Raw genomic sequence first — 72,089 nt, forward strand, 5'->3', positions numbered from 1 at the left:
ACTCCATCAAGTCTTTAAGGTCTTCAATTTTCTGCTACTGAACAAGCAATTGCTGATTTGAGTGACGAGGAAACTGTAAGTATTTCTTCACATGTTCAAATGTAGTGCTTCATGGATGAAAATATTGATTGTAAAGGTCGTGTACAGGAGGATGTCGTCATGGAGATGGAGAATTCTGGAACTCAATCATCCTCTGGTAAGGGGAATGAAGGTAATTCCCAAGATTCGAAACCGGATGGAAGTGATGTTCCTCTTGTCGTTGATGTGGACAATTCCAACCCCTTAGACACTTTGGAGACTCCTCAAGTAAGTATATATCCTGTATATTCTTCATAGAAGTATAAAAGTGTTGACTTGTGAATGAATGAATGAGAACCCATGTGAATATATGAAAACTTAGTCGAACTTCGTCGTCAGAAAATTCAGAACCCAGCTTTTAGTAAAAACGCTGTAGAATCTTCGTCCGGAGTCGGATTTTGATGATCTGCATGTGCAAATTCAAGCCCGGAAAATTTCCAATCTTTAACTTAGAAGCTTTTTAAGTTTTGAGCACGTTCAGAGCTTGAAAAAGGCGAATAGTAAACTTCCAGGAGACTTCCAGAACTTTTTGAGATTGCGCATCACTTGATATTTTGGCCACATCTACCCGCTCGTTCATCGGATTGTCATGAAATTTTGACACGTCATAGAGGACATCCATACAAAGAGAATGGAATTTGTCCCATACTCATATTCCTTGTAGATTGCTCCCCAGTCCGTCTCTTAGTACAGGGCAGAGTTCAGTTTCTTCAGACAGACTCATCGTAAAACGTGTTTTCATGATTTTCATGCTATTCGCTCGTGTCTTGAATGTAGTATGATAAACTTTGATGATTTTTCCTTGCGGGTATACTGTGTTTCATAATCTCCTTTGTCTTCGTGACTCTAACCTCATGTAATCTTCGTATTAGGTGCTAAATACCGAAGTTGAGGATACTGGAGCCAATGATGATAACTCTAACCCTTCCGAAGTTATTGATGAAGAGATGGATATCCCTGCACTTAGAGGACATGAGAAGGTCGCTGCTGATGTTATGGAAAACCAGATGATTGTTGCCTCGGTGATAGAAGAAACCGAGATAGCAGCGGAGAATACCGAAGGAACTGTTGCTTTGGTCGTGGAAGCCGCTCCGGTGATTGAGAACCGTATAATAGTGTATGAATATCCAACTGCAGGGGTTGCTTTCGATCCTCCCTTTAACACTTCACTCCCGTATCATGAACTGGTCGGTGGATTCAGCGTTCCCATTGGATATGCACACTTGTACGAGACGATATGGAAGAAGTTCGGCCACATGATCGTTGACAGGAACCTTGTGCTTACTTATGCTTTAACCATGCAAGTAGGCGTTATCTTGCGTGTCGTGAGTGATATTTATACGAGACCCAGGAATATCGTGACTCCAGATATACTCCTTTCCAAACGATGTTGTGAAGGAAAAGGAGGACAAGATTGCCAAGCTGACCGAGGAGTTGAACAAGGAGAGGGCGGCTTTGCAAATCTCGAAGGATGCTAATGAGCGAAAGCCTTTTCTTGCTGATCTCTTAAACTTCTGAACTTCTGAGAGATGTGAGGTTTATACTTGGGTTTTGATATTTAGATGGTTTTGGATTGACTGATGGTTAAGGATTTTCTTATAGATTTGATAGAGATTTTCTTTTACGAAATATGAACTGAATTTTGATAAATTGCTGAATTCAAATACTGATTGCAAGTATTGCAAATGTTTTGGAGGAATTGAAATAAAAATGAAAGATAATCCTAAATGTTAAATCCCAACGCCATGAGTGCTTCAAACGCCCAATACCTTAAATATCCAATAGTTTCAGATAAACGCCTTGAGCCAATTTTCGTGAATTACTGGTAGGGTTCTGCCATCTATGTTGGTCAATTTGTAGTATCCTCCGGCCACGGACTCAACGACCACGAATGGTCCTTCCCAATTGGAGTTCCTTGTAGAATGAAGACCGCGCTGAACTGCTTTGAGAACCAGGTCCCCTTCATGAAACTTATTGGGCTTGGTTGATCGTGCCTTGAATATCTTTCGCTGATTCGGAATTCCCTGTTTGATGGAATTCCTCGATTTTGGCCCGTACGGACACTCACGTGGAAGAGAGTATCCAGCATAGTGTTGATCATGCTTAGCCAAGTCTTCAGCAATAAACCTCTCGATGGAGTGACCGATTTGAAGAAGTTCTGAACCCAACCATTGAGTGTAATATTGCTGAGGTGAAGTCACCCACTCGTAGCTTTTGATGACTGCTAAATTATTCATGGGGAGAAGTCCCTGGACCATAGTAGCGTATTTGAACATTGGTAATATTGGAGCAAGAGGAGGAATAAGACTTGCCTGAGATCGAAACCTTCTGACAAAGGTGTGCGGATTATCTTCGAGTTCCTGCGTAATTCCCATCAGAGCTGTTACTTCTTCCAGATGCTCAAACGGTGGTGCGTCCTCTGCTTCGTCTTCCGACTCGGAATCCTTGTCGATGACAGGATGTGTTGAAGGCATCGTTGTCCTTTCAGCATGAATCCAAGTTCTCCTAAGGACCATGTCATATCCAGGGTCTTCCCGGATTATGAAAAACTTGGCCTCAGTGCAGATCGATCTTTCCGTAACTTTGAGAGTGATGAAGCCGTATGCGTTTCTGGAGATTCCTTCGTGGTCCCTGATTGCTATGGGAGCGTGGGTGTCTTCCCGTCGAGTAATACCAGCAGCTCTGAGAGTTTTCAAAGGGATGATGTTGACGGCGGTACCAATATCGATGAACGCCCTCTTGAACTCATTTCCTTTAATGTGCACTGTGGTGAGCAACCCCAAGTCATACATTTCTGTGTCGGTGGCTGAAGGTCCGGTGGTAGTCTCTTGGATCAGCGGACGTCTTCCGGACACGATGTGTTTCAGTGCAGCAAACATGTCTTTCCTTTGAGCTTTCGAAAGATACAACAGCTCGCAGACATGTTCGATCAGAGATTGGACCGTTTCCTTGACAGGAGGTTCGGAGATGGTAAAAGTTATGACTGGGAGGGGGTTTTTGTGCACCCCTTCAGTCCCCAGGTTGATCTCTCCTGATTCGACCTTTTCTTTGAATATGCGCTTCAAAATTTTGCAATCACTCGTGGGATGGCTGACGTATCTATGGAAGCGACAATACCGAGGATTTTCCATGGCCTCTTCAGTTGGTTCCTTCTTGACATAAGTCAATTTGATTGCGCCGTCTTGAATCCAGGCATCGAATAGTTCATCAACTTCTTGCATTGAACATGAAAAATCAGGTGCTTCTGGATCTTCCGTATGCTGAGGAGGGATTTTAGAATTCTCCTTCTTGTGTGTCTTTGAAGGGGTGGAGGAGGTATGCTTGTGTTGTGGTTCTTCTTTTCACTTACTTCCTCCCGCGACAACATTTATTGAAGGTTGAAGGTTATACTTCTTGTTGATCAGACGCCTGCTTCCTCGAGTGTCTTTTGAATCTTCAGTCTTTGTAGACTTTGCTCTTTCCAAAAGAGCGGGTGCAGTGGTTGCCGACCTCTTCGCAGCTTCGTGAAGCTCTGAGAAAGTCTGGAATCGAAGGTTTTGTAACAAGTCCCTGTAGACCGGGAGCATGCCATTGATGCACAAGTCCACCAGTTGTTGCTCCGTGACGTTTGGGTCATGACAATCCAGGGCTTGGACTCTGAACCTTTTCACATAATCATTGGGAGTTTCACTGACCCTCTGAAACATTCTTCCAAGGTCGGAGAGGGTGACTTGTTCTGACACGAAGAAGTATTTCCTGTAAAATGCGTTAACCATTTCTCCCCAATTGTTGATGGTCCCTGGTGTGATGTTGTTATACCAGGTGTATGCCCTGCCTTTCAGAGATTTTGAGAATTCCTTGAGACGGACGACATGATTATGTTCATGTTCTCCCAAGGCTTCGAGAAAACGAGAGACATGTTCCCGAGCATTGCCAGTTTCATCATACAAGGTGAAAGTTGGAGAAACGTAACCTTTGGGGAGTGGAATCCTATGCGTAGCGGCAGGATAAGGAGGTTGATGACGATGGTCATGCGATGTCTTGCCTTTTCCATGGTTCTCCAAAAGGTGCTCCAGATCCTTGCGAGTGATGAAATTCGGTGATCCCTTTGCTGATGAGTTATCTGCAGTAGTTTTGTGGACTTCGTCGTCTTCTACTGTATGGATTGTAATTACTTCAGGACCGTCGTCTGAGGATTTCTCCTTCTCCTTTCCCTTCTCTTGAGTCTTCTCTGACATCTTATCAGTAAGAGTTTTGAGATAATTATACAGCTCCTTCTGTGTAGCAGCCATGTCAGTCTGGTTCTTTGCAAGAGTCTCCTGCGCTTTGATAAGATCGGCAATGGTAGGCGGTGGATCTCCTCTGACTTCTTCAGGGTGTCGTCCAAACAGTGGGTGACCTTCGGCGTGAGGAGGAGTAACGTCACCACCATCAATGTTGGAGGTCGGAATTGTCTCCGGGATATTCCGATTGTTGTTGTTGCTACTGCTAGCACGGTTTGTGTTAGGATTTGTAACTGAACCTGACCTCAGATCAACCATCTTGTGAAATTGTGAGATTGCAACCAAGAGAATGATCTCCCACTGTGGTCGCCAATCTGTAGATGGGAAAAAACGATTTGCTGGTTTTTAAGGAATTGAGGAGACGACCGTACGGAGGAGACTCCTCGAACCGAGCTAAATGTTAAACCTCACACATATGCACCGCTGCAAAGGGGGTGCTTTAGATTCGAGAGATCAATCTGTAGTACTCCGGCCTAAATCAAGACAATGACCGTTCCAGAGTAAATTCGGTCACAAGAGAGGATGGGTTGATCTGTAGGAGAGAAGCTGGGAAATGTGTGGAACCAATGGTAATCAAAGATTGTGGGTGTGTGAATTCTGAATATGATAAGCTCTGAATGATTGAAATTGCTCAATTGAGAGTAGTTGCTCAATTGATGAGTTGATGATCTCGTGTTGTCGATGAGACGTGAGATTGATGATATTGTTGATGCTTCAATCATGATTCAGAGACTTATTTATATTGTTGGAATTGTAGACACCATGATTCCATGAAGTGTGACAGTTGATGGAATCAAGGAGTGGGGAAGTGGAGATCGTGTTTGAAACCAGTTGCTCAACATGTGGAGACTTGGTCGATTTTCCACCCACTACCTCGTGAATTCCTTCAACTGATTGCACGACTTGCTCACATTCCATCGTGTGTTTGAACACAGTCCGTAGACCGCCAGACCAAAACCCTAAGTGATATCCCCCAAGTGACACGATTGACGTCTCGTGGTTTGTTAGTCAATTGATGACTTCGTGGTTTGATGGGACGATGAGTCCATGTAGTCGTTGAGTTGAACATGATGTTCTGAAACTCATGAATTGAACATGTCATGAGACAGAGGTATAGTTTTACGATGAAGTGAGCAAGTATTGCTCATTCGATGGATCGTTGAATATTGATTGTTGAACCAATATTGAGCAAATATTCCTCATCTGAGCAAGTGCTGCTCATGTGATGAATTGTTGAATATTTGATCGTCTGAGCATGTGTTGCTCATCTGATGGATTATTGGCAGCGTACCAAAAATATTAATTAGAATACTGGTCGTTGAACCGAGCATAATTAATAAAATTAATGACCATGAGGCCGTCGTAAAATTATTAAGGTTGGAATCTGGAATGATGATCCTTGGATTCAGAAACCCTAATTTGATCAATTGATGATCAATTCATGGTTGTCAGAATTTCAACCATGGGACGAAGGAGGGAGCGACTACATGGGACCGTGGATCAACCATGTAGTGTCCATATGCTCACGTGAGCAAATACGAAGAACTCCTGAAGAGTTGACGATTTGTTGGTGGAAGAATGATTAAATGCTGGTTTAATCATTTATTCAAAAATGCTCGTCTGAGCCTTAGGTGAGAAAACCTAATTAATTATGACGAGGCGAGGGACCGACCATGGAGTCATGAAACCGGCCCTGGGTTGTCCCGTGACCGCCTGACGATCACTTCATGAAAATCCAAAGTGTTTGGGAGAGTTTTGGACCTAATACGAGCAATTGTGCAAATTAGGTCAAAACTGTGAAAATTGATGGGACCGGCTTCCGTGAGCCAAAGAGCCAATCTTGGTCGGTCAAGATAGCGTGCTCGTGTCCCCAAGGCGTCCGCATCTCAGTCTTGAGAATTTTAATATTTTCTGGCGTGCAATTGAGCATCCATTCGAGAAAATATGCCAAAATTAGGGTTTCGACGTAACTGCGGAAAAACACCATGAGATGATGAAAAATAATTATAAAATAAGGAATGAGGAGGCGTGGGACCGCCGTGGTCAAGGCATGGTCGGCCGGTCGTGACCATGGTCCTGTGGTGCCTTTTCCTTAATTTTATGATATTTTGATGATTTTATGAAAAAATCATGAATTTTGAGAAATTTGATGAATTTTGGGAGTTTCCATGAATTGAAGGAGTTTTCATGAGTTCAAGGAAGCAAAAAGATATTAAAATAATAAAACAAGGGCGTGTGGGACCGTGAAAGGCATGACTGGCCGGCCAGGGCCTGGTCCCACAAGTTTTCCTAATTTTATAATGATTTTATGAAAAATTCATGAATTTTGAGAAATTTGATGAATTTAGGGAGTTTCCATGAACTGAAGGAGTTTTCATGAGTTCAGGGAAGCAAAAAGTATTAAAATAATAAAAACAAGGGCGTGTGGTACCGTGGAGGCATGGCCGGCCGGCTTGGGCTCGGTCCCATGAGTTTTCATAATTTTTTAATATTTTTTAGGTATTTTTGATGATTTGAGGGAATTTTTCCTAATTTGAGAAAAATACCATGAAATCAAGGAATTTGATGAATTCAAGGAAAACTAATAATAAAATAATAAAACAAAGGGGCATGTGGGATCGGCTAGGGCATGGCCGGCCGGCCAAGGTCCGGTCCCACAAGTTTTCATAATTTATTTTATTTTACTATTATTTGATGATTTGTGCAAAAATACCATGAAATCAAGGAGTTTTTTCATGAAATTAGAAAAATAATAATAATAATAATAATAATAAAATAATAAGGAACCGTGGGTGTGGGGCCGGTTGGGACCAAGGCATGGACGGTTGGCCAATGGTCACGTCCCACACTCCTTTCCTTAATTTTATATTATTTTTTATGGATTTATGGAAGTACCATGAAACCGAGGAGTTTCCTCGAGACGAAGGAGATTTGATAAAATGAGAGGATTTTCATCAAATCATGGAAAATAATAAAAATGCATTAAAAATATACAACAGGCGTGGGATTGACCACGACACGGTCGGTCGGTCGTGTGTCCGTGCTTCCAGCACCCTGGTCAATAGTTTTAATTATTTATTATTTTCTTCTCTATTTTGCATAGGTTCATCGTTTCGTTGTATTTTTGAAATACTCGTTCATGCGGTGACTGTTAGTGTATCATCGTTGAATACACCTTCACCATTTGAATCAGGGCTTACTTAGAGGTAGCTCAGACTCCCGATTTTTGATTATTTATTACTAATTGTGAAATTCAATGGAGAATAATTCACAAAACTGAGTAATAAGATGTTTATTATTAATTCATAGGATCAGCTGAGGATTCGACTACGAATTCAGAATAATAAAGTGAGCATTACCATTCCATGGGATCGTAGATTCAACCATAGAATCAGAGTAATTAATGTTTATCTATTACCATTTATGAGACCAGTTGTGGGTTCGATCATGAAATCGGAGTAATGATATAATATAGTTATTGTTATTCTATGAGATCGAGCTGTGGATTCGATCATAGAATCAGAACAATTGTTATTGTCATTCCATGGGACCAGTCGTGGTTTCGACCATGGAATAGGAGCGATTGTAATTAGGAACAATTAACTTTGTGGCTTTATACTAGCAGAGCAAGTTGTCTAGGAGCATTAATTACCCTGATACGAGCTTGCCGGTAAGTCATATCCTTTATATAGTCAGGGTAAACTTGTTGTTTGTTCCTGAAGACGTTATTGCTCTATACTAGCAGAGCAAGCTGTCTAGGAGCCGTCCATCTCGTGATGCTATATAGAAATAATCACTGAAAGTATTCAGTATTCATGAGATATGCCGTTGTACAGTGGTGAGACTACATATCTACATGTACTCTGAGAGAAAGTACTCTCCGTTGTCTCGATACTCACGTCTGATTGCTGAATCAGAGCTTCGTATAATTATGAGTTTACGAATTTAGCCCTTGTTGAAAATCCACCATCTACAATAGTCAGGGTAAACTCGTTGTTTGTTCCTGAAGACGTTATCGCTCTATACTAGCAGAGCAAGCTGTCTAGGAGCCGTCCATCTCGTGATACTATATAGAAATAATCACTGAAAGTGTTCAGTATTCATGAGATATGCCGTTGTCCAGTCGTGAGACTACATATCTACATGTACTCCGAGAGAAAGTGCTCTCCGTTGAGAATTCGATGAGAGACTCGTGTCTCAATACTCACGTCTGATTGCTGGATCAGAGCTTCGTATAATTATGAGTTTGCGATTTTAGCCCTTGTCGAAAATCCACCATCTACAATAGTCGCAACAGATTATTTCACAAAATGGACAGAAGTGAAGGCAGTACAGCATATTCGCGACAAAGATATCTTTACATTCATATTCGAAAATATCATTTGCAGATTCGAAATTCCTGCACAGTTGGTATCTGATAATGGGAAACAGTTTGAAGGAAAGAACATAGAAATGTTACTTAATGCATTTAAGATAAAATGTGGAAAGTCTACTCCTTTGTATCCACAATCTAATGGGCAGGCAGAGGCAACAAACAAAACAATTTCAGATTTATTAAAGAATAAATTAGAAAGACATCATAGAGCATGGTGCGAACAAGTACATAATGCAATATGGGCTTATAATACAACTATAAGAGAAGTTATTGAAATGTCACCTTTTTGTTTAACATACGGAGTTGAAGCGGTGTTACTAACAGAAGTTGTTATTCGACAACAAAAAGAGAAGCTTAGGAGAAAAATCTTAGTGCGGGTTTGATCTTAAGCAAACTTGATGAATTAGAAGAAAAAATAGAAAGAGATTTACAACATATGGAGAATTATCAGCAAATATTAGCCCGAGAATATAACAAACGTGTCAAAGTACGCGAATTCCAACCAGTAGATTTGGTTCTGCGAGAGACACCAATATATCAGCGAGAAAATGGTGGAAAGTTAGCGAAAAAATGGGATGGACCTTACATCATTAAGGAGATAGTTGGAACGGGAGCTTATAAATTAATGGATCCAGAAGGTAGAGATGTTGGTCATACACTTGACAGACCATGGAATAGATTGTACTTAAAAATATATTATCCGTAAGAAGCTTTGAGAAGTTATGGATTCTGAAAGAATAGTTGCGAGATTATTCATATCAAAACAAGATCATGATGTGCGAAACTTCCGCAGAGATAATCATAGAACAATGACATAAAAGAAAAGGGCAAACCTTTATGGCGTACACCCTAGTTCGAGAATAAAATTTCGCAAGAGGCAAATGTAAGACCTAAAGTACGTTATATAAGGGGGTACCTGTTGCATGGCTCAGGGAAAGGCTACACCGCCACCGGAACCTGAGTCATGGAGATTTGGGGTCAATAAAGCCCATCCGGGAGAGGCACCTTGGATTCTCAGCTTAAGCATATGACTTAGGTTGGGCGACTAAGGTAATAAGGACTCTCCCAAGGAGTGCAGAATCTGATCAAGGCGCCGAGGTACACGGTTGAGTCAAGAGTGATAGGGGCGTCTGGAGCGTACCTTGCCATTCTTGACAAGTCTTGGCTTATACAGCACTCGGCACGAAGAAAACCCCACTTATGGTGCAGTCTCATAACCATAAACCCTATATGTAAAAGGGATAAGAGGCTGCGAAAAAAACTGGTTGTTGTTAACACTGGATGAGAGGAGCTAACCTTGTATAGTATAAGTACGCCTCCTTGAAGGGGCAACCAGGGGGGAGATAAGGGTGGCACCCTCCATTAGGGAGCTGATAAGTGTCTTAAGACGCAAATGTCATGAGGCTTTTTACTCGCAAGGGTATTAAGGCTTGTCATATTTGTGCAACAATCCTGAAGAGGCAATAATACTAGAGAAAAAGATAAGACGAGATCAATGGGTTTTCGCATGAAAGTGCGAAGACGTCCTGCGATTTCGTCGCAAGACGACAATGTAATGGGGCTTTATTTTCAAGAATATTTAGGCCTATCATATTGTCGCAACATTCCTGAAGAGGCAATAATACAAAAGAAAAAGTTAAGGCAAGATCAATGGGTTTTTGCATGAAAGTGCAAGGACGTCCTGCGATTTTTCGCAATGACAAGAGGTGGCATAATAAGACCTTTAATTAGGAAGGAAAATAAGACCACATGACAAAACAAAATATTTATAAGTATTCATAACAGATCATTTCTCGCAAGAAAGATAATGAGAGGCAAGTATGGGAATCAGTAAACAAGAGGCATTATCTTTCTCGCCAGCAAAATACTAAAGAGAAAATTAATTCCAAAGTTGGTTGAAGAATATTATTCGCAAGAAATAATAAAGATGAAACAATTCAAGAAGATAGAACTAGATAAGAAGCTCATGCTTCAGTATTAATTCCAGTAGAAGGAGATAATGGACGCTCTTCGCCAATGTTCTCATTATCGCCAACCTCTTCTTCATTTCGATTCTGATCTTCACCAACAATAATTCCTTTGAGAGGGACTTCTTTTTCGCCGCCACCTTGATTATCGCCAGCAATTACTTCTTTAGAAGAGATTTCTTTTTCGTTTTCATCTTGATTAGCACCAGCAGTTGCTTCCTTAGAAGGGATCTCTTCTCCATCTTCCAAAAGACTATTCTCTTACCACTTTCATAATCATAATCACTGTCAGCAGGACGAGGAATTTCATCATCATCTACTTCCAAAGGTTTTGATGTAGGAGGAAGAGATTTGGACAATAAAATATCATTTACAAGGACTTCAGCCCGAGATGAACTTGACGAAGAAGTGCTCTCTGATGATTCCTATCTTGAATATCCTTAAAGTAAGCAAGATAATCAAGTCTTCTTTCTGCGGTGCGAGAACCAGTAAGGACAGAGACGAGTAGTGCATTTTCTTTGCGAATTTTAGCATATTTAGCCTCCAAAACAGAAATGGAGGAATGAAGATTTTTCTCAGACTCTGCGAAAAGTAGAATACAAAATTTCAGTAAGATGAAGAACTCAGAAAGATATGACAAAGAAAAAATAGTTAAGGCAGTCAAACTATTATGACTACCTTCCTTTTGCGAAATAAGGTGTTGAATCAAGGTCAGACAACTATTCTCCCAACGGTCCATCGCATCATCAAATTTATCTCCAACTAAACCTTTAAGTCGAGACTGAAGATTTTTATCTTTAGAAATAAGAAACGCATTTTTCTTCGCAAGAGAAGAATAAGATTCTTATAATTTGGAATATTGTTCTTTAAGTTGATTCACCTTTACACTTAAAGTTATTCTACCTTGAATGAGTGTATCTCTTTCAGCGTTAGATGACTCTGTTACTTCTTTAAGTTCATTTGTCAAAGAGCGAAGAGATTGTTCTTGGTCATCACATACTTTCCGGAGGATGCTAAGTTGTTGCGAAGATATCGCCATCTTATTTAAAGAAATTCGCTTCTCTTGAGATAGAGTTTTATTCTCATCTGATAAAGATTTCATCCTTAGATTAGCTTTAGTTAAAGAATAAGAGAGGCGAGATATTTGATTACTTAATAAATCTTGCCTCCGAACTAATTGGGTATTTTCATTGGTAAGATTATTTATATGATCAACAGAGTATGAATAGAGGTTATCTAATTGGTTATATTGATCCATCAAAATCTCTTTATCAACACGGACTTCTTCAACAGCAGATTCAAATTGATATCTCTCCATTATTCGTTTCTGGTTTAAGGCTTAACATGCGAAAGAGGGATTTCAAGGATAATTAAATATGGAAAGGATAAAATCATTAGAAAGGCAAATTGAAGACACAGATAAGGAAATCATACCTCTCAGTTCATCATTCTTCTTGCGAAGATTGTCACGATCCAACGAAACATTATGGAGCTTTTTGTTTTCGAGACGAAGAGCATTACACTATTTTTCCAAAGTTGTTTGCGAAGCAGCTCTGTCAGAGCCAAAATACTTACTCAGAATTTCGCAAATACCAGACTTGACAGGATCAATGGGAGACTTCTTTCCATCATCCAGGACCTCAGACAAAACTTTGAAAGCAATATCTATTCCTTCCACGGTTTCTTTCGAAAAAGGAAGAGGCTCAGATAGAGAATTGGCAATGATAGAAGGTTGAGAAACATTATCAATAGGAATAGAAGAAGTTTCATTCACAGAAGGATTAATAAAGGGGGTTTCAATCATTGAAAGGTCAGTTGAAGAAATGAAATATGAGGCAACCTTTTCGCGAATTGGAGATAATGGTTTAACTTGCGAATATGTCGCAAGAGATTTTGAAGAGATAAGTAAGTGGAATGGAACATAGGTTTCAACGGTTTTAAGGTGGCGAGATTTCTTGAGAGGTTTGTTGGCATCCTTGTAACCCTGCGAATCACAATCCAGATAAGAAACAAAGGCAACAATATTGTTATTAAAAAAGAATAATGTTTCTTACTACCTTATGATTCGCAGACTTTCTTTTGTTTACAACAATCTTATGCTGCGATTTGGGAATATTAGGGTTCTGAACCGTAAATTTGGTGTTAGAGACGTTTTTGCTGAAATAACAACAGTATGGGAATTATATAAGCAGCATCATCAAATAAGGCAGTAAGCAAGATCAATTTCAGCAAAACCCATAACAAAGAAAAAAGAAAACTAACCTCGATGAATCCATGGAAAAGACCAGCAGGAAGATTAATTCGTAAAAGTTAAAAAGGAAGAAAGTTACGAACAGTGAAGATATACAGAGGGAACAGAATGGATATGAAGAAGAAATTAAAAAGATTAAAAGAAGAAGAAAGAAGAAAAAGTTGCAATGGAAGAATTTATGGAAGAACAATAGAGTTGCAGAGATGAGAGAATAAAAAGAAAAAAGGAAGTAAAAAGAAAATGGAAAGAAGAGTAAGAAGAATATATAGAGAAGATTTTTTTACTCGAAGAAATAAACACCATTAATACGAAAAAACATGAGCGGTTGAAAAGCAGCGGTTACAGAAGACGTGTCAAGAAATAGATGGAAGAAAGGATACGTGTGATAAATTCAGAATATGAAGAGATGGACAGCTGCGGCATTTCTTACATCATTCTCTACTTCGCAAAGAATATATGAGAAGAGGCAAGATGTAGGATCAGAATCTCGCAGCAATAATGCCTCCGCGAAATTATCAACAACACAACACAACAGTGTCGCAAAATAATTTCAGAAATGACATAATAAACGACGTCGGCTAAATCATGAGGAAAATATGATGATCCTGCGAAAATTAGAGAGTTTGCGAGATTAACATTTGTAAGGTTGCGAGAATGTCGCAAGCCATATCCGAAAATAAAGGACAGATTAGCTGTCATCCACTATGTAATTCCCTATACATAGCCGCTCAGTTATAAAGGAAAGGAGAGAGATCTTTTCTGAGTGAGAAGCAAGTAAATAGGAGAGAGAAAATCGTGAGCAGTGGTTATTCTTGATTCCTTTATCTTTTCTTGTAAGATTGTTCAAAGATTCATCAATAAAATTAAGATTGTTAATCTAAAATGAGTTGAATGTTAATGAAATCTTGTGAGGGGTGTAGTGTAGGATTTCCTGCAACTACAGGGTTCAACACAAGACTCCCACTGTTGGGATTTCTCAGCAACAACTCCTAAAAAGGTAAAGGCATCCTCAGCACTTTTACTAGTGAACTCACCAGCGCACATAGACTCGACCATGGCTTTGGTCGAATAGTCTAAACCATCATAAATAATATCTACGAGTTTCATCTTATCAAATCCATGGTGAGGACACTGGGATAGGAGATCATTGAATCTCTCTAAAAACCTATAAAGAGACTCTCCCTCTTATTGTACACTAGCACTAATTTTCTGCCTAACAGCTGCAGTTTTATGCTTAGGGTAGAATTTCATATAGAAAGCAGCAATAGGTTCCTGCCATGTTTCAATGGATTCAGATGGTAGGTTGTTTAGCCAGGTCTTGGCTTTATCTTTCAAGGAAAAGGGGAACATCTTAAGTTTCAAAACTTCATCAGTAAGGTCTTTTATTCTAACTGTCCCACAAATTTCCTCAAAGTCCCTAATATGAAAATAAGGGATCTCATCATCTTTTCCTAAGAATATAGGGATCATCTGAAGAATATTAGGTTTTATCTCGAAATTAGCCGTACTGGCTAGCAATTTAATGCACGAAGCTCGGTTGGTCCTAGTTGGGAACATGTAATCTTTCAAAGTTGCCATCGCTGGCACAGCTGAAGTACTAGGGGTACTTTCCTCACGAAGAGACGTATTTTCAAAACTGAAGTTTCCAAAAACAGGGCTCTCAAAAGAAGAGTCTTCGATCTCCCTGTCTTCACAAGAAGAAATACTAGGTTTTTCACTAATCAAACGACTTAGAGTGTCTCTTTTCCAAGCTCGTTCTCTAATGACCTCGGGCATACACTAAAAAAACAAAAGAAAAAGAAAAAGAAAAAGAAATCCTAAAAGGAAGGGAAGTTCTATGCAAACACAAACAAGGCTGACTTCACCACAACAAACCTATTGATTTCTAGCAAACAAAAAGCATGATGGCTCCACTTAGATTGTTTCTAGACCAGCTTCTAATCCTTCGAAAGGGAATTCGTTACAATTTAAGAAAACCCTCTGGAATCAATCCGAGTCAAAGTAAGTTGAATAGAGGCGAGGGAAGCTGCGTGGAGCTTTGATACCCAAGGCCTCACCGCATTACAAGGCGGCGCAGTCACGCATTCAACTCACAGAAACCATTACGAACTTTGAAGTATGCTTAAAAGAGTAACCAATATTTTTCGAAGGACTTTCCTATTAAGCTCGTTACCCTATAGGTCTCGTTCTAGTCAGTATTTTAAGCTTAGGTTCGCGTTTGGTATCGTTTTCCTAAGGTGGCCAAGAAGAGAACGGTGATGAAATCCGAACCCTTATCTTGTATGGCCAGTCCTTGCCCTTTACTAGGAAACTAAAGCAGCCGTTTTCAGTTCCTCGACATATATTCACATGAAGGAAGACAGTAACTCGCTGACAGGGGATTCGCGAGTGTTTCGACAAACTTACCTCCCGTTCCAGACGGGGGATGAACCGTTGTAGTCGACTCGGGCGACGACTCCTATGTCATGTACGAACCCGAGGGGCCGAGACGATATCGTAATCGTCGTCCTTCTCTGCACACAGTTTATATTTAAACTACCCTTCCGTAGGGTTTAAAAAAATAATGTCCCAAAGTTTAAAGTCGAAAGTCCAAAAATAAAGTGCAAAAGAAAAGGAAAGTCTAAAAAAAATAAAAAATGTCTCTCTTTTTTTCTCTCTCTTTTTTTATAAAATAAAAAAAATTCTTCTTCTTTCGCTCCTTTCGCTTTGCCTTTTACTCCAAGTCTTTAAGTATTCACCAAAAGCTTTGGAAAAATTTTCTTTCGCTCCAAATTTCAAATTCTGTAAGGAAAAGACAAAAACCCAAAAACGTAAAGAAGAACAAAAATAAATAAATAAAAACCTAAAAAAGAAAAAAAAATCTAAAAACTCTAGCCTAAAGACAAGCCCGCGTCGGCGAAACCAAAAATTGATGGGATTTTCAATTGAGTTGTAGTAAAAAGTTCGTTGAGGCTTGTGAAAGCAAAAGATTCTAGACTTAATAAAACTTAAAAGTAAAGAAAACTTAGATCAAAATTTCTTTTCAAGATATTAGAAAATAACCAAGACACTAGAATCCACTATTACACATGAATGAATGATGTCAAATATTTCATAACTCTAATTAGCCTTTTAATCCTTTATTTCTTAATTCACAAATAATCAAACATATTCTCGAATATTAATTGTATCCCCTAAGCATAGATTATCTAAACAAAGCATAACCTATCTAATTGAATCACAACTAATGAAGAAAATTATGTAAACTTTTAAGAACTCTGCAAAAGCAGTGATTGAGTGAATTATAATTACATATTAGAGAAAATGAAATATTTACCCATTATTCATGTGTGAATAGCTTCATCCATTTCCTTGGTTACGCGAGAATTTATCCTCTCATCATGTTGGAAACACGCTCAAAAATCATTTTTATTGCTCAAGGGGTTTACAAATGATGAATATAAAAGAAAATGAATAAAACCGGGTTTGTAACAATTATTTTAGTTACAAACCGAACTGTTACAAAGAACGATATAAATGATGTGTTACTGTCACTGTAGATATACGACCCCCTCCTTTGTGTCGTTGTTATAGTATGAACGACAGATTTTTGTGGGTCGATGTTCTTCGTGTTCTTCGTGCAGCAACAGAAATGGCATCTCTGCAACTTCGGTTTCTTAAGCTTTGTGGTGTTCTGATTCTCCCCAAACTCTCCGTCCCCGTTCTCTGACCTCCGAACACTCTTTATATACTCCACAGAGCCTAAGAATCGCTGTCATAACTCCAGGATAATTCTCAATAATTCTGCCAGACACGGAATAATATTCTTTCCCTTTTCTGCTCCTGCATGCGTTATACAGCTGCAAAATATCCTTAGTTATCTCTGTCACGATCCAAATGGTTGGTAGAATCTTCCTAGCATGCGCAAACTCTCTCCAACTCATGCGAATCCCGTGAATATCTCCTCCCTTGCACACGCACGTCTGTTTTCTTCACACCGAGAATCTAGCCAATTTGAACCGAAAATATCAACCATACCACGCCTGTTAACACCAGAGGAACAAACCCAATCAATCTGAGCCGTTGAGTCTCACTGAGTTGCGTAAAAACTCCAACCCTAATTTAGCCAGCTTTACTCCCTGATTTATTCTAACTCGAGTTCTAGCCAAAATCCATCGAACCAAAGACCCAAAACAATCCTGTTAGGCTCAAAGGAAGATACCCAAACAATTCCGCTCTTTAGTCTCGCTGAAACAAGATCAAATTCGCAACCCTAGTTCTTCCATTGAAACCAAATATTTCCCGCCAAAACATAATTTTTGAAATGAAGAAGATGGTTAGCCCTTATCCAACGTCCTGGGTGCCGAATAACAAATGGGTGTTGTGGAAAAATGGACTATACATAGCCGTGGGTGACACATAGCAAAAGTGGGGGTCCGTATAGCAAATGTCCTCGAGGGTGCTCCGAGCAACTTTTCGAGCCGAATTTTCCAATAATATTTATTTCCAAAAAATACCTACAAACACACAAAACACCATAATAGGGACGAAAACGAGTAGTAACAATACGAAACATTGAGGACAAATTAGACATATAAATGCGTCTATCACCTAGTGACGAAAGTAATGACAAGTTTCAATCACTTTGAAAATTTCTTACTTTGGCGAAAAATAGTTTGTGAATAACAACTATAGAATATCAACGTCCTCTAAGAATGTTTCAATGATTGAAATGAGAGTTTAGATAATATAACCATTGGAGGATATAAGCATTATTGTGGAAACACATATATGTATAAGTCCTTATTCCTTTAACCGAAGTTTGCGAACTTTGTTGATCAAGAGAACCGTCGTGGTGGCGTGAGCCAAGTCCGCGAACTGGCGGAAGTTCTCGTCCCGAGAATTTCTGCTGGAGTTTGTGAACTCCATCCGGGAACTTAAGTCCGCGAACCCAGTGCGCGAACTTGAGTAGGTTATATCTAAAAAAGATGTTTGTGAACTTATTCTTATATAAATCAAGGAATGCAAATTGCAAACCGTGGCTATATAGTTCATGAACCGATTCGAGTGAATCAAATCGTTTTTGCTTCGATTGTGTCTTGTGTAGTTACATAAGATTTCCTTACAATTGAACAACTCTCTAACTAGTTCATTTGAGTCACTTGAACTAGTTATGGTGAAGAAGAATATGGTTGATATGAAAGTGATCATATGGCTAACCATTTGGTTGACTATTGTTGAACCAACAAATGTACAAGTTTGGGTACGGTTGCACAAGCCTAGAAACGTGTATTTCATTTGTGTGTAACAAGCTAGTTTTCGATCTAACGGTTGAAAGATATTAAATTGAATCTAATCAGGTTTTCATCTAACGGTGAATATTGAATGCTTTGTTACCAAGCTAACATTAATTTCAAACCCTGATTTGAAAGATTATATAAGGGAGAACTCTAGCAACTGGGAAACCTAATCCCCATACCTTCTGTGTGATACTAGTTGTGGTAAGATAGAGTCGATTCTCCTTTAACCTTTGGTTTATTCTTCTAAACCAGGTTAACGACTTAAAGACTTCATTGGGATTGTGAAGCCGGACCGATACTAATTTCTCGTAGTTGTGTGATCTGATCTTGTTGTTTCTATCGTACGAGTACAATTGTAATAATTGGCTTGAGATTGATATCTCCGATAGGAAAGATATAAAAGTAATCACAAACACTTCGTCTCATCGTTTGTGATTCCACAATATCTTTTTTCGCTACGTCGATTAAGATTATTGTGAGGTGATTGATAATACTAGGCTATTCTTCGGGAATATAAGTCTGGTTTATCAATTGGTTCCTGTTCACCTTGATTTATCAAAAGACGGAACAAAACTCATAAGTATATTCGTGGGAGACGAATTTATCTATTACCGTAGACTTTTCTGTGTGATAAAGATTTGCTTATTAAAGTCTTCGACTTTGGGTCGTAGCAACTCTTAGTTGTGGGTGAGATCAGCTAAGGGAATCAAGTACGTAGTATCCTGCTGGTATCAGAGACGTAGGAGCATAATTGTACCTTGGATCAGTGTGAGATTGATTGGGGTTCAACTACAGTTCAGACCGAAGTTAATTTGGAGTAGGCTAGTGTATGTAGCGGCTTAATACAGTGTGTGTTCAATCTGGACTAGGTCACGGGGTTTTTCTGCATTTGCAGTTTCCTCGTTAACAAAATTCTGGTGTCTGTGTTATTTATTTTCCGCATTATATTTTGTTATATAATTGAAATATCACAGGTTGTGCGTTGTTCAATCAATTAGAATATCCGACCTTTTGGTTGTTGATTTAAATTGATTGACACTTGGATATTGGTCTTTGGTACCATCCAAGTTATCTCTCTAGTATTTGATAAAGACTCGCAGATTTTTATTTACTAGAGTATATATCAAATTGAGAGATTGAGATATAAACTCTTGATATACTTTTTATCTAGATTGAGTCTGACTGTCTAGTTGATTCTCTAGAAAGTATATTGGAGTTTGTCCATACAGATTGCTAAGCAAAATATTGGGTGTGATTGTTGTACCCCCGCTTTTTCAATTGGTATCAGAGCAGGCAAACATGTTCAAGACCTTACAAGTCTGTGTTTGTAGCGATCTGTGGATGGACGATAGTATCTCTGATAAACGCGTCACTAGAGAGAGTGTCTTGATTCTAAATCTTGCTAGAATCCAAGCTGATAGATTTAATTGGTTAAAACACCATGTCGATGTTCTGCTTGGTGTAATAAGAGACTGCAAATTCAAAGAAAATACTGAAGATCATTCTTCACGTATGACTCTTGAGGATAGCCTCAAAAAGGATGCTTTGGGAATTGAACATCGCTTGAGTAAACTCTTTATTCAAGGATGTTATAAGCAGTCTAATATACCAAGCACTTCTGCTACGCCTGAAAACATTCCAGTTCCAAAAGTAAAATTGGAATCCCTTCCTGTTAAAAATAATATGTCTGAATTTCCCATTGATCAAGGATGTTCCACATCACATGGAAGGAATAAATATCCTAACGAGGTAGTTAAGACTACCTTGTCTAATCACTCTTGTGATCAGAAAGTATGCCTCTTTTGCGATGCAAAAGGCTCTGCTAAACAAAAGAGAAACTCCAGGTTGAATAAAACCTCCTTGGTTCAACTTCAACACACCTTAGACTTAATTCTCAAAGGTGTAACTGACATTCGTATGTCTAAACCAGTTGGTTTTCGTACTTACCTTGTGTATGTTACGGGGAAGGTCAGTTCAATGAGTTTCTCAAATGCTCTAAAGCAGATAGGAGTCTTAACAAGAATCTTCCAAGGAAAGATCAAGTCGTTTCCTCTGAAAATAACATTTCCCTTAATGTGAACGAAATTCCAGAAGAAAGAAGAAAAATTGATGATATGAGAAATAACCTGATGGGGATAATTGAAGGAGATAAAGAAATTGTCGACGGGTTGTCATCCTCCGCAAGTCAAAATTCTTCTGGCAAGAACTCTCTATGTCTCGTATTTTGATGACAGTAAGTTTTATGATAATTTCTCACATAAAAAGGGATCTCTTTCTAGATTCAGAATGAAAAAGAGACTCGATCATAAACACAGTTCTTTTAATGAGCTCAGAGCTCATACTTGTGCTAATTAATCACAAGGGTTAAAAACTTTCTCATAAAAATCATGTTGAGCAAGATGTGTAAAAATCAGGTATACTATGGCAATTTGGTGTTCTGCTTAGTTGAGCTATCCTCTTATCGTTTATAGCTAAACTAGTGTTTGCAGACAATATTTTCTAAGAAGTATTGTGCTGTCTAGTATCGTTTCTCTCTTTATGAAATTCTTTTGCAACTTTGTGGACTGCTACACTTGTGCTCTAAATTACTCCTATGGTAAGGAATTTATTGAGCCATTTATGAATTCTCATGTAGCAAAAGTTCTTTTGTTGTTTTATTTGTTATGGGCCATGTTGTATTCGTATGTGTACACGGGTTACCATCACGAGTCAACGGTTTGCAAACCCTAAAGGTCTTCTTCCCTAAGAAACCATATAAATACCAAACCTCTGAGTCACGTTTGCGTACTCTAGGTTATTTTGGTTTATCAAGAATGTCGTCCTCTTCACAATCGTGTGGTTTTGCTAAAGGATTTCTTGATAAAGGTATTGGTTTTGTATCCGAAGGGAGGAAGAAAAGAACCTTTGTAAATGAAAATCATCCCAATGCCTCGTGTTACTATGCGTATACTCATGAGAATGTTGAGAAGGATGATATGATTTCTGCTGAAGTGGTCCATGACTTTATTAAGTATTTTGAGGAAGCAAAACTGCAGCTCGTTGATACTCTGAAAAGTCTTGATGTGTTGAAAACTGAGTTAAAAAAGATTTCAACTGACCTTGGTCTCATAAAATCTCACATCAATGATCTTCATAAAGAGAATCTCTTCTCTGAAGATGCAATGGATGCTTCTAATCACAATCTCAAAGATGCCAAGACTCATGAGGATCTTGAACCGTCTATTTGACCTTAGTTCGTGTTCGACCATGGCACTGGAGTCTGCTTTTGTTCCTTAGCTTGTTGATTTCTTCTTGGTTTTCCTAGTAAATCTTCTATTTTCTTGTTTTTGTTAGAAGAATAACTAGAGTTTGGAATAGCCATTACTGTGATTACACATAACTATGTCCAACGTTTTCATCTTCTTGTTTTTAGATTTATTAGTTTAAATTCTAAATTTGTTTGGAAGATTATTTTTGCAGTATTAATCTTTATGGTTTTATATATTGCAATATTTTTATGGGATATGTGTGTTTACATCCGTGAACTTTGATTGTCCCATACCTCGTCAAAAGTAAATTCTTTCGTATGTCGATATGCATGTATTGATAAAAGAATGAATAGACTTTTGAAAAATACAAAAGTTAAGCCTATTATGTCAATTATTGATGGAAGATAGGTTAAAATCTTTTGTTTGCAAGGATTATGTATAATGAATGTCGTTATGCGAACAGTGATGGAAAATAGAATGAATCCTTGTGTATTCCGTAGTATTGATCTTCCCTGATCCATATTTTATGTATTACTGTGAGGCTCCGTAAAGTGTCTTATGTTGAGCATTAAACGACCAAGTTGATTATTTTATGATTAGCTATGTTGTTGTTCCGTGAGGTACTTTTTGTCGAGCATATTCAACTAAATTAATCATCTTGTTTGGTTATTTAGTTGTTGCTCCGTAAGTTTTCTTATGTCGAGCATGGCCAATTAAATTGATTACTTTTGTGATTAGTTTGGTTGTGTATTTCGATTAGATTAATTATGGGTTCTCTTGTGATTAATCTAATTGTATATTTTTGAGTCTCCATAAGTTCACTTATGTTTGAGTATTTTTCGATTAAATTAATCATGGGTTCTCTTGTGGTTAGTTTAATTGAATATTTTGGATTCAAATTCGTACTTATATGTGATTTTTTATGTCCAAATAAATCCTTCTTTTCTTTCGAAATTAAGGTCGCTCTTGTTATTCTTTCGGGAATGACATTTTATGGGGGAGAGTTCTTAATTGAACTTGTGCTTAATTGGAAAATCTTTGTGGGGGGTGCGGCTATGGAATATTATAGGGGTTATCTTGTATCTTTACAAACTCCTTGATGAATGCATTTAGCTTCGGCTTTATGATTGCATCTAAATAAGGTGATATATTTTTGCTTTCTTTTGGTCAAGAAGTGTCTCTTTCGGAAATTTAATTAGGATCCTGTTCTTGTACCTTTGCCAATTTTATTGACAAAAAGGGGGAGAATTAATATGTAGTTCACACTACAAATACATATGGTTTTCGGATCATTATATAAGGGGGAGTGGTTTCCATGTGAGATGGAGTATTGACTAAGGGGGAGTTTACATATCACTATAGTATTGTTGTTGAAGTTGTGATACAATTGAACTTTGACGCTGTGTAATGATACTATGACATTGTATAACAATGATTGAGAACTCTTGTTTTCTCATTGTTATAGATACGGATTTTCAACAACGATGATGCTGAACTTACAACCTTTGGGATCATTGAGTACTTGGAAGTGACGAAGATTTCGAGTAATGTTGAAGATTAGGCGTATGGAATAGGAGCTACAAAAGTTTATTTATTTATTTTTTGTATTCCATATGTATTGATAGTTTTGTCACTAAAATTGACAAAGGGGGAGATTGTTAGAGCATTGCTCGGTCGAACTCGCATGCGTTGCTATCTCAAGCATGTTTGTCAATGTTAGTGATCAAAACTATAAGTCTTGATTTCTAGTCTACTATAGCTAAGGTCTCGGACTAGGATAGAAAGTATAGTTGAGCTCAAGAACTCCATGACAATCATCATACAAGACGAAGGACTAGTCAAGGAACCGGTGGATCTTCATCGACTAAAAGGTATGTGGGGACTTGACCTTATCTATCACTCAAAAGTCTATTTATCTCCTATCTTGAGACAAAAGTCGTTTTGCTATATAGACTTAGATTATACATATTTGCTATTTCGAGCCGAGTTTATCTCGCCTATCTATTTCTTGAAATATGTGTTGGTAAGCTTTCTCTTTGTCCAAGTTCATCTTTACCTAGTGACGAAAGTCATGACAAGTTTCAATCACTTTGAAAATTGCTTACTTTGACGAAAAATAGTTTGTGAATAACAGTTATAGAATATCAACGTCCTCTAAGAATGTTTCAATGATTGAAATGAGAGTTTAGATAATATAACCATTGGAGGATATAAGCATTGTTGTGGAAACACACATATATATATAAGTCCTTATTCCTTGAACCGAAGTTTGCAAACTTTGTTGATCAAGAGAACCGGCGTGGTGGCGTGAGCCAAGTCCGCCAACTGGCGGAAGTTCTCGTCCCGAGAATTTCTGCTGAAGTTTGTGAACTTCGTCCGGGAACTTAAGTCCGCGAACCCGGTCCGCGAACCCGGTCCGCGAACTTAAGTAGGTTATATCTAAAAACGATGTTTGTGAACTTATTCTTATATAAACTAAGGAATGAAAATTGCAAACCATGTCTATATAGTTCATGAACCGATTCGAGTGAATCAAATCGTTTTTGCTTCGATTGTGTCTTGTGTAGTTACATAAGATTTCCTTACAATTGAACAACTCTCTAACTAGTTCATTTGAGTCACTTGAACTAGTTATGGTGAAGAAGAATATGGTTGATATGAAAGTGATCATATGGCTAACCATTTGGTTGACTATTGTTGAACCAACAAATGTACAAGTTTGGGTACGGTTACACAAGCCTAGAAACGTGCATGTCATTTGTGTGTAACAAGCTAGTTTTCGATCTAACGGTTGAAAGATATTAGCTTGAATCTAATCAGGTTTCATCTAACGGTGAATATTGAATGCTTTGTTGCCAAGCTAACATTGATTGCAAACCCTGATTTGAAAGACTATATAAGGGAGAACTCTAGCAACTGGAAAACCTAATATCCACACCTTCTGTGTGATACTAGTTGTGCTAAGCTAGAGTCGATTCTCCTTTAACCTTTGGTTTCTTCTTCTAAACCAGGTTAACGACTTAAAGACTTCATTGGGATTGTGAATCCAGACCGATACTACTTTCTCGTAGTTGTGTAATCTGATCTTGTTGTTTCCATCGTACGAGTACAATTGTAATAAATGGCTTGAGATTGATATCTCCGATAGGAAAGATATAAAAGTAATCACAAACACTTTGTCTCATCGTTTTTGATTCCACAATATCTTTTTCGTTGTGTCGATTAAGATTATTATGAAGTGATTGATAATACTAGGTTGTTCTTCGGAAATATAAGTCCGGTTTATCAATTGGTTCCTGTTCACCTTGATTTATCAAAATACGGAACAAAACTCGTAGGTATATTCGTGGGAGACGGATTTATCTATTACCGTAGACTTTTCTGTGTGATACAGATTTATTTATTAAAGTCTTCGACTTTGGGTCGTAGCAACTCTTAGTTGTGGGTGAGATCAGCTAAGGGAATCAAGTACCTAGTATCCTGCTGGGATCAGAGACGTAGGAGCATAACTGTACCTTAGATAAGTGTGAGATTGATTGGGTTTCAACTACAGTCCAGACCGAAGTTAATTTGGAGTAGGCTAGTGTCTGTAGCGGCTTAATACAGTGTGTGTTCAATCTGGACTAGGTCCCGGGGTTTTTCCGCATTTGCGGTTTCCTTTTTTACAAAATTCGGGTGTCTGTGTTATTTCTTTTCCGCATTATACTTTTTTATATAATTGAAATATCACAGGTTGTATGTTGTTCAATCAATTAGAATATCCGACCTTTTGGTTGTTGATTTAAATTGATTGACACTTGGATATTGGTCTTTGGTACCATCCAAGTTATCTTTCTAGTATTTGATAAAGACTCGCAGATTTCTATTTGCTTGAGTATATATCAAATTGAGAGATTAAGATATAAACTCTTTGATATTCTTTTTACCTAGATTGAGTCTGACTGTCTAGTTGATTCTCTAGAAAGTATATTGGAGTTTGTCCATACAGATTGCTAAGCGAAATATTGGGTGTGGTTGTTGTACCCCCGCTTTTTCACTTTTGATCAGACACATGAAACAACAATTTGTCCACCATGTTCCTCTTGGGAGGAATCTACAGACCTATGTCTATCAAAACGATTTGACCATATTTTGTTCTCTAATGGTCTTGTTTTGTCCTTGGAAACTAACTTCTTAGACGAAGTTAAAATCTTACATACCTCAGCGGTCTTCTGAGTTAGTTTAAGATTGTTTGCTAGTCGATTTGCTCTTCGTTGAAGTCTGTTGACATGTCTCAATTTGTGTTTGTACTTGTAACACTTTGATAGTTCATGACCTTTGAGTGAACAGTATGAGCACGTCAACCGTGGATATAATTCAGGCATATGCGGTGTGCAAGCTGCTAGACACATAGTTGAACCTGAAACATTATTCACAGAGTTTCCGATAGAAAGATCAGTTTCATCTTCCAGATTGGTTGAGATTTCTTCTGAAAGAATATCAAGATTGATGTATGTATTGGTATAGTTATCAAAATATTTTCACAAAGAAGTGCAACACTTGATTTCTCGTCTTCAGAGTCATAATTGTCAGACATTTCGTCAAGGGTTGCAGCAAGACCTTTGTTTCCAGTGTCTTTCTTTCGATTTGGACACTCATTTGCAAAATGACCAAAACCTTTACACTTAAAGCACTGTGCCATATCCTCGTCATCAGCCTCGTGAGCATCCCTGTTTTTAGGAGGAATGCGATTGTGAGGTTTAAATGACGACCTAGGTTTGTCTCTTGAAAACCGTTTACTTCTCTTCAATAGAAGATCCCTAAACTGTCTTATGATCATAGAGACTGATTTGTCAAGATCTTCATCCGATGAATCAGTCTCCGAAAGATCATACTCAGAGACATAAACACTTTTACTTTTATCAAGTAATTTAGTGTTCTTTTGTGATTTGAAGGCAACATCCTTTGCCCTTTTGGATGTATGCTTGTGATCAAAGATCTTTAGCTTTCCAACCAACGTGTTTCTGGAAAAAGCCAAGGTTATTTCCTTCAACGATGACATGCTTCTTAGAATCGTATCTAGATGGCAGTGATCTGAGAATTTTCATCACAATGTCCTTTTCAGGAATAGTCTTACCCAATGCAAAAGATGCATTAACAATTCCAGACACTTTGTGATTAAACTCATCAAATGAATCTTCATCTGTCATACGAAGGTTTTCCCAACCAGAATTAAGGTTTTGAAGCCTAACCTCCTTTTCACTGGTATTTCCTTCGAATACGGTTTCTAAGATATCCCAAGCATCTTTAGACCTAGTGCACGTAGTCACATGGTGCTGAAGATCTGGGGTAATGGCATGTATGATGGCATTCAAACCGTCGGAGTTTTGCTTTGCAGCAAGTATCTTAGCAGGACTGTATTCACCAATGTTCTTAGGAACGTTTGCATTTCCTACTGCCACAACGGGAGCATCATAGCCATTAACTACATAAACCCATGATTGAAAATCACGCGCTTGAAGAAAGGCACACATGGAAATTTTCCACCATAAGTAATTTGAGCCATCGAAGACTGGTGGTACGTTTATGGAGATAGAATTTCTGTCCATATAGTCAGATCGCTACAAACACATACTTTTGAGGTCTTGAATGTGTTTGCCTGCTCTGATACCAATTGAAAAAGCGGGAGTCTAACAACCACACCAATATTTCGATTAGCAATCTGTATGGACAAACTCCAATATACTTTCTAGAGAATCAACTAGACAGTCAGACTCAATCGAGATAAAAAGTATATCAAAGAGTTTATATCTCAATCTCTCAATTTGATATATACTCTAGTAAATAGAAATATGCGAGTCTTTATCAAATACTAGAGAGATAAACTTGGATGGTACCAAAGACCAATATCCAAGTGTCAATCAATTTAAATCAACAATCAAAGGTTGGATATTCTAATTGATTGATCTTAACGCACAACCTGTGATATTTCAATTATATAACAAAATATAATGCGGAAAAGAAATGACACATACACCAGAAGTTTTGTTAACGAGAAAACCGTAAAATGCAGAAAAACCTCGGGACCTAGTCCAGATTGAACACACACTGTATTAAGCCGCTACAGACACTAGCCTACTACAAACTAACTTCAGTCTGGACTGTAGTTGAACCCCAATCAATCTCACACTGATCCAAGGTACAATTATGCTCCTAAGTGTTTGATCCCATCAAGATACTACGCACTTGATTCCCTTAGCTGATCTCACCCACAACTAAGAGTTTCTACGACCCAAAGTCGAAGACTTTAATAAACAAATATGTATCACATAGAAAAGTCTATGGTAATAGATAAATCTGTCTCCCACAGAAATACCTACAAGTTTTTGTTCCGTCTTTTGATAAATCAAGGTGAACATGAACCAATTGATAACCTGGACTTATATTCCCGAAGAACAGCCTAGAATTATCAATCACCTCACAATAATCTTAATCGACGCGGTGAAAGAAGATATTGTGGAATCACAAACGATGAGACGAAGATGTTTGCGACTACTTTTATATCTTGCCTATCGAAGATATCAATCTCAAGCCAATCGTTATGATTGTATTCAACATGATAGAATCAGCAAGATCATATCACACAACTACAAGAAAGTAGTATCGGTCTGGCTTCACAATCCCAATGAATTCTTCAAGTCGTTAACCTACAAGGTCTCAAAGAAACCTAAGGTTAAAGGAGAATCGACTCTAGCTTATACAACTAGTATCACACAGGAGGTGTGGGGATTAGGTTTCCCAGTTGCTAGAGTTATCCCTTATATAGTCTTTTAAATCAGGATTTGCAATCAATGTTAGCTTAGTAACAAAGCATTCAATATTCACCGTTAGATGAAAACCTGATTAGATTCAAGCTAATATCTTTCAACCGTTAGATCGAAAACTTAGCTTGTTACACACAAATGAAATGTACATTTTTAGGTTTGTGTAACGGTACCCAAACTTATACATTTGTTGGTTCAACAGTAGTTAACCAAATGGTTAGCCATATGAGCACTTTCATATCAACCATATTCTTCTTCACCATAACTAGTTCAAATGACTCGAATGAACTAGTTAGAGAGTTGTTCAATTGCTTAGATCTTATAGAAGTATACAAGACACAATCAAAGCAAAACCAATTTGATTCACTCAAATCGATTCATGAACTTTATAGCCACGGTTTGCAAACCGCATTCCTTAGTTAATATAAATATAAGTTCACAAATAATCGTCTTTAGATATAACCAATTCAAGTACGCGGACTGAGTACGCGGACTGAGTTCCCGAAAGGAGTTCACAAACTCCAGCAAATTTTCTCGGGATGGGAACCTCCGCCAGTTCGGGGACTGAGTTCGCGGACTGAGTTCACAGCTCTTGTTCTGGTTTTCCTGATCAACAAAGTACTCGGACTTTGGTTCAAGGAATAAGGACTTATACATATATGTGTTACCACACAATATTATATCAACCATTGGTTATATAATCTAAACTCTCATTTCAATCATTGCAACATTCTTAGAGGATGTCATATAGTTGTTATTCACAAACCATTTTTCGTCAAAGGCATTTTCAAGTGATTGAAACATATCATGACTTTCGTCACTAGGTAAAGATGAACTTGGCCAAAGCGAAAGCTTACCAACATATATTTTGAGAAATAGATAGGCGACATAAACTCGGCTCGAAATAGTAAATGTATATAATCAAAGTCTATATAGCAAAACGACTTTTGTCTCAAGATAGGAGATAAATAGACTTTTGAGTGATAGATAAGGTCAAGTCCCCACATACCTTTTAGTCAATGAAGATCCACCGGTTCCTTGAGTAGTCCTTCGTCTTGTATGATGACTGCCATGAAGTTCTTGAGCTCAACTACACTTTCCATCCTAGTCCGAGACCTTAGCTATAGTAGACTAGAAATCAAGACTTATAGTTTTGATCACTAACATTGACAAACATGCTTGACATAGCAACGCATGCGAGTTCGACCGAGCAGTGCTCTAACAGAGATCTTTAGCAGAAAACAAGATAAGGTTTTCATCTTCTTCTTCTGACAGTTTTGATGTTCATATTACCAAGAGATAACAATCTTATTGAAGAATCCATTATTCAGAAACTATTTTACAGAGAGAAAATTTTCAGATCTGAGAAAGGAAGAAAAGAAAAATGAAGAAAGAGAAAGTTTTAGTCTTATAAACGGTTGAGTTTATTTTTAAAGAGAAGAGACATAATGTTTTTAGGGCATGTATAAGAGAGGGTCATCCAGCGTTCAGATGATAATTGAGGTTTGAGAAGCAACGCTCAAGCCTTTTATCCATCCTGGGGGCTGGGGCACACATGACCAGGGAAAGACCCAGGATTTTACCTGGGGTAGTTCTAATTTTTTATATGCGGGATTAAAGCGGATGGGCGCCTTGAGGACTAAGGGTTTAATCTCTCCCATGAGAGTTGAGTTTTGTCTATGGTCTTGAAATGACATTTTTGCCCTTTATCCAAATTTCACCATCTACAATTAGTATTTTAGTTTCTTAGTTAGGGACCAAATCATTTTCTTATCATGTCCATGAGTGTTACTAATCTATGAGTCGGTTTTACAGAAACGTCATGAAGTAATTTTCGAGGTAGTTGGATCTTTTCTATCCCTGCTCCGCTCAGGAGAACCAAGCGCATACTGCCAGTTTTTCTCAAATGCCATGTTGTTAGTTGAATGTATGTATTGTTGTCGTAAGACTTTTCTTATTATATGAAATTAGCGGTAGTTCATTGAATTGGAGAAAGGGTTGCATAGGCCCACCATAATATGGTTTACAATATCAGTTCACTGACCAAAGCTTCATAACAAGCCCATGATTCCTTATTTTCAACTTTGAATCTCATCTTGGACTATTATATTAGTTTTCAAATTTTCGCACCCCCGAAAAACGGAGTTGCACATTCTGACTCTTGCTATTGGTCCAAATATTTATAGAATTGTATCCTTTTTAATAGGCGGTTTTACTTTTGTTGTATGGTTATTGGTCTGGCTAGTAGTATAGTTATTGGTCCAGATTGAGAACAAGCATGAATCAAATTTTTGTCAATGTGATGTCTGATAGAGATGATGGATGTAATTATGGTTTTTTATAAAATCGTACGATTTGCTATTCAAATCCCATAATTCACTCCAAATATTTATATTTGGATTCAAATCATGAGTTTAAATGGAATCTCTGATAAATCGTTACTTTGTCTTTCTAAGTTACGGTTTTTTACTATTTGTACCCGAATTATTTTTAACGATTGTTTGATTAGAGGTTTGAACCCGAGAGCCCTCGGTTAGTAAGTGGACCCTCAACCGTTATACCAAGTTGGTGGTTGATGCTAATAATTAACGTATTTTATAACCACATTATTAATTCATCAAAGATCAAAATATAAATTTGTTTTATTTAGTCTAATGATATATATAAGCATAACTGTAGTGATTCAATAATCGACTATGAATTTTCGATTTATGATTTAAAATACGATTCGATTCTCAAAACTGAAAAACGATTCGTTCCACGACTCACGATTTCACAACCTTGGATGTAATGGTAGTGTATCGATCATGGCGAGATATTTTCCCCTTTTTCAGCAATAGATCCAACAATATTGATTTAGATCAGGATGAAGAAATTATGGTCTGATTGGATAAAGAATTGTTGAGGAAGTGGACACATTAAGGTTAACTTGATTTATTTCTAAAAGTCTAGATTTGAAGAGATGGGTTTGGAATGAAATTCTAGAGGAGAGAGCAACAAAGGTGTTATTAACAAAGGTTTATTTTGCTTTTCAACATTATTCTAGGAAATAAAATAATGAATAAAATAAGAAATGAGAACCACTTCGAAGATAATTTTAGCCATCAATTAAGGTCGGAATGTGCAGCCCGGTTTCTAGGGGTGCATAAATCTGGACTCGTTATATTAACTCCGGTTGTGTTGGTGGATTTTTAACAATTAATTACATTGGGATATAGATAAATTTAACCCGTCACAGAAGCGCTTGTCTTTTACCTACAGTTTGCCTACATTATAGCTCAGAGTAACGAGTCATTGACCCTACCCAAAGATGGGATTGAATACATAGTTATATACCATAATTTAACCCCCCAAAAAAGGAAGATTATATATGAGTTACTATATATATAATAACACAAGTGGGGTGAGCGTGATCCGGATTAGACCGAATTTAACCTTATTTGCATCTCGTTATGTATATAGGGGAACTCAAGTTTACCATCTACATCCAATGGACATGTAGATGGACAGATTGGATGCTGATTACAGTATGGACTTTTGTTATGTAACTAACATTTTAAATAGAAAGTCAAAACCAGCAAAATGATTGAGTTCCCTAAAACCTACACAACAACACACATAGAAAAGAAAACCAGGTCCTTCAACAAACATCAGCTTTACCATGTACAAAATTTGTCTGTAGATATCGTGAAACCTCCGTAACAACACCGTGTATATATATTAAATACCATACGCAACATTTCCAAAAAGAATTAGGAGTATTTGGGTTAATTATTTTTATGACCCTAAAAAACATGGGTCTTGCTCTTTGGCCCTAGGGTCATAGAAATAATTATGCAAATTATTCTCATGACCCTGAAACAACTGTGAATATTTCCTGCACAGATTATAGTTATGCATATTTCCTCCACGAATTCTAGTCGTGGATATTTTCTACACAACTTCATATTAATGTGTTTGTTCATCTTTAAAAAACAGTTTTGTAAACTTATTTAATGTACATATTATAGTATAAACAATTATGAAAGGTTAGTTAACATTGTGGATAATATCTGCACACTAGAAAAACACTGCGGATAATAACTGCACACTAAAAAAAGTCGTGAGTAACATCTGCACACTAAAAAAGATATTATGAATAATAGTTGTACTTTAAAAAATTATGTGGATAATATCTAGACACTAAAAAATAAGAAAATAAAATAAAAATCATCTAAGGAATAAAAAGTACTAAAATACGAATAATTTGATATTTGTATTTACACTCGTTGGATTGGTCTTTCAAAAACCTTTCTAAATATATAAGATTTGTCAAATTCTTATGTATAGTTTGTGAGATATAGTATATTGAAGTTGGTTTGACCCTTAAAGAAGAACGCGCGATTGGGGGATATGGAAACTAATTGGGGGTATGAATTACTTCCCCCAACCAAAGGTGTCTGCTAAGGGGTGTTTTTTGGGGCGAAAATACTAAAACACCCTTTGATTAATTAAAAAAACTTTATGAAAAGACTGTTATACCCTTTCCCCTAAAACTTAAAATCCAAAAATCAAATACATATCCCCCATTTCTCTATCAGTTCCGGCATACTCGGTTAGGGTTAGGGTTTCGATTTTTTTTTCTTCATCTTCTTCATCGTTCTTCATCCGTTCTTCATCCGTTCTTCATCGACGATTAATAGTTAATTCAAAAATTTCTTCATCGATTAACCTACCTGCCCGAATCCATAAGAATGCCTCCACGAAAGATATCAGATGCCCAATCGAAATCAAAATCGGTTGCTCAACAAGAACAAGAAAAGAGGATTGTTTTGATTGCTCAAGAGAAAGAGGAAGATGAACAAGAGAACTCGGACAATCAACCTCTCGTAAACATGGCTTCTGTGAGAAGGTAAGTGATTTAGAACTGTTTAATTAGCGTTTCAATCGATTTGTAGCTATGGGTTTAGGTCAAAATCGCAAACCCTAACTGAGACAGTTGAGTTTCAGTAGCTTCCGGCATTCAATTTAGTATGAATACCACACCGGAACAGTGTAACGACATTCGATTTAGGATGAAGACCACACCGGCACTGCGTTACAGCATAAGATTTAGGTTGAAGACCACACCCGAAATTAGTTGCGGCATTCGATTTAGGATGAAGACCACACCGGAACCCTGTACCGGCGTTCAATTTAGTTTGAATACCATGCCGGTATTGAGCTTCTAATAAACAGAGAACCTTTGGATTTTCTGAAAGGTACCGGCATAGGTTTTAGGTTAGATTTCAAGATGGTACCTTGTTACGGCATGTGTTTCTATTTTACGTATGTGCCGGCAATGGTGTTTTGGTATCCAGGAACTTCCTAAAGATTACCGGCATCCTCGTCAATTATTTTTCAATGCCGGTATTAGGTCCCGACATGTAATGGTTTGAAATTACTATGTCGTGTTTTGGTCACGGCATGGTAGAAACTTTGTTTTCGTATGCCGGTAGTGATGATTATGCCGTTATGTAGTGTATCTATGCCGGTATGAGAAATGAAAGTTAGTTGTCTTATATTTATTTCGTGCTTCTTTTGAAATAGGGCTAAAGCAAAGGAATCTAACAAACGAAAAACTAAATATGACGACATTAAGAAAAGAATGAAGCACGGTCTTGGAACTGCTCAATCTCTTCCTCCTAGAGGGAAAGAACAAGGTCGCAACAAGCGTTTGGGGGCATCTACAAGAGGTGAAGTTTGGGAGAGTGGCCGTGACCGTAGTAAACTCGCAATCCGTGAACCTACCGGAGCAGTTGATGAGGAAAATGAGCAAGATGAAGAGGAAAGTTAAGAGGAAAATAATGAGATTGATCCAAGTCAATTAGCAACCCAAATCCAAGTAGTAGTGGAACAAGTTGGGCCAAGTCAACAACCGACACAAGGCAATGGCACATGCAAAGTAAAAGTTAAAGGTCCGTACCTTCCTCATATTGATGACATGATACCTGACCTTGATCGTGGTAAAATTTAGGGTGCAGCTTCTTATGATCCGGGGCATCTATTTGGCCACAAGGACTCTTGGGATCGTACTATCTATCAAACCTATGTAAGAATTTTATGTCGTGCATATGTATTGTTTTGTATTTATATAAAACCTCTTAATCGTATTATCTCCTAATTGTAGGATCATAAGAAGGCTGTGCGTGTTTGCCGAAACCAAGCCGCGTCTCATTGGGATTTTTCTAAGAAATGTAAAGAGGTCCAAACATTAGTAAAGGATTCTGGTCTATATCCTTTGGTTGAAAATTATGTGAAGCCAGATATTGTGACATTCAATTGCTTCGTCGAAAGGTATCATGGTGAAACAGATACCATGCACTTCCGGTTTGGCGAGATGACCTTGATCCCTGATGATGCTCAGAACATTCTAGGCTTGAGAGTTACCGGAAAATCAATTGCAGAAGGAGATCATTGTCCGGAGCTAGAATGGTCGAAGTTGCACGCTCTTACTAACAAGTTGTTTGGTTGGGTTACAAAACTTCTGTGGAAAGCTTCTATGTATCTAAGACTAGTGGGACAAAGACCATCAAGCTGACGCTGCTTGAAAAGAAGTTTGAAGACACGGCGCAGAGAAAAGACAAGGATGGATGGGACCCCGCATAGATTCGTTATACAGCCGCTGCGTACCTGTTATTCATCTTGGGCACTAGGGTGCTCCCTGACACTAGTGGCAACAGGGTTAGTGCAAACTACCTTCAATACTTGTATTCGTTGGAAGAGGTCTTTAGCTATTCTTGGGGCACCGTGGTAATGACACATTTGATGACGAAGATGAGAAGGGCCTCTAAGGCGGTTACAAACCAATTTATCGGGAATTTCACTCTACTCCAGGTAATTTTGTTTTTAAACTTATGTTCTTATTTATATTGTTCACATGTACCCTTATGATGAACTTAGAAACAAAATTTACTGATTTTTATATGTATCATTTCACATTTGTATAGGTGTGGGCTTATGAAATTTTACCAACATTGTTCAAGGGCAACTCCTTCTTGAAGATTATACCCATTGATGACCCCAAGGAGCCTAGAGCCAAGAGATACCAGTTCAACAACCATCCCAAGCCCGATAACAATCGTCGACTGATAGATATGAGATTGGATCTGGACGCGATGACTACCAAAGATGTAGTGTTCGACCCTTACGGGGAGGCTAGAGAAAACCTCCAATATTTGAGGTTCTATAACGTTGCATTTTACAATGGGACCTTTGTTCCACCCAAAGGGATACGTTATGGCAGACCCTCGACGTGTGATGCGGCAACTTGGATATAAGCAATTACCCCGCTTCATGACAGCCTCTACTGAAAGGTATCTTCTTGACCTTACTGTGTCTATGTCAAGTTCCACAAAGTTGAGGGTAGAGTATGATCCAATTCCAGAACCAACACATTGGAGGGATAGGGAACCACGTCGTTTGGTAGATGCTACTAATTGGGATCTTTTGAACAACGGTGATGAAGTCGATCCCGCCTATATTGATAATTACTTGGAATTGTCACATCCTTTTGTCGTGCGCCCGGACGACGTCGAAGTTCCACCCCAGAAAAACCCTCTCGTTCCAACTCCTACAGAGGCACCACATACGATGGCCCAACTTCATAAGACTGTTGGATTGCTAGTAAGTATTGTTAGTTGCTTAGTCGTTTAATTTACACATAATTTTATATCAGCATATATATACTAATTATGTGTTATATGTATGAAACTAGCGGCGTCGGATTTGCAAGTTAAGGAAGCTGTTAGGTTGCAAGTACGACGAAGGAGATGTACTATCCATTGAAGAAATGAAGGAAGTCGTGGAGAATCTTGATAAAATTGAAGACCCAAGTGCAAGAGCTTTGTTTGGGGAAACGAGGAAGGCTCCCGTTGGCAAGAAGAAAAAGACCAAGTGATGAACTCTATAGTTGTGTTTCGTTATTTGCTTCCTCTGGAGATTTTATTCCCTACATAAGGACAACAATGGGAGATTATAAGGTTAATTACAAGCAATCCCAACTAAAGTTCTAAAAACTAGGTGAAAGTATTGTTTGGTAACATACCGGAGGCATTTTATAGTACTCAGACGTATCCGGACCAAGCGGTTTGGAATTTGTTGGATCAATGTATGTCACAATCTAAGGAATGAATGAAAAGAAAATTGAATTAGTTCTAAATAAAATTAAATTACTGTGTCGGGTACTAGTTCCGGCATGCTCGACGACAGTACCGCCAAAACAACCAAAGCCGGAAACATGTGCCGGCATTCTCGAATAATGTTCCGGAATTCCGGAATTGCACTTGAAAAAGAAGACCTAATTTTAAACTGTACCGACATTGTATTTTATTGAACATTAATGTCGGGATTCGCAATACCGGCATGCTCGATATGTAAGGTTCCAAGCCGGTATTTTGTGTCGGCTTTGTCCGTAATTTATAAACCACGCCGGTAATAGGTGTCGGCGTGCTCGATAATTTATATACCACGCCGGTATTTAAGTTCAAAAATCTTTAACTTCTGGATGTTTTTCTTGTGGTACCGGCATGGTAAAGTTATGAGTGAACCATGCCGGTTTGGATATTCCATGAAATATTCGGTGGTAGGTAAAAAGTTAATTGCGTGCCGGCATGGATTTTTTGGTTGAAGATCACGCCGGCAATTGTTTCAAAATTGGGGATATTTTTCGCCGGCATAGAAGTAGTATGAATACCCTGTCGGTTCTGTTGGTGCCGGCGTGGTATTCATACTACGAGTACGCTGGCACCAAGCTTTTTCAGAGAAAAAATGGCGGTTTCAAAAAAAAAAATAATCAATTTTTCAACCTCTTAGCAGCATTACTTGTGTGTTGGGGATGCTTGTATGTTGAACTTGTTTACTTTCTTGGGTTGATTCTTCAAAAAACACTTCATGCTCACAAAAATCATATTCCAAGGGTGTTGGTTCATCATATAAGTCCAATTGTGAGTTGTTATCATTAACCGAAGATTGAAGATATGCTTCTTGTTGTAGTTGAGCTAAAGATTCAACAGCTGCAATTCTCCCCTCTCAATCATCTTCCATTTTCACAAAAAAATTCCACTCAAAAATATTTTTCCCTCCTTCTACTCTCACCTAACTCACACAAATTCAAATAAAAATACACACTAATCTATCCCCAAATACTTAAGATTTTACTAATCATTGTTAACCACTAAATCTGATTAGTGATGGCTAGATTAGGAATCAAAAAAATAATTACATAAGAGGTGACCCAGATTTGATATCTGGATCCAGTTTTTGTCATGTAGCTATATCCCCCAATTAGTTTCCATATCCCCAATCGTGCGTTTTAAAAGAATATAGTTTAACATCATTTAACATCTTTATTCATATGGCCCTCCTTTTTTATGAACGCGAAATTGAGGGATAAAAAAACTAATTGGGGATATAGATTACTTCCACCAACCCATGGTGTGTGCTAAGGGGTGATTTTTGGGTATGAAAATACTAAAATACCCTTTGCTCAAAATAAAAATCAAAAAACAAAATCATATCCCCCATCTATCCCACTCCCTTTCAAATTAGAGTTTTCCCCACTCCCTTTCAAACTCTAAATTTTCCCCACTCCCTTTCAAATTCTTTTCCCTTTTAAATTTTTCCCATTTCCCCACTCCCTTTAAAACGATTTTTTTTTATCATTCGAAAGCGATGAGGACCATGTCGGTAGTGATGAATACCATGCCGGTATTGATGAAGATCATGCCGGAAGTGATGAAGACCATACCGGAAGTGATGAAGACATGCTGGAAGTGATGAAGACCAATGCCGGCATAGATGAAGACCATACCGGTAGTGATGAAGACCATGCCGACATAGATGAAGAGCATGCCGGTAGTGATGAAGACAATGTCGGAAATAAAAAAAATTTACATCGCCGGAAATGATGAATATCATGCCGAATTGATGAAAACCATGCCGGAAAATGGTGTCGGCATACTTGGTAACTAACATTCAATTCCGGAACTGAGTGTCGGCATGATCCATAGAAATCTATCAATGCCGGTAGTCAAGTGAAAAAAATTTGAAGTTTCCTGGATACTTTTCATCATGTGCTGGCATAGAAATTTAAGCAACATACTATGCCGGCATAGGTACCGGCGTGCTCGAGAATCAACTGACTGTGCCGGAAGTGGACTGATTAAAACCAAAAAATTTAGGTTTTGAAGATCAAACCCCCCCAGATAGTGGCAAACATTTATGAAAATTTCTAACAAATGCCGGCATGTTTTTTCGGTTGAATACAATGCCGGTACCGAGCTATTTCAGCTGCAACAATGGTGGATTCAAAGAAAAAAAAAATTAAATTTTCAACCTCTTAGCAGCAACTCTCTCTTCACAATCGTCCTCCACTTTCACCAAAAAGAGTTCCCTCTCAAATTTTTTTTCCTTCTTTCTACTCTCATCTCATTCACCCAAATACAAATACAAGTACAAATACACACTAATCATTTAACAAATACTTAAGATTTTTACTAATTATTATTAACCACTAAACCTGAGTAGTGAGGGGTAGATTAGGATTTAAAAAAATACTTAGATAAGGGTGACCCTGATTTGATATTTGGATCCAATTTTTCTCTTTTTCCTCTATCCCCCAATTAATTTTTTTATCCCCAATTTCGCGTTCTTTTTATGGGTCATTTCAATAAAGTTGATTAATTTTTTTTTTAAATGGGCTTATAACCCAAGGTCAGAAGAGCAAGAAAGAGTGGGGAGAGGACCAAACACTTAGTGTACTTTATGTAGTCTGTATTTTATGAAAATTCCATATATACCCTTAGTGTAGCCGGTGTAAGTATCCAACGGGCTTTCAAGACAGCATCAGTCCAATTCAAATTTCGTTGGATCTCACAAATTACACCCTTTGATGGGCCGGATCAGATCCACTGATTGAATCATCCAAATTATGAGAGACTGATTGTTGGCCCAGCCAGAGAGAAAAGTTACTAGTAAGAAGTAAGAACTAAGAAAACTACGAGAGTGTTTTTACTTTTTATCATCAGTTAAGGTAGAGTAGAAGACTACAAACAAATAATCATAGTGGTCCAGGACTACAGCTGGAGCACTGCAAAATTATTGTTGTGGGCCGGGGAGAATATCATCTGGATCTCCTTTTTTCTTATTTCGTAGGGCCACCACCATCACCCATATGGGAATATCTACGCATACATGTACTACTGAAATGGATGTTGTTTCCCCTATGAAAACCATAAACCAAAGACAAAGACCAAACATTTCCTACTGTTTATATATAAAAAAGAAGGTCCAAGAAAGGAACAAGATCAAATGTGAATTGTATATCTGGTCCGAGTTTACCACGACAGCCGTCTCTCAAATTCGATCTTGCGGTTAAATGTCTATCCGAGGATCAATCTCTAGGTTGCATGAGTGAACCATGGACATCCAAAAATGCGTAGTCCCAAGTAATAAATTTGGATGAATATATCCCATCCAATTTATAACCTCTATCGCCCTATATTGGCATCCTCTGATTCTCCCCATTCTAGTATTTGTTTGTCCAATGGACCTACAAGTGTTCCAGTATATGTACTCCACCAGTGTAAAAGTCAAGCACTAACAATTCAAGTCCAAGTGATGACTCAAAAAAAAACATGCACACCAACAAAACAGGCACAAAGGCACACGAATCAAACGAAAACGATTGTGCGCATCAGCTATCGCTTTTTTCTTCCTCGTGTTGAACGTATATATATTACGATTAACTGAGAATACTGGTTCAACAAAAGAAAAATCAAAAAGCACAGACAGAAAAAAAAATATATGATCAAAGAAAATAAAAGGACAGGACAGGACAGGAAAGGGAAAACACAAAGATGAGGACATTAATGAAAGGGGTTCGTACGAAATATCAGAAGAGAGAAAGAGAGGTCAATTAATGAATGAAAGTCATGAGATCAGCGTGGAAATAAAAGAGGAAAAAGAGGTGCATTCCATTATTCATCACTTCCTCCTATAAAACTCGCTAGCTCTAGCTAGCTTAGCTTGTCACCACTGTTATTAGTTTCAGTTTTGCAGCAGTAGCCATGGCACACGCATTCACCTACTCCCATCATTTCCCAACATGTCTTGTATACAATCTCCAACCCCATCTCTTGGAATGTTCCTAATCGGCCTAAACACATGTAGCACTCGTCGGTGTTGTATTGACAAGTTTCAGGTTTTTATTTAGAGTTTAGACCCCCCGTGAAAAGGAACAAAATTCTTCTCTTTTTCTTGACCACAAGGAAAGGAAAGGAACAGAACTCAGTGGAAGGAGAAGCAGTATCACTTTAATTTGACTTTAGAGCAAGAAAGTGATACTCTTCAAAAATAGATAGATATCGCGCATGCAACGAGATTACATCTTTGGTTGCTTGGATTTATTTATATATATGTAAGAACATAGGCTAGTAAAACAGTAACTTACTCAATCAACAAATTAATAATAATTAATTAACTAATTGATCTACGCAGTGCATGTTAAGAATTATTACAACAAACATCCAACAACACCACCGCTAATCAAATACTAATTCATTGAACAATACAAATTAGAAAAACAAACAGAAACTAATGAACCTCCATAGAGCTAGAAATTAACAGAAAGCAAAACCTAACTATGATCGATCGTGGAAAGATCCCTTGATATGATCACCATGATGCAGGAGCATATATTAACCACCTTCCAGCAGCCATGATATCAGTTTGTACGCAATAATAATCCGACCATTTATGTAGTTTACAGGGTGGGGTGCAATGCAGTTGAAAGCAGTCCTATAAACTTACTGTCTACCTTGATGCATACTCACTAGCTAGCCTATCTAGCTTAGAAGAAGAAGAAGAAGAAGAATTAAGCAAGCAATATTATGATCATCATCACTACTCAATTATTAGTAGAGTTGGGATTTGGAATCAGAGAGATAAAAATGCTAGCTACTTAGCTTAATCAACTAGGGTTTCTTACCAAGGGTGTGCTTGTTGTTATGCATCCAGACCTTGAGGACTTGTCTCTTGATACAAAGCTCATTACAGAACTGCTGAACCGCAGCTTCATCGTGTTTCTGTATTCTCCACCCTAATCTCTCTGAAAAACCTAACATTTTATCTTTTTGTTCCTGTGTAAACTTAGTTCTAAACCGTTTCTTACTTGAAGAGCTTCCACCTCCCATTCCCCCACCCCCACTAGGGTTAGAAACATCATCATCTTGCATATCAATACTATGTCCTCCTCCCCCGGAAGTTGAAGGCAGAGCTAGTGGTCTGCTATGTGGTGTAACAATCGGTATGTAATTACCTGGTGGCCTGTAATACTGAGGAGTAAATGGATGATGTTGATGATGATGTGGATGCGGATGATGATGGTGGTGATGCAAACTGCTCGAAGCGGCTTCGTTACCCCCACCTTCAGTAACTTCTTTACGATGAAAGTTGCGGTGACAATTACAAGCAGCACATTTGAGTGCATCTAGAGTTCCATCATCTCCTGCCGGCATAAACTCACCGCATCCATCTACTGCATGTCCACCAACACCAATTGCATGATTCTTTAAGCATTCTCTGTATCTTATATTACTACAAGGCATCAGCATCGAGCTACTTGATGCACCTCCATTATTGCCACCACTTAGTTTTCTTACTAACCCTCCACCGCCAACTGAGGTGTCACCTCCTCCAGCAACAGTACCAACAGCACTTCCCAAGTTACTACTGTTAACAACTTTGGGTCTAGATAGTGGTGTTGGCATGCCCATTTCTTCGTCTTCTAGCTCTTCTTCTTGATCATCATCGTCATCGAAATCCATTTCTAGCTCTATGTTTGAGTCTATCTTATCAAACTCAACTTTCTCTCTCTCTCTCTCTAGGATAAAGAGCAGTTATTTCACATTACCAGTTGATCTTAAGAAAAAAAAGATCAACAGGTTTTTTTAGATGATAAATGATGAAAGGAGATTATGTTTTTGGTAATTTTGATGGGAAGAAGATAAGAAATATTGGAGGATAGTAGTAGTAGTATTGTGGCTATCAATATCTCTGCACTACTGCTCTCTGCTAACTAGTTAGCTTAGCTGTACCCCAAAAGTTTAATTCACCTCTTTCGTTTGTTTCTTAAATAAACCCTAGCTAGCCTCTCTGTCTCTCTCTAACTCACTCACTAACTCAACTCTTGGCTAGGCCCCCCAAAGTAAACCCCGTTCCTAAACCAAAATGCTACTGCGTACGTGTTATAATATTCACCATGAAACTCTTAACTTATGCAAGTCCATCCTGAGAACAGCCATTTAACGTTTTATGTTTCATGATCTAAATTGATAACTAGTACTAATCATTTATTTATCAACCAAATCATAACCACCCAGTAGGAAATATAAACGACATTTATGGAATCTAGTTAACTTAAATTAATTTTCGATAACGGTTGGTGTAATGTTGCTAAACAAAATGCTTATGAGCAAAACATACGAGTCAAAATTACATAGAAAAGATTTTGCTCAACTTCATTATCCCCAATCCCCATTGTATTTTCCCTGAGACTTGTCCATGACTGATCAATTCTCCACTAGTCAGTAGTAATAAAGATGTCGAGAAATGACGTCAGTGACATTTCTGAATGCCGTTTGCATCCAAATTTTCACCGACAGATAAAAAAATCAACCAAAATTTAACTTTTTTACGCATGCATTAAATTTTGAGGCTAACTAGCCATATGTATATGTTAAATGTAGATTGCTGGTTGCTAACCCTATTTTGTTTCTTGATAGCCATTTTCTCTCTATGTCGAGTTTACTTTTACACCAACCCAAGTCAAAATAAAATGTATTGGATTCCTTGTGTTTTACTTTTTATTTACTGTGCGTAGTCAATGAGTTAACAAACATGTGTTCATACAATATATACAAACTATCCTGGTCCGGCAGGTGAACTTTCTGGTTTAGTGAGAATAATTTGTACTCTTGCCGACGTTTTAGTAGACTATAATAGTACTTTATTTTTAATCCCCCGAGTCAGTATGGTGTTTAAGATTATCAGGGGATTTAGTGGGGCTGGCTGGGTTGAAGAATATTGGTATAGCCGAAAGGGTAACTGCATATGGATCATTGTGAAGTGACTGAAAAAGCAACAGTGCTTTTCCAGCTCTCCTATGGCGGACACTAGACATGGTTTCCTCCTAGAATGAAAATGAAATGAAAGATGTCGGCATTTATCACACTCGGCCCCCATATAAACGTAGTGCCCTTGATCTCCGACATTAGAGACCCCCTTCTAGGATCTCATACCATGTTTTCTGCAATCCGATCGAGCAACATCCAGCTCCATGTTTTTCTACTAGCTAGGAAACCCAAACCGAGAAAGCAGTTTTAAGTTATCGGTGTCTGTCCCTCTTCTCGTCAAGTTATAATGTAATATTTAATGGTTTTTCAGAGTACTTATCTTTGGGTTGGGAAAACAAGGTTTGAAACAAAGAAGTGACGTTAATTTGTTAGAGATTATTATCATCCCAAAACCACTCATGCACTCACGTGTAGGTTTATACTACATTGATGCTTCTTTTGTTCACTGTGGTGATGTCAATGACTGACTTCACTGCTGACTGACCAGCTAGTGGAGAGTACTGATTAGTACTGATTGAAGTAGTAGTAATAATACTATATACTACTCTTGATTAATTAATTAATACTAATAATAAATAGCAAATCCATCCATGCACTTGTGCATATGATGTAGGTGACTGATTAGGTCATTGTTTTCGTGTTTGCATTAATTACCTAAAGGATAAGAAAAGTTAATGCCCTCCACACCTAGGCCTAGTTTTACTAATAATCCATCCACAAGAGTTTAAGACAAAACGAAATCTTCAGTTACCTATCCAGCTAGCTGATGACCACCTACGTGTAAGGTATGAAAACAGAATTTGTACGTTACATTACAATACGTGTTTTTCTTTATTTCTACGTTACAACAATACGTGTAAGCTAGGGATTAACAAGTAATGCTAATTAATCTCTTTTCTAAAGACATGTGTTTGTATTAGTATCCTGTTGCTATGCTAAACACTCGTGAAGCGTTTGGTCACAGGTTGCCCTCTCTGAAATCTGGACACCCTTTCGGCTGCCTGTAAGTTCACTACTTGCCCAGACTTAGCTAGTAGTTGCCCTTTGGTGATCCCTCACATTTTTCGGTACTTACACAAGGTTTTAAGTTTTTGTTTTTGTTATTAATCGACTGAATGATTCTGTTTCTTTGTTAGATTAACAAAAAGTTGCGTGCCGTTGCTTGGCTCCTTGTGATTCAGACCAATTCACCATTCAAACAGAAATACACTTTTTTGATTAATTAATGAGATGGAAATTATATGATAATCTCATCATTAGTGTGGTCTTAAAGCTAAACTAAAAGGTGAATGTCCCCTGCTATCAAGGAGAAAATGAAATTCGGAATAAGACTACAGAGAATCTCATACCGAACGAATACGTAGGTCCTTGACTCAGTTACACAAAACGAGTCCAACCTAGCTAAAGCCATTTATTTATGAATGGCAGTAGCAGCTTATCATCTCTCTCTCACAGTCTGACGAGACCCCATTCTGACACCGTACGCGTAGTCAGTTAAGCCTGTCAAATTAAGCTGACGCCTCTCGTATCAGAGAGAGAGGGCTATCGGACAAGAGGGAAAGAGAGAGAAAAAAGATGAAAATGAGAGAGAGTCAGAGAGATGGATGGATCGAGGATGATGATGAAGATGATGATGGAGTGGTGTTGTGATTTGTGAACCTCTGCCACACGCTAACAGTATTGCACTCCACTGCTGCTAATTCTGCTGTCGTGTTTTACTGTACTAGTAGTATTGCACACACCACCGTTACCACTTGACTTGTTCATTTTTCCATACGAGCTTGCTGCACGAGACTCTACTGTGTGAAGTGAAGTCATCACCATGTCACCCATATTCATTTAGGCCCACATATATAGACCATTTCTTTCCGGTTTTATTCTACTGTAAACCAGTACTAAGTTAATCCGGCTAATCCATGGACCTCGGCTGCCACTGTAGAAAATCCAGTCAAAGCACCTACCAACCCGGTTTGGTTCATTAAAACATATACCAACAGTAACCAAGTCGTCGTTCACTTTGAATAGTAGCAATGATAAACTTGAACAGTTCTGTATACGCTTGGATTAAATATTGGATGCACTTGTTTGTTTCTACACTAAAAAGAAGATTCAATAATAGATGCCATGCCAGTCATACTGTTCCCCTTCCATCCACAAATTTTATCTTATCTATTGTCTAAACGTAAACCAGAGATCCTAATTAGAGATCTCAACCGTACACATATTCCATGTTATGAAGTTGTATATAAACAGTATTCTTGTGAAATAGAAGAGAGAGATACTGCTACTGGTATATGCAGAGAGTGATGGGGTTTTGGGGAGAAAATAAAGAGATTGACGTTGACAATACGAGATAGAAAGTCAGTGGGTCATCGACTCCCCTTTCATTTCCATTTCTATTCACCGATTTCCATTTCTCTTCTCTTCTCTTCTCTTTCTGAGTTTTTCGAGCCTTTTGACAGCCTTTTATCTTTTTTATTATCATCAATATATATTTGACCATAGCATTTAAAGTTTCAAAACAACAGCAAACCCATATGACCCCACGCTTTCATGCCCCCAGTAAACAGAAAAATAACATGGTCCAAACATAGGGTTAATTTGTGTACACTTGATGGACCACATTTAGTCTGAAAAATTGGTCCGCAGATATAAAGATAGTCGCAGCGCAGGGGGGAGAGATACCCACAAACAGATTGTGTGTCTATATAACAAGGTGGAAGTGGAAACAACACACCCGGTACAGCCATGGTGTTTCTTCTCTACACCACACTTCTCTTAAAGTTGCTTGTGATTTTGCAACAACTTTATTTTAAGGAACTCGCCAATTGTATTGCTTCCGGCCTCTCTGCCTGAGAGAGAAAGAAAGAAAGCCATCTGTATGCTATCCCTTACTGACATACCCACCTACCACCCCACCAACAATGGTTTGGCTGTAAAAAGCTTTCGATCAAAGAAAAGATGTCTTCCTTTATCACATAATTAAAACACACACTCTCTCTATCTCATCATTGCTTACCTCTCTCAGATTTCAGTTCCTTCCGGTTACTGGAATGGATTTTCATGACTAGAATCAGTGGGGAAGCTCAGTGTGAAGCATCTTATATATATATATATATAAAGGGGCAATTAATGTAATTTGGAATAATTGGACGAAGGAAAGGAGACATGAAGTACTGTGGGTCATCATCCGGGCACCTATACAGCATTTATCAAGTAGGTCAGGATTCAGGTGAAGAAAACAACCAAAAGAATTGAATGGATATGAGGAGAGATCGTAAAAGCTTTTGTTCCTCGATCTACTCATACGCAAATCCTGTTCCTCTTTTCAGGGTACTGTAACCATCAATCAGAGACTAGTTGCTCATGACTGGTGTCATTTCCCCAATCTGATGACATACATATAACAGCCTACCAGTAATATTACCGTATTGCAATCAACAGAGATAAGAAAAAAACTATACCATATCAAAATTCTACCCCTAAGAGCAACTGCATTGGGGCGAGGATAACCAAAGACCAAGGAGGAAAAAAAAGACCAAATTTTGGGTTTAATCTGGTGTGTGACCCTACGGTGGAAAAACTAAATTTGATCAGACGGACATTATACCAATGCCTGGTGTGGGCGTAGAATATACCAACACCTGGTGTGGAGCGGGGAGTATAAGTTCACCCGGTGTAGAAAAAAAAATAAAGAAAAAAAAGTGGGGCGGAGGTATTATCCCCCCATGCATTTGAAGTTTGTAAAGAGTGGGGCGGAGGTATGAAGCCCGCCCCACACAAAAGATAAAAAAAAAAAAAGACGGGCGTGCTTATACGTTCGCCTTGTGTGGGGCGTGGACTATACGTCCACCTGGGGTGGGACGTGGACTATACGTCAGCCTGGTTATGGGGCGTGGACTATATAAACGCCCGACTATATTTGGGTTTGGTCTTGGTCGCAGACCAAATTTGGTCTGGATTTTAGTCTTTGATCAAATTTTGATCGATGGTCCGTCCCACTACGCCTATCAACTGGACACTATATTTGGGTTTAGTCGTCCATTGTGGACGCTCTAAGTTGTTGGACTAAGTTTTTCTACAAGGTGTTTATCAAAACTTCTAACGATTGTGAGAAAACAATAGTTTCACAATATCTGGAAGAACAATTTGGCTCTGGGCTAAACTCAGATCATAAGAAAAGCCAGAAGAACAAGCATGCTAACAATGGTAAAACCGAAATAAATCTCAACTGCAAATGAACAAATAAATCTAAGTATATGGTATAAACTAGCAGTTTGAGGTGACTATGAGTAACAAATTTAAGGTACAGTATGAACTATAATTGTAGAATTCAAAATAAGAAAACAGATTCTCAACAAGATATTTCACAGAATAAACTCTATAATCCGAAGATTCATCAATATAAGAACACCATACATCAGATCCACCAAGTAATAAAACACAGACCCATCTTGTTCTTTTCAAATACTCCATGTTGGCATAAGATAAAATCATGTATTAACCGTTACTTACAGTAGGGGTGTCATGATGTGAAGAGCTGGAATCTTGAATAGAGGAGGTTACACCTGTGATGTTGGCTGTAGATGATGAGCTAGCAAAGCATCCTTCAGGCATTTAACAGCATTGTCATAGTTTACAAAGGCCATGAACCAGAATTCATGATTGTCAACAGAGATAACCTGGATGTATTTTTCAGCAGGTTTGCCTTTGCTTATTGAAGGATTAACTGCTTTAAGTTGATGCAATGGCATTACCACCTATGTACACATTTCAAGGTCAGAATTATAAGCATGAAAATGATCTAAGCATATTTTCAATGATAAGAATGAAAGAGATGGTGCTAGCTAATGTATATTGGTTAAGGAGATTTATTGGAACAGAACAAAAGACATGGAATGGGCATAGGTATCGATTAAAACAACATCGATCACCTAACTGCTATGCATATAACTGTCTTACATGGCTTCTTCACAGATGTACATGGCCTATGGTGCCCTGTAAGATGGACCGAGTACGCTGCAATGACAATCTTAAAGCATCCAAAATATTACCCTATAAGTTTTACTCGAACGTATTAGTTAAAGAAGAAATTTGTTATTCGCTCTTGGTAGAGTAATACAGTATATTTGGTGACTACAACTTCGACAAGAGAGAACATCTTTCACAATCTCATCCCACTAGAACAGGGCACCCAAAACCCGACCCAATATTAAAAATGTAGGTTTGACCTTTGGTTCATGCTGGACTTGGGTTTCAGTAGCTTAGGCCTATGGTTGAGCCCAACTTGAGACAATTGGCAGAGATGAATGCAAGAACAATGGCAATAAAAAGCGGTTTACCTCGACCAGAAAAGATGCAGGCCATTGAGGCCTGGGTCAAACCGCCCCGTTAGGGACCTTTTTAACTGCTACAACATCCAGCATCTTTTTGCAGTTGAGGTTAAAGAAATTTTGCTGCAATTGCTCTAGAAGCTGGCTTTGGACATTGCGTGTTTGGGACAGAGATTCAACACCCAAGTTGCACCAATAATAACATAGGGAGAAAAACCAGTGCTGGATCTAATCCAAATTTTGGGCTCCAGATCATAACCATATCGCTAGGAAAGTTTATCATATTGAATTTTATCGAGAAAGTAACCAGCGCAATACCAAAGAGTATTTTGGGCTCCTACCGCCCCGTTGGGGACCTTTTTAATTGCCACAACATCCTGCATCTTTTTGCAGTTGAGGTAAAGCAATTTTGCTGCAATTGCTCTAGAAGCTGGCTTTGGGCCACAGATGGCTCCTACAACACCCAAGTTGCGCCGATAATAGCATAGGGAGAAAAACCATTGCTGGATCTAATCTAAAATTTGGGTTATCATATCGCTAGGAAGGTTTACCATATTGACTTTTATCGAGAGAGTATCAAGCGTGATACCAAAGAGTAAAATGAAACTTAAATATACTAAAGATGATAATAAAAATGAAAATACCTTGTAATAACTCCACTCAGTTTGCTCTCCAACTTTGTATGAAAGAGGACTGTCACTACAAAAGGCAAGTTTTGCATTGGACAGATACAAAGTTCCCATAACTGGACCAGCAGAAGTTGATAAATAGCAAGCAAATGTCTTTTGAAGTTGCTCTTCTGGAACTGATTCAAAAGTTTGTAGAAATATTTTCTCGTAACCACCTTCTGCTAATACCTTTGTTCCCTGTGCAATCCTACCCATTGCAGCATCAGCAACACTAGGTCCGGTTTTCACTAATAACAAAAAAAAGGCAAATATTACCTTACTTCATATCCATATCTAAGCAGGTCAATAAGAAACTAGTCAGAGTGTCAGACAGAAAATAAGTTACATGATCAAATTTAAAGACCATGATTTACACAATATACTTCCTATATAAACATTCAATAAAATGAGTGGTCAAGCTAATGAACTATATAGGCGCTTGAATAAGTTGATTCACATCAAAACTTGTCAGTTTCTCACTAGACAAATTTCTGCATAAAAGCTAACCCTTACCAATAGGCTCGTCAAGGTACCAGTGACAGGTAATACGGACTCGGTCACCTTCCACCAAGGGCTCATGTAAAATAGCTTTCCAACATACAAACTACTTTCAATAGATACAAGAACATATCCATTGCTTATTTCATAGAACAAGGGTTTGGTTACTAACACCATGCATCTCAATTGAAGGGTAAAACATCTAATTATTAAGCTAAACAAGACAGGATTTGAATCATATACAAACTAAATTGCAATTGACTAATATCTGTAATGAAGAAAACTAAACTTACAATGTTGCCAAACGTTTCCAGCCAGATCCTCAGTTCTCTTAGCGGTCTCCCCAACCTTTTTCCCCCATTTCCCAAGTACATCCTTCATTGTATCCACAGTACCTAATTCAATGTATCAACAAATTATCAGTCGCAAACCCAACCCCAAATCCATATAAACCCTAATTTTAGATCAACTCAAAAAACAAAAAACAATACTCACTTTTAACAGAGGAAGATGGAGGTGGCGCAGGATTATTAACATAAGGATTGGATTCACGAGGCATAGTATGAGCAGTATTATCCTGAGACACCGTATGAGGAGGAGCTTCTTGTTCCTGAGTCAATTCAGCACTCCACTTCACCGATTTTGGTGCCGAAGCCACCGAATCTGCAGGATTAGCTGCCGGTGGAGTTTGAGATTCTGATGGAGGAGGACCTACAGCTATAGTGTCCCAATTTTCTTGAGGAGGATTTATATCTTCTGGATCAAGTTTAGGGTATGAAGCATCATTTGATGAGGAATCCTTATCTTTTCCCGAATTAATCTCTGGTTTCTTGTTTGTATCAGGATCCATATTTCTTCACTGATTTGAAACCCTAGTTTTAATCGATAACTTTTTTGGCGGACTGTTTTATGTGTGTGTTTGTTTTGAGTCTGAGAGTTGAAATTCTATCGAGTTTCTCAATAATAAAGAAATGAAGGCATGAGGTGTTTTTCAATTTCAAAAGAGAAATGACGATTTAGATATCTACAAGTGTCACAAAATAAATATGTGACACGACATTTACGCGTTTTAGGCTCGTTTTGGAATTTACGGCTGAGATTTGATGTGATGATACCCCGCATCCAGAAAGTGCGTACGTGGTGGGTTACGTAGATACTACAGGAAAAACTCCATATATTAATAATTTTGGGACTTTATAAAATTATTAATATATGGAATTTATTAATATAGGGAGGTATAACAAAAAAAAAAAGATGAATAATATATTGAAAATATATCCTATTGAATAATATATTCTTTATTATATATTTAATATCCTTTAATATATTGAATAATATATCCTATTAAGAATTTTTAAAGTTTTCTCTACACTATAAATAGTACTAAATATATTAGAAGATAATTCATTATTTTTAATATTCTCTTCTTCTCAACCAAATCAAAATGTCATCCAATGTTAGGAAAAGAACTCATACGAGTGATAAAATTCGTATAGAATTGTGTGAAAAGAAAAAATCACATCCAAATTGGATGCAAAAAGATCTTGTGAAATGGTTAAAAGATACTTATGAGTAATCAAATTGAACAGTTGCACTACACTAATCGAATGGATATGGTCATCCCAGTGAGCAACAAGTCGTATATGCTTCAACCGAAGAAGAAATAATCGATGGAATTAGACAAGAAGCGGAGGTAGATAATCCCGATGATGATAGTACGGAGATACCAAAAGTTTCATGCCAAGAAGCTTTAAACATGCTCGACAAGTTGGAAATGTTTTGGCTTCAACAAGATGGTGCACAAAGCAACGAGGTCTTACGCATACGCAAAGATGCCATAACAATCCAAAAAATTACATCATTTTCTCAACCATCTATAGATAAATATTTCCCTTCATCTTAAATTTTGATGTAACAAGATCTATAATTTTCCTATTATGTTGATTTTATTAATATATGGAGGTAAATTCATTAAGGTGAGACTAGAAAAATCTATTAATATTAAAATGTGGAGTTTATTACTATTTGTAACTGACCCAAGTTGGGACCATGATTTTTTATTAATATATAGAGTTTATTAATATATGGAGTTTTTACTGTAGAACGACAGCTGGATGATACCGACTGTTGTGTTGAAGAAAGGAATTTCATACCGGGGCTTGAGTGAACAAGCCCAGTGCGGATAGCGTCTTGTGGATTACATGGGAGGGATCCCAAAATTGGCATAAGCGCTCGTCCACTATTAGGAGCCTATGTTATAAACTCCTCATTTTTGATGGCCTACACAAGTATCCTTGTCCATCAATAATCATGCTCTCCATCGTCCGTAAAAAACTCCTTATGAACCCAAATAAAATTGAGGATAAGAAATTAACAACTATAAAAGACTTGAGCAACCTTGATGCAATCCTTATATTCTTAGATTAATAATGAGGATGCATATATCACTATAATTAAATAGTGATGGAGTGAGCAGAATGCTCACATCTTGTGTCACATGGTGACATATCAAGGTTTGTTGTATATGATTTTTCTTGCATCGAATCATCTGAAGCATCCGAGAGAGAGAGATGTTCCTCGGATGTTTTGCTTCTTCTCACAATATCCTTGATCTTTTGTAAAATCAATGACCTGTCTGGATCAATATGATTTGGACAACATTCATCAGCCCAAGACAGGTTAGGAGAATTACTTGTTTTGGTCACAACATTGAACGCAAATGTTCTGACTGTGTTCTGATCATGATCAATAACTCTTAACTTTCCAATGAGTGAGTTTCTGGAAAGTGTATCAAGGTTATTTCCTTCAACGATGGCATGTTTCTTAGAATCGTATCTAGCTGGCAACGATCTGAGAATTTTCATCACAATGTCCTTTTCAGGAATGGTCTTACCCAATGCAAAGGATGCATTAAAAATTTCAGATACTTTGTGATTAAACTCATCAAATGAATCTTCATCAGCCATACGAAGGTTTTCCCAATCAGAATTTAGGTTTTGAAGCCTAGCTTCCTTTTCAGAGGTATTCCCTTCAAATACGGTTTCTAAGATATCTCAAGCATCTTTAGACCGAGTGCACATAGTCACATAGTGCTGAAGATCTTGGGTAATGGCATGTATGATATGATTTAAGTCGTCAGAATATTGCTTAGTAGCGAGAATCTCATCAGGCTCATACTTACCAATATCCTTTGCAACAGATACACAGTCTACTGTAACCATTGGAGGAATATAGCCGTTAAAAACATAAACCCATGATTAAAAATCACGTGCTTGAAGAAAGGCACGCATAACAATTTTCTACCCTAAGTAATTCAAGCCATCGAAGACTGGCCATACGTTTATAGAGATAGCGCTTCTGTCCATAGAGTCAGATTGGTACAAACACAGACTTATGAGGTCTTAAACATGTTTGCCTGCTTTGATACCAATTGAAAAAGCAGGGGTCTAACAACCACAACCAATATTTCATTCGGCATGTATGGACTAACTCCAATATAATTCCAACGAAATCAACTAGACAGTCAGACTCAATCAAGGAAATATATCCAAGAGTTATATCTTTGTTTCTCAATGTAATCAGCAAATCAAACAGATAGAAGTCCGTGAGACTGATTATTATGAGAAACAACTTGAACGGTACCAAAGATCAATATTCAAGTGTAAATCAATTTCAATCAACAACCAAAGGTTGGATTTACCAATCGATTGAACTACGCACAACATGTGATATTTCAATTATATAAACAAATATAATGCGGAAAAGAAGTAACACAGACACTAGAAGTTTTGTTAACGAGGAAACCACAAATGCAGAAAAACCCGGGACCTAGTTCAGATTTGAACACCGCACTGTATTAAGCCACTACAGACACTAGCCTACTGCAAGTTAACTTCGGACTGGAATGTAGTTGATCCCTAACCAAGTTTCACACCGATTAAGGTACAGTCACGTTCCTTACGTCTCTGAATCCCAGCATGACTCTACGCACTTGATTCCCTTAGTTGATCCCACCCACAACTAAGAGTTGATACGACCCAAAGTCAAAGACTTTATAACAAATATGTCTCCCACAAAAAAGTCTATTCTAATAGATAAATATTTCTCCCACAGAAATACCTATGAAGTTTTTGTTCCGTCTTTTGATAAACCAAGGTGAACAGGAACCAATTGATAATCCGGTCTTATATTCCCGAAGAACATCCTAGAAATATCAATCACCTCACAATAACTTAAGTATATAGTAGTAGAACAAGTTATTGTGGAATCACAAAGAATGGGACGAAGAGCTTTGTGATTACTTTTTATATCTTACCTATCGGAGATAAATATCGAGCAAATCTCAGAGAAGATAGTACTCAATACGATAGAACGTGTAAGATCAGAACACGCAACTACAGAGAAAATAGTTGGGTATGGCTTCAGAATCCCAATGAAGTCTTTAAGTCGTTAACTGATAAGTGCATAATTCATATGATTTTAGTGTCCATTCCATACTTGCTTTAGCTATTATTCTTGCATATTTTCGTATTATTACTCTTGTTTTATCTTGTTTGCCTCTATTAGGTGAATCATCCAAAAAGGAGCTACAAAGTGCTGAAAAGAGTTATGAAGAGAAGCATTTCAAGAATCCAAGTGCCCAAGTCCAAGAGAAGTGGAAGAAGTGCGACGAAAACGAGCAAAACGCTCAAAACCAAGAGAAGGGCCAAAGACCGATATTAACTCATTCAAATTAAGGATTTATCGTCATCATCTTGAAGAGAATTGAAAGATAAAAAGAATGCAAAAATAATGAGGTCATTCCGAGTTCGGATGAGGAAGTTGTGTCCAAAACAAGCTTTTATTGAATACCGAAGACAGTAAAGTTCGCGGACGGGTTTTCACACTTTAATTCCGAAAATATCTGCTGGAATTTGAAGTTTTCGGACTGAGTTCGCAAACTTAGGTAGTAGGAAACGTGTATTTACACTTTGGAAAGCCTAAGGGCACGTTTGGGGTCGCTAGTTCGTGTTTTCCGGTCGGGTTCTTGAACCGAACTAAATACTTGGAGACCAAGCAATGTAAACCTATAAAAAGGTATTAGGTTATGTAAAAAGATATCAATCGAATAATCGAATCTCATATCACAAGTCCTACATCAAAACCTAGGGTTTACCCCTTTAGGGGGAAACCACCATTATTAATCTTCTTTGTAATATGAGTAGCTAAATCCTTTGTTGATTAAGGATGAATTCAATGTTCTAAGCGTGAAGCTTTATTTTAATACTAACCTATTGAGAGTTTTTATCATCATCGTTTGTTTTCACTACATCTAGGGTTTATGATTGATTTATTAGATTGTTTGGAGTGCACGCTAGATTAATCTATTGATCATTCTATTGCTAGTAAAGGGTTAGGATATCCGTGTAATTGTTGAATAATCCTTACACAAGTAGAGAACGTGAGACCTCTCGGAGGGATTTTGTAGAGCAATCATGTGTGAAGACAACACTAGTAAGTGGACCTTGCGCTAAGAGTCTAACTTCCAGGATCAACCTAAGTTCACATAACTTAAAGCTTCCGCTGGATTACACCTTGAGTGCGCTACTACTTGGTGGTTCGGTTGGATATAACTTGATATGCGAGTGCTTCGGTATCCGGTTACACAAGGAGCTTTGGGGATAACACTGCTCTAGCTGTTATTCTACGGTTGGTGATGAATGGTTCTTACGAACAATAGATAAGTATATTAATCCAGCTATCGGTTGGTAACGGCGAAGGATTCCTTAATCATCCTTTTCTTCTTTATTGTATTTTATCTATCTCACAACAAAACCCCCTTTGTTATTTAATTTATTTTGCTATTTCAAATAACCTATCAATTACACAGCTCTCTGTGGGAACGATCTCTTACTACCGCTATATTACCAGTTAATTAGTGGGAAATATCTTTATTAATTTGTTGAGCCTACGACAGCCCATACAAATTTTGGCGTCGCTGCCGGGGAACAGTCGTTAATTGATTTGTTATTTGTTTAGCTTGTTTTTATTTTTTTAGCTTTTTGTTTTGATTTTCTATTCCTTGTGAGTCGTCATGTTTCCTTACGGAAATAACATATACGGAGCACAAGAGAAATCATATAATAGTGGTAATCAATATGGTTTTCAATCTCATTCATATGAAAACTACCAATCATCCTATGGGTATAATCAAAACCAATCTTTTGGTTATGATCATTATCCCAAGGAACCTTGCGGATATTCTCATACATGTCAACAACCTTATGACGGGCATGTAAGTGAACAATCACAAGGATGGGAGGATAGCTGTGCTTCTAATTATAATTCTTCTAGTCTTGCAGATCTAATGCACCAATTTATTGATAAGTTGGATCGAGATAACCAAACAATGAAAGAGTTTCGTCAAATGATGGACGAGATCAACAAAAAGACTGAAGAATCACACCAAGAAATTCAAAGGAATTCAGGGAAATTATATGAACAAATTGCTCAACTCGGTAAAAATAGGGATGAGGAAGAAGTTTGGCCTCAAAACCAAAACAATTCTGAAATTCCTATGGACGACAAAGAATATTTTGAAGATGAGCAACCTTTGGAGATTCCATGTAACAATGGTGAAGTTATCCCAACTCCGGATCATAATAATGAACATTCTCCTATTCAAAAGGAGGAGCCTTGGTATGACCGAACCATTGTTATGAACGGCGTGACATACTCAAATGCATATCAACGTTACAATGAATGTCCGAATTACAATGTTTTAGGCCGGTTTATTTGCAAGTAGTAGACCCGATTATTCTCTCGACGGATACTCATACAGAATACCCCAAAATCTACACTGATGAAGAGTTTCTGAGAGCGGAATTTGATTCAGACGACGAGAGTGTTGAAGAGATGGAGATTGAGAATGAAACCAAATTGATTGATTTCGTGGAAGACCCAAATGAGCTAGATAATAATAGTTCAATAGAGGACCACGATATACTTGAGGTAAATAATTCACTAGAGATTATTAATGAGGATCCGAAACAAGGTTTGTCTAATCCTTTGCATAATTCTATACCTATTGATCTTTTCCATCCAATTGAAGTAGATTCTAAAAGAGTTGTTAACCCAACTTTTAAGAAAATACCTCACTTAGGATTGGATTTGTGTGCTTCCAAAGTTGTAACGGATTATTTTGCTTCTAAGTATCCACCACTTGATGTGTTTGATTCGAGTATTGTGCAGGTTCACCAAGCTGAGGAACCTTTTGAAGTTCCCGAATTTTATGTTCTCTATCCACTTCCGAGTGTAGAAAGGACTAAGTGTGGGGTGTGCAACGTACGGATGGATGTGGATTAGGGGTCACCCGCGTCCAATTCGTTAAAATTGCGGATTTGGAAAAACCAACCGTGTCCGGTCCAATCACCCGCGGATTTGACATCCGCGGATCAACGGGTAATACGGGTCGGATGCGGATTTAGTTAAAATAATAATATAAAAAAAGAAGACCAAGTATCATAACTTTATACGAAGCAAATGTTAGATTTAATCACATTCTGAGCCTTCTTGGCAGAAAGGGTGTAAAAAGTCAGCAGATCTTCTCAAGTCCAAGTTTCTAACCGACTAGTCTTTTTCTCCCCCAAAACAAACCAACCTAGCTTGGCTGCTATGCGTGAGAGAAAAATATGTATTTTTCTGTTTATCGAGACTTGAGAATGACAGCAGCAAAGGGTCAAGTAAAAAGTTCCAGTGTTGGCGTTGGCAGTTGGCATATTACATAAAACGATTATACGCCAGAGCTAAGTGAAATCACTGCGGTATCTGAACTGGCCTGTGAGGCTTCAGTGCATTGGGATTTCCTTGATCATAGAAACTCCGAAAAATAGAGATAGCTTCGGATGCCATTTACTCCTCCTTTATATGACCTTTCATTTCCGAAGCACCATCATTAAGTGTGTGCTCAGTGTTTCTAGAATGTAGCGACAAGATTGATCCACAACCTCCGAACTTATCATTAACATAACCATAATATACAGCTCTAATACCAAGAATTGATATAGCTGCTGCACACATGATACATGGTTCACATGTGACATAGAGATGACATTTCGAAAATCTCATTCCAATTTTTTTCTTTGAGTGTCTATCCTTTTGCCAAACCTCAAGCAAATAATCGGTTGCTTCCATCTCCGCATGCCTTGTAGTATTACTTGTCTATTAATTTCCCTTATTGCCCTACGGTGCGGGTGAATCCGCGGATTTCAAAGTCCAACCGCAACCAAACCGTTAAAAAGTGCGGATTTGAAAATCTCACCCGTGTTCGGTCCATAGATCTTGTGGATTGGGTTTCACCCGTAATTTTGCTGACGGATACGGATGAAATCCGCGGTTCCGGACTTTTTGCTCACCCCTAAGTGTGGGGGAAACTTCAATAAAGTGATAGCTTCAATATTTATATTTTGTGCTAATGTTTTTGTGAAGCTGTTATTTAAATTGCAGATTGTTATTTGGAAGGATTACCAAATTTTTAGATTACTGGTGTACGGACGATAACAATAACGTCGGGCTTTGACGACGTTAAACCAAGCGCTTAATGGGAGGAAACCCATCGGTTTTGTATCTTTGTCCCTTTTTTTTTTTTAGTTTTCTTAGTTTTTCATATCATAAATTGCAATCCCACCTTAGATTTTACAAAGTCCTATATCTATAATGAAAGTTTTGACGAATTATCGTCAGAAAATTCTGACTGCGCACTTGTTACGAAAATAGCTCGCGAGACTTCATACGGAGTCCGATTTGATTGGTTAACCACAACCTTTAAATAGGACAGACTCACCTTTCTTTTAGAAAAAGAAAATCTTAATTTGGAGTCTGTTAACTTGGAGCGATAGGCCTGGACATTTGAGTTTCGGTATTTTTCCAGAACTTTTTCAGATTGCATGTCAGTCAGTCTGGAGGCCATAAAAGTCAGACCGTTTATCGAAACACTGTGAAATTTTGACATGTTATAGAAAAAAAAACGTAGGTGAACAACTTTCATTTAGGATATTTTTCCTAGTTCCCTACTCATTTGTACAGTTTTCGAGTTTTTCAGGGATGTTATGTTAGAAATCAGAATTTTCGGTTTTGAACATTGAGGACAATATTGAGTTTAAGTGTGGGGGAGTAGTTAAGCATGTTTGGTTTGCATAAAAAAATAAATAAATACTCTTTGATTTCTTGCATTCTTGAGACTTCATCTTTTGGAGTTCATTATGAGTTATTTAGGATGACACTCTAAACCTTTTAAGGTTGAAACAGTTCTTACAGCTATAGATTAAGTTCCATTTATTTCAATCCTTCAATATACGTTCATGATTGAATGCGAAACTAAGCTATGGTAGTCGTTTGAAAGATTCATCCTCGCAATTAATCATTACTGAATCACTTTCTTTTTATTTTTGCAGTTTTGTGTTTCTTTAAAGTGATTTGGTGGGATCCTGATACTGCCGTGGATGTTGTAGCAAGGTAATCATTGGTTGAGTATTTGAAAGCCCCATAGACAATTGTCTACACTCATAATGAGTGAGCCGGAAAAAAAATATATATATATAAGGCTCCTATTCTTTTACCGACACTAATAAATGATAGGTCCGGAATTGCGGATTAATCATAGTCGATAAAACAAAAACTATATCATCATTATATAGCAAGTCAAATAGACTATTGATGAGGTTCTCGACACTTTGATAACAGTATGTGTGAAACATTGTCACTGTCTCCGTCACCTAAGTGTTGATGGTGGATTTTCATTTAAGGCTAAAATTGTAAAAGCCAAAATTATGCGCTGACATCCTGTAAAGGATAAAGCCATTAATGAGTGATGAATACTTCTCCACTTTACTAATTCACTTAGAATGGAGCATGTAGCAAAAAATCCCATATACCCTATGAATTTATTGCATTATCAATTAATGCATGACCAGCCTTGTATTTCCTGTGTTGTTCCCACAGAACTCTCATTATTAGTGCGACATGACGACTGAGTGTTACTCTCAGCAGAATAACACGAATCTCCAAGTATTAATAGTGAGGCATGCACGAAATACGCGTACATGCTACATCTCTCGGTGTGTTATACTAACCCGATTGAGCATATTTGAATCTGAACTGTCCATATCAGTCTCAGAAACAATCATGACCACGCAAGTTGGCCGCACAATTTAACCAGCCTAGACGATCCTCAGCAGGAGCAGGCTACTACATTAATGACCACCAGTGGGCCCACTTATGCACTGGTCGGTCGAATACCTACCATGCCTCCCAAACTACCACCGAACACCAGCCTGAAGTTGGATGTCCAGACTGGTATGGAGCATCTTGGAGAAATCGTCCAAACAAAGGCCGCCTATGGCAGTCTCAAATTTCATCACGTCCGTCCAACTTCACCGGCGTGGTTGGACGGCGTGGATCATCCCAAAGCCGGTCGAATAAGCGTCGTGGTGTACACCAGCGGACCTTCTTCCTACCTGCATGACCGACTCTTCCTTAACCTGACCAGATTGCAATATACGATTGTCCGAAGTTGTGTCAGCGTGAAGAATTGAGGGTCGCAGGAAAGTCCACTAAAAACCTAAAATTGATCACGACCATCCAACTTCACCAGCACGGTTGGATGGCTTAGATTAACCCTGAGGTGGTCGGACACATACCACCACACTCACTACCGGCCTAATAAGTACCCCGTACAATCGGCCTCTCCAGATGAGGTGTATAGAATGTATTTTCGGTTAGCCGAACTAGCTAACACGCGGCCGGCAAAAACCCTAATTACGGTTTATGTCGCAAATCGATCACGAGCGTCCATTTTCTCCTGCTCGGATGAAGGGTCCAGGAATAGACTAAGCAGGTACGGTGAGTATCAACATGATCACCATGGGCCCACCTATCTCCACGCCCGATCGTCCAAGGCAAACCATGGTTGGATGCCTTGGTTCGCACGCCCTAAAGATGGCATGTTGCGCCTCTTTAAAAATTCTTTGCGTCACGAGATTTATGTCGCGAATTGATCTCAACCACTCCTATTCACCGTCGAATTGAGTGGCCTAGATCGCACTTTCACATGACAGTGTGGTATGGACATGTACACCTGCGTGCCGTCCACACGCATTCCCGGTCGGTCCTGCCAAAAAATATCCCCAAGCTTGGTTTCGACCAAGCTGAAGAGTGATGCTTGCGCACCTCTTCAAAACCCTAATTCCGCTAACGGTCGCAAATGAATGTCACAAGATCATCAGTTCAATTTCACCTGCTTGGTTATATAGCCCTGGTCAGGAGTTAACTGGTCAATGAGGTGTCGTGGTGATTACCATCCGCCACTCTACCACACCATGTGGTCGGCCAAGTCAGGGCTTACCTGTACAGCCTCCAAACGATCACTCGAAGATGGTCGGACGTGATGCTATTTTAAGACGCTTAATCGTGACTTACTCCATTAAGCCTTAAGATATCGATGCTTCATACGTGCTGAATATATTCGATGCATTACATGCATAGAATACACACGATATTTCATAAATATCGACTTCCTAAATAACTTAGTTATTTAGTCTAGCATCACATACTACCTTTTGTGGGTCCCACGATCCACACACTCGAGACATTAATTATGTCACAAACTGGGGGATACTTACTGGGGTATTAGTCTGGAGATTTACAGCGTGCAGCGCACAACGCGCCATCATAAGAACGTGTCAGGAAGTCATGGACGGTTAGTGATGATGGGAGAAGTGGGCTTTACCTGATCGTGTGACAATTACCACGACTCCACTACTCCATCACTCCACTTCCTCCACTTCCCATGAGAAACGTGTGTAAGGCTCAATGACTTGTATAAATAGGTTCTCCTCCCTATTTCTAGAACAAGACAACAGAAACCAAGTGTTGATACAACCGTATCCAAACACCAGAACTGATAGCTTACATTCTGCAAGCCAGTTCAGTTATCTGATACAAGTCATACACAGCCAACACCTCCACAATCTCAACACCTTCTTCGCTTCCCTCCCTAATATAAACCCCATCTCCTTCACTTTGTGACCGAAGCAAGTCTGGAACGACCATTTCTTGGTTTAGGCCGGAGTTGTACAGATTGATTTCTCGAATCACAAGCACTCCCGTGCAGTGCATTTGTTTAGGGTTTAGATTTATTTCTCATCCACACACCCCAAATTACCAAAACCAGCAGAAATAGTTTTCACCCATAAACACTAAGCAAGCGTGGAACACATGATCCAAGGAAACTATCATGTACTTGCTGAAAAGGAACATGTGCTTAGAGTATCTAATCATGTGCTCGAGTTAAATGGGTGTTTCTCTCAACTATTGCGCTATAAATAAATCTCCTTTGACGACATTCATACAAGTATTGTGGGTAACATCTTTCACTTTAGTTAACATTTGCACACTTCACTTTTTTATTTTCATTTTCTTATCTATCCATGTGATTTCAGTATGCGAGTGTTGTGACAAACTTTGCAACAAGTACGATGACTATCTTAGTGGAGTTTTGCAAACAGGTTGAATGTCACACGCAAGTAATTGCTTATGTGTGATGATTGGAATGTATGTGGGATGTTTGCAGCTAAAGAACATATGCAAGCTAATTATTTGGATTTTTGCTTTGTGTCTATCCTTAGTGGTTCTTCCAAGGCGAGAAATTGGAGTAGGTTTTGTGGGTGTACCTCTTGTAAGCCCTCACAAGACTATAACTCGTCCACTAGGGACACCTAGGGGTTTAAAGGCTTGTTATTCATGCTAAGAGTAACCGATTTCTCAACGAGATGGAGTTGTTTTATTTAGTTTGATCGAGGACTATCAAAGTCTAAGTGTGGGGGAATTTGATAAGTGCATAATTCATATGATTTTAGTGTCCATTCCATACTTGCTTTAGCTATTATTCTTGCATATTTTCGTATTATTACTCTTGTTTTCTCTTGTTTGCCTCTATTAGGTGAATCATCCAAAAAGGATCTACAAAATGCTGAAAATATCTAGGAATAGAAGTATTCCAAGAATCCAAGTGCCCAAGTCCAAGAGAATTGGAAGAAGTGCGACGAAAAGGAGCAAAACGCTCAAAACCAAGAGAAGGGCCAAAGAACGATCTTAACTCATTCAAATTAAGTATTTCTCATCACCATCTTGAAAATAATTGAAAGATAAAAAGAATGCAAAAAGAATGAGGTCATTCCGAGTTCGGATGAAGAAGTTGTGGCCAAAACAAGCTTTTATTGAATACCGAAAACAGTAAAGTTCGCGGACGGGTTTTCACACTTTAATTCCAAAAATATCTGCTGGAATTTGAAGTTTGTGGTCTGGGTTCGCAAACTTAGGCAGTAGGAAACGTGTATTTACACTTGGGAAAATTATGCTAAGGCCCAACCCATGGATAACCCATAATATGAGACCCTTAATTAAAAGAAGTTTAAATCTAGGCCCCGAGTTATTAAAAGACATTCATGACCTTTTATATATTGTCAAGCCCCAAATTAAATAAAGTTTAAATTTAGGTCCAAAATTATTAAATCTAGGCCCAGAATTATTAAAGTACAGAGTGAATGTGTAAACAGAAGTTACACATGCATATGGCATGTGTATCCAGAAGTTACACATTAAAAAAAATAGACATAAAAAAATGCATACAAAAAAGGCATGTATTACTTTAATACTTATTTACAATAATTTCTTAGCATGTATAAATAAAAAAAGTTACACATGCATCTGTCTAGTGTAATTGAGAGTTACATATGCATCTATCTAGTGTAACCGAGAGTTACACATGCATTTGACTTGTGTATTCAGCGTCAACTCCAATTCCAGCAAGACCAATACAACAAATAAGCAATTAACTTTTATGAAGTTGTCGGAAACCTGAAATATAACAACAAACACACATGAACCAGTGTTAAAAAAATGCGAAAGAATATTGTTCAATATTTAGGAGAACAACAAGAAATAGTCCATAAGAATGCTTAATGTCGATAGCAATGAACAGACATATGAACCAATGGCAACCCAAAAATGCAAACAAATATTGTTCAATATTTAGGAGAAAAACAAATATTGCTTAATGTCGATAGCATTGAACTAGCAGTTACACATGCATCTTGTTAGTGTAACTAGCAGTTACACATGAAATGACTAGTGTAGTTGAGAGTTACACATTCAAAGTTCCGTACCATATGCATCTAAAAGCAAATTTGCAGGCTGAAAAAATCCATGAATACGTATACCAAATAAATTCACTAGCAACACAACATAAGCAATAGAAATGGTCTGCAACTCCAAGCGCTGAAACTGAAGGGAAATTGGTGGAACCTTCAAATCTCGGTGACTACAAAGTAGATGTGTATGCAATAGTTACACATGCAATATGCATGTGTAATCAGCAGTTACACATCCATAAATTTTGTGTATGCCACAGTTACACATGCATTTGACATGTATATCAGAGCAAAAGAAGTCGAATATGTATATCAGAGCAAAAGAAGAAAGCGCCTTAGTCTGATGGAAAATAAAAACCAGTCAAATCAGATAGATTTTTGAGATTTGCAACAATCTCAAATAATGAAGGAAATTGCTCTTGGTCCTGATTGGTGTTTCAAAGATAAAAAATGAGAATATTTGAAAGTGAAAGAGGGAAGGGCTTACGCCATCATAAGTAAACTCGACACGTCTTTCATCCTCCCAAGTTGTGATTTTAGATGCCAGGGTCTCAACCATTGATGCTCCCCCATTGCCTCAACCATTGCTGCTCCAATTAGAACGTGTATCTATAAGTTACACATCTAATTAACTAGTAGTTACACATATAACTAACTAAGTAAACTAGTAGTTACACATCTAACTAATTAGTAATTCAATTAGATCGTGTATCTATAAGTTACACATATAATTAGCATGTGTAACTCGTAGCCACACATCCATTTAGCTTGTGTACCTAGAAGTTACACATCTAATTAGCATGCGTAACTAATAGTTACACATCCAAAAAAAGTCAGATAACTTACCAAAGAAGACAGTAACCAACCTGATTAAACTCCGCCAAGTCCCCAGCTTCTAGAGCAAAACTCTTAAGGCAGAAACAGAGATTAACAGAGCACAGTCGCTGAAAGCAAAACTCAGGGATGTCAAAAACATTTGTTGCAATATTTTCAACATATATATGGAGGCACAAATGACGAAGCTTCAGTTGTATTTATTGCTTTGTTTCCAATGAACTGACACGGATCATGATGTCATACACAAATGAACTGACATTTTCACATCATACCTCTTAACAGTCACATTTATGCCACAAATAAAACCAATCAGAGACCCAGAGAGTGTAACTGTGTGTGGGTGGGGGAAGCACTAACACTACTGCTCCATAAAAACCAACTACAAGACTGTGAGTTGATGATTTACTTACAAAAACAGCTTGAGATCAAAGGGTTAAATCTTTGAACACATCGGTCCCACGTCGACCTCCCCCATCCAAGAGAACATGATTTCTCCCTCCAACAGCTTGCACAATCTACAATGTTCCATCATTAACAAAACATTCCATAAATCTCACTCCAGTGCCAAGGAATAAAGAAGTCGAGGGGGTTTATAGCATACAGTCACAAAAGCTAATCAAAAAGAAAAATCATTAACTTGCTGCTCCATAGTCATCTATGATTGTAGGTGGAGGATAATCTTTAAGCCTCTTACTCATTTTCTTTCCATCCGCAGCCAAGACAAGACCACTGCAAATGAGATTCCTAAATGCTGGTTTTTCAAATAATGTTGTAGATAAAACCATAAGAGTATAAAACCTGCAAATAGGTGGAAAGACAAGAATATCAAAAAGTATCCAAATAATAGATAAATTAACGTTAAAGAAAGTATAATTCCTTAACATTTTGGAGTACAATCAGATTAACAAAGAATAAAAGCAACACAGTATGCCACAAGATTTCTTTTTTATTTATCTGAGTAGAACGCTTGAAATAGGAACGAGGAAGAAGAAAAAAGTTGACTGCTAAGAGAAGATATTTGGACATGAGAAACCAACCATCCACGGGTTTGATCTAGCCCTTCAACAACAAAATGTCCAGCGAAGTTATTTTTAAAGAATCTACATTCTCAAATGGGTAATGAATGTACACGTAAAGCATGGACGCACTCTCAAACCAGCAATCAAATACCTGCAAAGACACCCATACATCAATAAATTATAAACCATCGGGATAATTGCAATATCACGAAATCAAGCGAGCACTTTTCACTGTCAGGTTTCATTTAAACATACATCCTCAACTCGTCGAACCACTCCAAACTCAGGACCACGACTGGATGGAATTGTTATATGATCAAATCTTATGACGGTGCAGATCAATCACTTGAAAAACATAAAAGGAAGTCCATAAGAACACATAGTTGGAATTTCTTGAATCCTAAACGAGGAGCTAATGAGGAAAAACAAACTCAACTTACTAGGAACAATAAACAAAGATGTTATTTACAATTAAAAAAAGGCATTCATGTTACTATATCGGTATGTGAATAAATAAAAGCGATGTCTTCAATATTGCATTACTTTTCCCAAGTGCCCAACCAAAAAGACATTTCTAGCTAGGCATCCATACCAAACCTCTTAGCTTCATACCAAAACACCACCACTAACTCCAAATTATCCTCCAAACCCGCTCCAGTAGCACCACCACTGCTGCCTCCTCGTCCTCCTCCAAAACCTGCACCTCCACCACAAATACCGCCATAGATTCTTTTTCAAACTCCCCATTTGTAGGCCAAGACTCAAGATAAGCAACCTAAAATAGAAGTTCACACATATTTCCCCTTCCTAATCTACAAGTTTTATCCATCAATCTCATGAATCATAAAAAAAACTCAAAGAAACTTATCTTATTTCACTGATTTGGGGATAACACTGCTCTAGTTGTTATTCTACGGTTGGTGATGAATGGTTCTTACGAACAATAGATAAGTATATTAATCCAGCTATCGCTTGGTAACGACGAAGGATTCCTTAATCATCCTTTTCTTCTTTATTGTCTTTTTATCTATCTCACAACAAGACCCCCTTTGTTATTTACTTTATTTTGCTATTTCAAATAACCTATCAATTACACAGCTCTCTATGGGAACGATCTTTTACTACCGCTATATTACCAGTTAATTAGTGGGAAATATCTTTATTAATTTGTTGAGCCTACGACAACCCATACATTAACCTGTAATGGTTTTAGGAACAACCTAGGTTAAAGTAGAATCGACTCTAGTCGCAACTAGTATCACACATGAGGTGTGGGGATTGGGTTTTCCAGTTGCTAGAGTTCTCCTTTATATAGTCTTCAAATCATGGTTTGATGGCTTTGAAACAAAGCAATCAATATTCACCGTTAGATGAATTCCCGATTTAAGATTCCAGCTAAGTTTGCTTAAAACCAAAGTAATATCTCTCCACCATTAGATGGTATTAGCTTGTTTTACACAAATGAAGGGGTAACCGCGTGTATATTGAGTTGGCTCAACAATAGTAAAAAAAAGTTAGCCATATGAACACTTTTGTATTAACCACATTCATCTAACACTTCTAGATAAAATGATAATCAAATGAATCTAATTTTTTTACTCATGGAGTTGTTCAATTGTTTATATTCTCATAGAATTATACTAGACACAATTGAAACAAAATCGGATTTGATTCAAGAGAATCAGTTGATGAACATTTTAGCCACGATTTTCAAATATTGCATTCCTTAATTTATAAATATATTTGTTCACGAGTATGAAATCATACTTAACCGATTTTACAACTTTAACCAACTCAGTTTGCAAACGGGTACGCAAACTTAAGTTCCAGACTTTGGAAACGTACGAAAGTTTGCAAACCGGTATGCATATTGCCGTCTCGGACCTAATCATGTGAAACCGTTCACATACTGGTATGGAAACTTGGTTCCCGTACTTTAACAGTTAAAACTGTTTGCATACCAGTATGCAAACTTGGTTCTCGGACCTGAATCATACCACAACAGTTTGCATACTGGTATGCATATTGTGCTATATCGAGACAATGGTTATTTGTTCTAAACTCCCATTTCAATCATTGAAACATCCTTAGAAAGCGACAATAGCTGTCACACAAACTATTAGCTTATAAGTAATTTTCAAGTGATCGAATGATCAATACGGAACATTCCGAGTCTACATCAAATGACTGTCTCACACAAATCATGTAAGATGTTTCAAGGCAATTTTTACATGATCATCTTTTGACTCATTATTTAGTTTCCAACAAATAAATTGCTTCCAACTAAACTCGTTAAGAATAATGATGAACGTAGCTAAAGCAAAAAGCTTTCCAACACACATTTCGAGAAAGATATAAGCGAATTAAACTCATCTCGAAATATCAAATGTGTATAATATAAAAGTCTATATAGCTATATGACATAGTCTCAATAGAAGATAGAATAAAATAGACTTCTGAGTGATAGATAAGTTTTAGTCTCCACATACCTTTTGTTGATGAAGTTCCTCCAAGCTCTCCTCAGTAGATCTTCGTCTTCAATCGATGAACGCCGTGAAGTCTAAAGCTCAACTACACATTCTATCCTAATTCGAGACATAGCTATAAGTAGACTAGAAATCAAGACTTACAGTTTTGATCACCTAAACTTGACAAACAAGCTTGAGATAGCAACGCTTGCGAGTTCGACCGAGCAGTGCTCTAACAATCTCCCCATTTGTCAATTTTAGTGACAAAACTATCAATACATATGGATTACATAATAAATAAACTTTGTAGCTTCTCATCCAATATGCTTGATTTCCTTGGTTCTTCAATATTCCTTGAGTTCTTTGTCACTCCAAGTACTCCAGTGAATCTGAACGTGTTCAACTCGGCATCATTGTTGCTGAAGATCCATAGCCATAACAATAAGAAAATAGATGTTCTCAATTATTTTTATACAATGTCATAGTATTATTACACAACATCAAAGTTCAATTATATCACAATTTTGACAATAATACTTCGGTGATATGTATCACTCCCCATTAGTCAATACTCTATCTCACAATGAAAACCACTTCCCCTTACATAATGATCCGCAAACCATATGTACGTAGTGTGAACTACAAAATAATTCTTCCCATTTTTGTCAATATAAATTGGCAAAGGTACGAAAACTAGCGGGATCATAATGAAATTCTCAAAGAGATTATTCATGAATAAAAGAGAACACATCAACTTTGTTTCGATGATTTCACATAGTCGAAACTTAGTGTATTCATCAAGGAGTTTATAACGATACAAGATAACTCCTACAATATTCCACAGCCGCACTCCCGACAAAGATTTGACTATTAAGCAAAAGTTCAATTAAGAACTCTCCCCCATAAAATGTCATTCCCGAAAGAACAACAAAAGCGACCTTACTTTTACGAGAAAAGAAGGATTTCTTTGGACATTAACAAATCACATGAAAAATGAATTTGTATCCAGAAAACTCGAATAAATTAACCACAAGAGAACCTTAATGATTAATTTAATCGGAAACGCTCAACATAAGAAAACTTACAGATCCATACAGTACTTTCACATAGAAGTGGATCAGGGAAAGATCAATACTGCGAAATATTTGTCACAAGTTGGTGCATACTTGTCCTACTATTTTGGGAGTTTGTTGTTGAGATTTTGAGAAGTTTTCTAGTAGTCGGAGTACTGGTCATATGTAGTTGAATGGTTTACCGAGTGTTAAGAAAGTGGTGCTAACAGAACTAGTTGTTGGGAGTTATTAGGAATGTTTGTTAGTGGTTTGTTTTCGATCCGTTAGTGGTTTGTTTATCAGCTTTGGATAGCCTATATAAGGCAAAGTCTATGTATATATTATGTATCTCAAGTTTAATGAAAAATGTAGACATTGAAAGTCTCTCTATGTGTCTCCCTCTCTACTCTCCTATATAACTGTTGTGTGACATGGTATCAGAGTTAGGGTAGAGAGGGTATAGAAAATGTTGTGAGATATTATTTTTAAAGAGTGAATATATAATTGTTTTCTTTGAGAGAAAATTGTTGAATTTGGTTGATAAAATAAAATCAGTTTTCTAGTTCATTTGAGAAGATAAAATCAGTTTTCTATTTTGGTTCTCTCCGTGTTAACACTCTATCTCGATCATCATTTGTGAGATGGTATATGGGAGCTATTTGTGTAGTGAAAGAGTGTGTTTTCTTTTGTTGCTCACAGAGTGTTTGATTTTATTACTCAAATGTTACTCTCTGTGTTTACATCTCTGTCTTTCTATCTCGTTCTTCATTTATGAGATTGTATACGAGAGTTAGATTAGTGATAGAGCATGTTTTGTTTTACCGTTCGCAGAGTGTTTGATTTGATTACTCACTGAATGTTTTTGTTACGGTCTTTGTTATATTGTTTGGATGTGATTTGCTTGAAGATTTAGAGGGATCGTTGGGTTGCTCATAACCTGTTTGAAAAAGTCCAGAAGAGTGTACTTTGGTTTTCCTTCCTCTGTTGGCTAGGTTTTTTTTGGTTTTGTTTTATTCCTCTTTGGCGTCCATTTTTGTTCGGATTTAAGATTAGTAGAGCCACTTTCAGTGTCATGCGAATCTTATATTTCATCTGTGGTTTTAGTTGTTGCTCTTATTCATACTCAATATGCTGCGGGATATGGGGAAGCAGAATTTCATACATGGGGTGTGAATTTACAACTTGTTGTTGTTGCACCGGGAGCTACTAGATTGGTTTTGATTCAGACCTTGTTAACTTCAAAGGCTGGAGTTGTCAAGAACTTGGATATCTGTCATACTATATAGCTCGAAGTGGTCGTTTAATTCCTCGGAGAATCTTTTCTTAAAAAGTTTGAAGCTTTGAGTACATGGATGCATGTGTTTCATTCTTGATGGTGGATAGTGATCCATTTCATTTCTAGTTTGTAGTTGCTGCACTTATCAGTGGCGTTCAAGCAAGTTGACAAAAGGATTTGATGTTTGCATTCGTTTATATTACACAGTGAGTATGTCTCATGACCTGGTTGCGTTTTGATGGAGGTATTATTATCTCCATATTATTATTATTACTGCTCGCAAATTCTGGTTTTTATTGTTGTGAGGCTATGTAATATATTGTTTGGGGTGCAAAGTATTTACTTCAAGATCTCTGTCCAGAAAGTGTGTCCTCGTTACCGAAAGAGGTTGATGAAATAAACACAAAGGGTATTCTTCTTTGGTTGTTTGGTGGCCTGTAAGGGGTTTGAGTTTATTACACAGTGAAGTTGTTAGCTGTTTAGTGCGGTGCCTGAAGTGTGTTCTTCGATTGCCTTTCTTCCTTATAAGGTCTTATAATAAGATACTTATGTTAGTTTGAGGTGTTGCCACCACTTGATCGCTAAAACTTGATGCCGTAGTTTCTTTTGAAGCTCAAAATGTTGGAACTCAGGTGAAGTTGTTTAAAGTGCTTGGCATAGAGTTATTCATTTTTGTTGCTTGCAATGGGTTGTCATATTGGTCTTACTGACCTTTTGAATTTGAAGTTAAGGTCATTTGCAAAGTGATCAGGACTGTTTGATATGCCTGAGAAGATGTATGCTGCGATGCAGCCACTTCGGTTTCATCTCTTAGATCAATAAGCTGACTGAAAGAGCTGTCGCCCTAGCTTGTTGAAGAAAGGATTGCTTCCTTCAAGTATTTTCAGTCCTGGTGTGGGTTACGTCAGTGCCAAACCACAGGTTCAGTTTGGATAGGCAAAGCTAGTGTTTTCAGTATTTGCTCATAAGCAATTCAGTATATGTTGGACAGTATGGTAAACCTGTTACTTCAGAGATGTCAGCGAGTTCGGAGATGCACAAATTATTTTTAAACCGTTTCGAGAACGTCTCTGATAGTGAAGCAGAATTATCATGGATGATGCATGGTACTGTTATTGAGGTACTTTATTTTGGTTTTTTTTTTTTCGTATCTTGTCATAAGTTGCTTGTTAATTTTACAAGCCATTTGAGATATTATTGCTTTGGGTTTGTGTTTCCCATGGAGTGTTTGCTTTAATTACTTGGAGAAGATAAGTGATAAGGCGGTGATATGATTACCAAAGTTGTTGGTGGATTTGACATGGCAATATGGAATGACCCCAAAATTGTCAGTTGAG

At 37.8% G+C, this 72,089-nt stretch overlaps 2 protein-coding genes across 2 annotated transcripts; both read right to left on the bottom strand.

Moving 5' to 3' along the window:
• Positions 1-40,744: 40,744 nt before the first annotated feature.
• Positions 40,745-42,367, bottom strand: LOC113296999 (zinc-finger homeodomain protein 2-like). Its single transcript, XM_026545375.1, has one exon. It carries the CDS (start codon positions 42,105-42,107, stop codon positions 41,256-41,258), a length of 852 nt encoding a protein of 283 aa, XP_026401160.1. The 5' UTR covers positions 42,108-42,367; the 3' UTR covers positions 40,745-41,255.
• Positions 42,368-47,653: 5,286 nt separating this feature from the next.
• LOC113297008 (GEM-like protein 1) lies at positions 47,654-50,899 on the bottom strand. Its single transcript, XM_026545384.1, has 4 exons — positions 50,410-50,899; positions 50,208-50,309; positions 49,393-49,664; positions 47,654-48,175 (listed from the first exon to the last, which is right to left on the bottom strand). Exons 1-4 carry the CDS (start codon positions 50,762-50,764, stop codon positions 47,978-47,980), a joined length of 927 nt encoding a protein of 308 aa, XP_026401169.1. The 5' UTR covers positions 50,765-50,899; the 3' UTR covers positions 47,654-47,977.
• Between the last annotated feature and the right edge of the window lie 21,190 nt (positions 50,900-72,089).

The sequence above is a fragment of the Papaver somniferum genome, chromosome 1 (genome assembly GCF_003573695.1).
Source record: "Papaver somniferum cultivar HN1 chromosome 1, ASM357369v1, whole genome shotgun sequence".
NCBI classification, from domain to species: Eukaryota; Viridiplantae; Streptophyta; class Magnoliopsida; order Ranunculales; family Papaveraceae; genus Papaver; species Papaver somniferum.

Bases quoted from the DNA above. Each gene is read 5' to 3' on its own strand.
- LOC113296999 (XM_026545375.1), bottom strand. From the start codon at position 42,107: ATGGATTTCGATGACGATGATGATCAAGAAGAAGAGCTAGAAGACGAA.
- LOC113297008 (XM_026545384.1), bottom strand. From the start codon at position 50,764: ATGGATCCTGATACAAACAAGAAACCAGAGATTAATTCGGGAAAAGAT. The intron at 50,310-50,409 runs GTGAGTATTGTT...ACATTGAATTAG, and splicing joins TCCATCTTCCTCTGTTAAAA to GTACTGTGGATACAATGAAG. The intron at 49,665-50,207 runs GTAAGTTTAGTT...TTTTGTTATTAG, and splicing joins TGGAAACGTTTGGCAACATT to TGAAAACCGGACCTAGTGTT.